Here is a 72,089-nt window from a genome sequence, read left to right as displayed (position 1 = left end):
TTCGCCCGGTTCGCCGGTTTGCGAACTTTTGCGGAAGTACGTGTTCGCCGTTCGCGAACCGAAGATTTTATGTTCGCGACATCACTAAAGGCCACTTGTCCAAGCCACCCTCTTACCGTTTTCACTCCTGTAAAGTAATCCAGACTTTTTGGAAACCCCTGCTCACTTGTTTCATACATTTAAAACTTATTTAATCAATTCTTACCCCCAAATACACATGTGAAAGATTACCTGATTCATCCACAAAAAATATTCTATGAGGTCTCTAGAAATTGATTTTACAAACTCAGATCTCATCCACACCACCTTCTTTACCATTGCACTTGGACAAACAATTGTTTCTCTTCTGTATGGAGTGCTTAGACACTTTGACAAATGTAGAGACCAGGACGTGTATTTTGGCTTCACGTCTGCATCCAATATACTCTTAGACACTGATACTCAAACCCATTTTAAAGGGTTACTCCAACCTCCATGACCACTTCTACCTTTAGAAGTGTTCATGGAGCAAGCAATCTGTATGTGCATAATTTCAACTTGAAACACTACCTATACAGAGCATTATGTAATTTTGTGCCAGGGTTTATTTGCACCCCGACACACATGACTCTAAAGTGAGTCCTATTCAAAAAATGCATCCATTGTTAGCACGCACTACATGCCTGCAGCAGATGTATTCAGCTCCTTCTATTGCAGGCAGCACTGTGACCATGCCTGCAATGCAAAGTCTGCTGAACTGTGTGTGTATGCCACATAGTCCAACTATGTGTCTCAATCCAAACTTTTCCCCTCTCCCCCTAATAGTCAAAGGCTTCCCTAATGCAAAATCCCTCCCTAATGCCTCCTCCTGAAATATTTAATTGGTCCCTACAACTTAATTTCTGAGCTCCTTTTTCACCCTGGCAGCCCACACTCACTTAGTCTTTCCATGGGCGTTAGTGGCGAGATGATCTGTCATTCAGCTCATCTTGCTGCTCATGAACAGTAGATGTTATTTGACCCATTTGCGGTGCTAGCCGCTCCTGCAAAGAGGGTCCAACAATACATTTGATTGGACCACAACCCGGAAATGGATAATGCGGCATGGCAACAAAGGCGGAGTATCAATCTTCAAGGAAAACTTTTGCTGCTGGATTCCAGATACATTTTAAGCTATTTTTAACTACTATTTGGGCTTAGAATTGGGTGGTGAGGGGGCACCTAAAGCGATATGCACAATAAACCAACTTCTGTTTACAGACTGTTTTTATCTTGACTAATTTATCTAATGTTTATCCCTAAGTGATATGACTTTTCTTAGCTATTCTCCCTCCTTTTTCCCACTCCTTTTCTCTTATCTCCCCTTTTCTTTTTTCTTTAGTTCTACAGTCAAATGAAAATGTTTAACACTCTTAAATTTGACTGTGTTTAGCACATTACACACTGTGACTATTTTAAAACTCTGGAGTATGACTCATAGAATAAAAATGTAGTAAAAAATTATTTTATGTGCTCCAAAGTAATAAGGTAAGAAATTCATGTCATGATTACCTATGACTCATTCAACTAGAGCTGTTGCAGTACATTGTTCAGATTATTCTTGACATTTTGTTTGGTTTCATATTCTTAATATTGGCTCTAAAAAGGAATTTAGCTCTCAAAAAGCTACTTCAATTTAAGCAAGAAATATAAGCACTATAATAAAAAGTTACTTGAAATAGAAAAGATGACTCACAGAATTATGATCATCAATATGAAAGGACAAACAAAATTGTGGAATTGTCCACAACTATTCCATTACCCCTTCACTAACAATAATGTGTATAAATGTGTATGATGTATAAATGCATTCATTAATTTATTGCAAACAAATTTTGTTTGCAAAACATGTCCTTGTGATACCTGAGCAGCTTACTGCAAGATACATTTTGTACTACAAGATAACTTGAGGACTACAAGGTACATTCAACAGTAAGCCATAAAATAGATTCTCCTGCTTGAGCTCTGAATACATATAGACTTTTTTTTTTAAATAGAGTGCTTGAGGAGGAGATACTTGCAAAAGCATTTGTGTTGCTCAACAGCTGGATTCAGAGAAACTGTCAGAGTTATTCCTATAGAGAAAATTTAAAGTGAATTTTAAATTTAAGCCCAGAGTAGCCAGAATAGCCAAACTAAAAGCATGAATTTCAGTTTGGCTACTTTGACCTTAAAGGGACACTATATAGTCATCAGAGCAACTACAGTGAGGGAGGGATGAGGAGGAAGAAAGAAGGAGAGAAAGAAAGATAACAGATAATGAGGAAAGAAGTAAAAAGAGATGAGGAACAGGCAGTGGAAATATGCCACTAGCACCGATACTGGGAGGGAGACCATTCACTTCCAAGTAGGGGCACCAGGAAAAAGGCAACTAACCCAGTGAAAGTGGCTGTATGCCCAGGAGAGAGTATAGCAAGAAGAACCAGAGAGAGTAGACTTGACTAATCACTATCAGCCTGTATGGGGAGAAGATTATTAGAATGCTTAGTTAACGCTGGGCCTTAATAATCTGAAAGTAGAGGGAAAACAAGCAAGGCCGAATGAGGGAAAGAAAACCATACAGCGGCTGGAAGTGATAGTGGGAGAAAAAATACATGCAGGGCCAACACATGGAAGAAGTATGCCAGCTCTACAAAAAAGCCTTAGAACCACCCCTCTCCATGCCTATAGAGACCACTCAGAACCCCACTGTGGGACCAATCCCTGGGACACCATTAGCCCCAATGTTCCCACCCATGTCATATCACAACAATTTTCCCTCTCCCAACCCTTCCCTGGAAATCCTAGGCAGATCAAAGTTACATAGCAATATATATATATATATATATATATATATATATATATATATATATATATATAACGAAACTAGTCAGTGGTTAGTGGTTAGTGGTTAGTGAACACAGGTGTCAGTCCAATAGTTGAAAAACATTAGAAATAATGCTTGAAACAAGATATGCAGCTGTAGATGCAGTGTAAATGTCATCCTTTTCACAGGATTTAGATGTAATTTAAGATGCAGGTTTATCATAAGCATTCAGAGTTCATCACCACAACATAGGCACAGGGGAGCCGAGAAAGGGAAAAGATAGAAGGGAGAAAAAAATCCTAATAAATATGATTGTTATGGCATGATAAATATGTCCAGTGAGGTAGCTCAGTTGGTAAATTACCTGAGTACAAAGCCTGTTTAAAAATGCCTGTTCAAATCCCAACAGGGTCAACTCCTTCCTTCCAAGGTCGATAAATTGAGTACCATCAATTGGGTAATAATAACATCTATTACCATTCAGCTGTTGATTTGGTTAATTCTGAGAGTGTGTGCTGAAAAGCGCTTTGAGGTGCTATATAAATACTTGCTTTTATTGTAACCGGTGATTATAATAATAAACATGGAAAAATTGGAGTATTAGGTAATAAAACAATTAGGTATCTGCAGTCATGCAGTGATAAGAATAAAAAAAATAACTGCGGTTATGCACATGCAGTGATAAGAATAAAAAAAAATACAAATGAACTTAAAACATTAAAAAAAACAAAATAATTTGTGGTGAGTTATTCTTTTAGATTCTCCAGGCCTGCAGCCTCTCTTAGTCCCCTGATCTGAATATTGTGTATCCTACTTCTGTTGTCTAGGTCTAGATGGATGTGCAGTTGTATCACAGTTGGACAATTTGAGCAAGGGCCTGCAGATTCAAGGGTTGAGACTCAGGTCTTTTGGGAGGTAAAATTGGAGCAGAGGTTGTAAAAATTGGTGTGGAAGGACTGCTTTTTCTCATCTTGGAAGCAAAAAGGGTTTCCAGGGTCGGCAGTGGTAGCATTTCAGAAGTGTCCTCTGACATAGTGGATCACAGCAACATAGGTGCCAATGTTAGGGACTCACATTGAGACATCAGGATAGCAGGAGTCTGTTAGTCAATCTTTATTTTTTTTTAATTCTTTATTTTGTGTCACACTGCACATATGGCACAATTAACAATAAAACATCTGATATATATATATATATATCAATATATAAATTTTCTCTGCATACTTTGCAAGTCATGATAAGTATAACATTATGCAGTATGAAGATTTTTTAGATTGAGATTAGGTACAGTTAGGTAGATAACACGAGTAGCCTCAGTGGTGCGGAAGTTATCGGCTGTCTAGTGACGCTATGTGATAGTGTGAGTTCCACTGAGGGGAGGCATCCCTGCTAGCTGTGGTTGCCTGGTGTCATATTTCAGGTCGGTTGTGCGGATGGGGGGGGGGTGGATTCAAGATTGAGCCAGTTGTTCCTTTGCTAGCCTGTTCTCACGGGTTTGGCACTATGTGTTCCAGCTATGTTGGGTGCCTGGTGAGGTTGGATGAGTGAAGTATCGCTGCATGGGAGTTGTGTGTGTGGTGCACTTGCTAGGGCTCAGGTCGGCTTTGAGTCGTGTGTGGTGTGTCTAATTGCTGGGTGAGGTAACAGAATCTATGGATGGAAAGTAAGTTCCAGGCGGGAGTAGATAGTATATCACCCTCTGGGTATGTCCCTCATAGTGGTGCAGCGAGTCCCTGCGCCTTTCGAGCTTGTCTTGGTGTAAATTCCGGTACATCGGCTGGATTCAATTGTGACAGGTTCAGACCTCTCTGGTTCGGTGGTGTCAAGATGCCCAAGGTGGTAGTGATTCGAGCTCCTGGGCGCTGTGTACTCTGTGTGTGGTCCCTTCATGGGAGAAGATAATCGCTCGTGAGGTCTCCCACTTGTAAGGTATGTCTTTATTTCGTAGGTGCTGCAGGCATGGTTGCATCTCCCTTCTCCATGCATGGGTGTTCCTGGTTAAGTCCGTAAAGATGGACAGTGTTGATCCTTCGAATAGTAGTGGGGTCTTCCCCCGGAGTGCCGCAAGAGTCAGTGCCTTGTGTAGGAGTGACTGGAATCGCACAATGAGATCCATAGAAGCGGTCGCCAGAGCTCTGGCTGGTTTTGGCAGCCGAAACATTCCATCTAGTTGTACGGCCTTCGCCTGTTTAGGTGGCAATATGGTGGTTAGAAGGCGTCTGATAAAGCGTGGTGCCTCTGTGGACATTTAGGTTGTATCTCCTGCGTTGGTCTTCCATGGCATCCAGTCTATCTGTGGAGACTTTTTGGTGGCGCTGGAGGTCAGCTATGCAATGCTCTACCACTGTCAGCCTTGTGTCTTGAGTGCAGGAGGTGACCTCCAGCCTGAGGATTTAGTGGCTGCCGAGTCTATGGCCATTTTATAGTAGGCCATGTCGGCCGCGATATTTTTATGTAGCTCGCTTAGCATTTGTTGGAGCAGGTCCACCGTTACCGGGTCTCCTGGCTTTGATGGAGCCCTGGTGGGGTCTGGCGCTTTGCTAACTGTTGCTCCTGTAGTGAAGTCCTCTGAGGAGTTGGAATAAAGATCATCTGCCATCGCTATTTTGTCCCATGCGGCCTTGGTCGTGCTGCGGAGCAATTCTCTGATATCTCGGCTCGTGTGGGCATTGTCTGCCCTCGTTTTCTTCATTTTTTTTGCCCATGGCAGTTTAGTATGCCACTGGTAAGAGGTTTGCTCAATTGTGGGTCTCTTTTCCACTTGTTGTGGTTCAAATTCTCCGGTTGAGACACGGAGCTCAAAGATATGCAACCGATCCATTCTCCAGCTGGCTCCACCCCCCTGTTAGTAAATCTTGATGGCGGAAGATAGAGGGTTCCCCTACAGTCTGGGAATTGAGGGGGTTATTGTAGACTTATGGGAGCACCCCATAAAATCAAGGCTAACGTAGCTGTTATAGACTGTGAGTCATGGAGCGAGGTGCTCAAGTTGCCATTGTCTTCCAACAGCAAACCATGCTCCGAGCAATTCCATTTCATCACTTATGTGGAAATACTCTGCAACCTGATTGCAGCCATACTATTGCTATTAGTTTAAACATAGCCAAATTCATTGTTTTACAACCCATTTTATATTGTGCAGCTTTCACATGTTCATTCCAAGCTGTGCATGGGACATGCAGACTCAAGACTTGGACAAAATTAACACAGGTAACCCAGAATACTAGTTCTGGACTGTCTGATAGCAACTCTGAGGGGAGACTTAGAATTGCAGCAATTTGTACAACTCACTAAAATTTAAGTTACAGTCATCTCTGGTCATTTCTAAACATAGAAACAGAATGTGACAGCAGATAAGAACCTTTCAGCCCATTTAGTCTGCCCAGTTTTCTAAATACTTTCATTAGTCCCTGGCCTTATCTTATTTATCAAATAGCCTTATACCTATCCCACGCATGTTTAAATTCCCTGACCTTGTTACCCTTTACCACTTCGGCTGGAAGGCTATTCCATGTATCCACTACCCTCTCAGTAAAGTAATACTTCCTGATATTATTTTTAAACTATTGCCCTTCTAATTTAAGACTATGTATTATAGTTGTGGTAGTTTTCTTTTCTTTTTATTTAAATATACTCTCCTCCATTACAGTGTTGATTCCCTTTATGCATTTCAATGTTTCTATCATCTCCCCATACCCCCCTGTCTTGTCTTTCCTCCAAGCTATACATGTTAAGATCCTTTAACCTTTCCTAGTAAGTTTTACCCTAAAATCCATTAACCAGTTTAGTAGCCCTTCTCTGAACTCTCTCTAAAGTATCAATATCCTTCTGGAGATACGTTCTCCAGTGCTGCGTACAACACTCCAAGTGAGGTCTCACCAGTGTTCTGTACAATGGCATGAGCACTTCCCTCTTTCTACTGCTAGTACCTCTCCATATACAACCAAGCATTTTGCTAGCATTTCCTGTTGCTCTGTTACATTTTCTGCCTATTTTTAAGTCATCTGAAATAATTACCCCTAAATCCCTTTCCTCAGATGTTGAAGTTAGGACTATATCAAATATTTTGTATGCTACCCTTGGCTTTTATGCCCAAGATGCATTATCTTGCACTCATCCACATTAAATGTCAGTTGCCCCAGCTCTGCCCATTTTTCTAGTTTACCTAAATCATTTGCCATTTGGCTTATCCCTCCTGGAACATCAACCCTGTTGCATACAAGCAATAGGAATATCTAACACATACAGATGAATGAATATACATTTTATTGACTATATAGGCGATTAACATGTCTCCAATTTAACCCATAACATGATGTATATTAATATGTTTATACAACAGGATAAAAATGAAAAGCACTGTCTAAAATAATACATGTAAAGATATTGTCCATAGTTATTAGTGGTCATGTTTTGAACACTTTAAGGTTAATATTCTGTAAATTTTCTTTTTCAGAAAGTTCCCAGAGATTGAAGTGATTCATGGATGATTGAGATCGGGTGATAGTAATGTGAATTTGCCTGTAGGTATTCAAATGCAGCAAAGGTATCAAGGTTGCCATGATAACAGCTGGTGACAGTAATGTAAGGCAAAAATGGAATTTTAAATAAACTTTAAAATGATAGGGATACAATATAAGATTAGGAACAGATTACAATTTCATAAACGATCAGATAATAACATAAGCTATCAATGCAGGGCAGATTGTTAAAGCACATTAAGGACATTTAAAACCACTTACATTTTAAATATATTAAATCGATTTATGTGTGTATGTGTGTAATATATTAATTAGACATATCCTAATCGTAAAGAAACTATTTCAGCAAATACTAAATAGGGGGTTCAGGTGGAGTACCTGGAGGGAAACTTTGTGTACCACTGTAACCCTATTGTATATAATTAAGGCTGTGAGGGTATAAATATGTGCAGAGCGTATTTTTGGGTACACAGGCGAAGATGATTTTGGCACCCCACCTGCCCCCCCCCTTAAAAAAAAATCTTCACCTGTGTACCTCTGTACCTCTTAACCACCCTTTTGTGCCTTATCCCCTCTTTTAAATGTCTTACCCCCTTTAATGTATTTTATACCCTATTTTTCCCCATTGTGTGTCTTAAACTTCCCATGTGTATCTCTTACAACCCTTCTTTGTGTGTCTTACTCCCCCCAGCCCCTTTGTGTGTCTCTTTCTCTCCCCGCCTATTTGTCTATTTTATTCTTCCCAGTTTCTTTGTGTATTTCTCTTTCACCCTCAGCCCGTCTCTCTCCCCCAGCTCCTCTGTGTTTCTTTTTCATCTTCTCCAGCCACTCTGTGTCTCTTTCACCCCCAGACCCTTTGTTGTTCCACCCCAGGCCCTTCTGTGTGTCTCTTACATCCCCAGCCCCATCTGCATGTCTTTCTATTCCCTCATGTCCCTCTGTGTGTCTTTCTCTCCACTCATGCCCCCCGTGTGCCACCCTCCCTTCCATGTCCCTTAGTGTTCCTATCTCCTCCCCTCAATGTCCCTTTCTGTGCTCTGCCCTTCCTGTCCCTTAGTGGTCCCCTCCCTGCTCCTTAGTGTTCCTCTCCCTCTCCCCTCCCCGTCCATTAGTGGTCCTTTCCCCTCTCTTCCCTGTCCCTTAGTGTTCCTCTGCCCTCCATGTCCCTTTAGTGTTCCTCTCCCCTCTCTTCCTTGTCCCTTTGTGTTCATCTCCCCTTCCTCTCCTGTCCCTTAGTGTTCCTCTCCCCCCATTCCCTTGGTGGTCCTTTTCCCTGTCCCTTAGTGTTCCTTTTCCATGCCCTTAGTTTTCCACTCCTCTCCCTGTCCATTAGTTGTCCTCTCACCTCTCTTCCCTGTCCCTTAGTGTTCTCTCCCTTCCCGTCCCCTCCATGACCCTTACTGTTCCTCTCCCCTCCCTTCCTTGTCCCTTAGTGGTCATCTCCCCTCCTTCCCTTGCATGCCTCATTACCTTTCTTGTAGCGTGGCCGAGCGTAGTGCAGGGGTGGTACAGGAGCTTATGATTCCTGTACCCGGCGGAGTGACAGGAAGTGCTCTCTCAGTGAGTACTTCCTGTCATTCCGGCCGGGTACAGGAAACTGAATCTCCTGTACTGCGGTCTGCTCCACTTGGCCACGCTACACTGAGTGACTGGTAGGAGGGAGTACTGTGCGCTTCCTTCCTGCCGGTCACTGTAATCTAGCGCCCCCCATACTGTGCCGCCTTATGGACTCGCCGGCCTTCAATATATGCACTGTTTTGAATAAAGTTGTTGTTGTTTTAAACCTTCACCAAGTGTCATCTGGAATTTGGGGAAGAGGCTATGATCACTGCACTGCTGGAGAAAGAGTTTCCACAACCACAGTAGCCTGATCGAGGGGGAAAAAGGTCTTGCAGCACTCAAGAGTCCCTGATAGCGGTGAGGAAGCAGAGTTGCTCAGTCGGAGTACATGAGCTCTGTCACATTTAGTTGGCAGTGGTAGTGGCAGTGAGATAGCTTCCTAGCTATAGGAGCAACCTCCAAAACACCACTGGGATCCCTGCATATTTTCTGAAATTCAAAAATATGGATAGAGTTCACACACGTACAGCTTCCTAGTTTTATCACGAATTCCAGCAGCGATTACAGGAGGTACTGTCCCAGTATGAGGACCCTGTCGGCAGAACTTGAGTTGGATTGGAGAGAGGTGATTCAAACATAACTGTGGAAGTTGCAGATACCTTTCCTGGGAGAGCAGGCCCTGAATGAATGGGTGTGTGAATTTGAGATACTTGACAGGACAGAAGTGAGGCTAGACGAATGCTAGCGTGCCTTGCTGTGAAATGCGATCCAACAATACCTGTGGCTGGTCAATAAAGACTCTACCGAGGTAATGACAATATTGAGTTTGGAAGTCCTGAGGAATTTCAATTCTGGAGCATCTGTGATTATCGGGAAGACCTACTGGACCTCTCAGAAGTTAGCTTTGGTGCTGCAACCAGATCTGATTCCTCTGGCCACCATGAAGTGGGAGCTTGAGCTGTATTACATGCAACTGTTCACATGTGTACAGCAGCGGGCCCCAGAGACTAGGGATTTAATGGACTTTCCACCCATGGAAGTTGGTCAGGTATATGTGGTGGAAACTGTGTTCTCCACACCAGAGTCGCAAGGAAGCTGGGTGGCTGACCCAGATCACAAACCCTCTGGAATGGGAACCCTGGGCACCACGCTAGCTCCCAAGGAAGTGTAGGATATTGACCTACCTCGCCAGTGACAGATTACAACCAAGGGAAAAGAGGTAGCCAGCCCCACTCCCCAGAGGCAGAGTGCAACACAGGGAGAAGATGTAGTCCACCTCACTCCAAACCAGCAGAGTGCAACACAGGGAGAAGAGGTAGTCGGACTCACTCTCCATCAGCAAAGTGCAAAGCCTGTCATTTAATGTAAATCATGAATAACCCAGGCTTCCCTGTGGTTGGCTTTTGTGTGCAAAAGCACATGCAGGGTATATGAAGATGACTTGCGTGTGAATATGGAATAATGGCAAGTTACTGGTGACTGCTGCTACTTAGAATTACCATCAATTCTATTAAAATCAAGTCCACGCCTACCTCTACTAAACACTTCAATAAATGCATAAAGGAAACCTGTGAGTGGTAATAAAAGTTCTCATTAATTTACCATAAATGTAGCTGCATTCACATTTCCTGTGTTACTAATATAACTTAGAATGTAGCCTGAAAGCATTATTGGAGATCTAGGTATTGCAGCTTTGAATCTGCTGCTTGAATAAATGCAGTAATGCTGGACCTCTCTACATGTGCTCATACAAGCACATAATAATAATTGTATTGCAGCAATTTCATATCAGCAGCACATGTGTAGCTCATTCAATGACAAATTTTTAGTTAATTATTGAAAACATAGGACATTCATATGTAGTGTTCACACAAATCAAATATACTTCATATTACTATCACAATTTACATAATTTAGCACAGTTTACAGATTGTTTAACTCGTTGTCATTTAACACTAAATATAAAACAGTATGGAGGTCACTATGACCACCATATTGATAAAAGGGAGATTAAATACTCCGGCATTTCGCCAAAACAAATTTAAAACTACTAGTGACTGGTCAGTTATTGGCACAGTTTAAATCCTGCCGCATGCCCCTATCCGTGCCTGGTCCCCCCGTGTAATAGGGGCATGTCGCCAGTGGCTGCTCGCTGTCATTTAAAACTGAATATAAAAATCAGCATCTTATATAGAAGTGATAGAGAGCTACGGTAAGAGTACGTGTAGCCCATAGTTATAGCAAAAACTATACCAATGCTGCAATATGAAAAAGTAGCTATTTAGATCAGTAACACAATAAGGCTGTGCTACTGATCTAAATAGCTACTTTTTACACGTATTCTTTACACTTCTATACAAGATACATTTATATCCAGTTTTAAATGACAGCAAGCAGCCAGTGTCTGCTCGCTGTCCTTTCAAACTAAATATAAATCAGTTTGGGGGTCACAATGACCCTCATATTGATAAAAGTGAGGTTAAATCATCCAGCATGCCCCTACTCGCTGCATGCCGCAAGTAGGGGCATGTCGCCTAAACAGTCAAAAACTGTCATTTAAAACTACTAGTGACTGGGCAGCTATTGCCCAGTCACTAGTGCAATAAGGGGGCACTGGCCATGGTGGGGAACAAAAATAACTAAAATAACTAAAATGGGGGGACATAGTGGCTTAAAACAACCAATCAGAGTACTCTGAGCCTAAGTACAGGGCATGGGAAGGCTTTATACTAGTACTTTTAAATTTGCTTAGGTGAAATGCCGCGAGTAGGGGCATTTCGCCTAAGCAAATGCGGGAGGATTTAACCTCCCTTTTTTAATATGGGGGTCATAGTGACCCCCATAGGTTTTAATGGGGGGTAGGGTATAAATTAATATTATTACAAGGAGGGAGCAGGTAGCTCTGCCGGCTCCCTCCTTGGTCTTTTGTTGGTTTTTTTTTCGTGCATACGCAGTGCTATTTTCTCTGTGCTGTGGGGGTTAATTCCCCTGCAGCACGGAGTCTATTAAACAAATGAAACTAAATTAAACGGTAACACATTCAGCATTTGCCCTTTTGTTTTGTTTATATTTCGTTGGTAGGGCTTTCATTTACGTTTTAGTAAACTAATACAAAAAAAACACGAATTTTCGGATGAAATCGTATTTCAATACGAATGTCTATTAATGAGCATGTCTCTGGTCCAGATTTGCCAATATCATCCAGATCCATTTGGGCGCATTCATATTTCAAATTGTAAATAAATCAATGGCAGGATTTTGTAAAGCAGCGTCTGAGTGGACTTAACCGCCCACCAAACTTTACCTTGCCTGAGTGTCTGGATGCAGATGAATGCCTAATTATCCAGATTTGGATTCCAAAAACCCAGACTTAGATTGTTAAAATCCAGACCGGACATTTTAAAAATACTAGCTATTTGCCTGCTGGTGGCACTTTTGCTGGTAGCCAATTTCCACAAAAAAAAGTCAATCATGGTCAATTTAAACCTGATATATCTATCATGAAGATTTTATATTTTCTTATGCCCATACTCAACATGGCATGTTTTGAGGCATAGATGCTATCTAATGTTAAAACTAAAACAAATTATAAAGCCTACACACACACTGACAAGGGTGGATGCAGGGGATGGGCATGTCCCACATCTTATTATTTTAGCACCTTTTACCTGATGCCCCATCCTGCTGCTAACTAAGCAGCTATAGTCACTTGCTATTCCAAGCAGCTGGCTCAATAAAGGAGGACCAGGTCCCCTAATTTCCCTTGGACAGATGCCTGTCCAAGGGATAGGGTATTAATGGTTGAGCAGCTGCTGGATGCTCACTGTTAGTAGTTATTCTCCCAGCCATGACATGTGAGATGGGGACTTAAAGGATCAGATCATTAGCTTGGCTAATATAGCTTGGTTGCTTCATCTAAGTGTTGCTTCTAAGTGTGTGTGTGGTTGGAGATATTCTGGAGAGTTTCACAGAAGCTTCAACTGTCTAAGAGTTGTGCTAAGAGTTTTCTTTTTTACTGTTACAGGTAAGATTCATCTGTAGGAAAAGGTTACTGATTGCACAAGGTTTGATTTCCTGTTGGTAATTATAAGGCATTTGATTTGATTAGGTAGCTACTTGCTATTGATTGCTGTTTAAATTAGCTATTGTTTGCTAATAAGCAGAGGCCTACCCAGGTGTTACACATTCCTAGTGGGAGGTGATTTTAGGAGTATATAAGGGTAGTTGTCATTAGCTTGGCTAATATAGCTTGGTTGCTTCATCTAAGTGTTGCTTCTAAGTGTGTGTGTGGTTGGAGATATTCTGGAGAGTTTTACAGAAGCTTCAACTGTCTAAGAGTTGTGCTAAGAGTTTTCTTTTTTACTGTTACAGGTAAGATTCATCTGTAGGAAAAGGTTACTGATTGCACAAGGTAAGATTCATCTGTAGGAAAAGGTTACTGATTGCACAAGGTTTGATTTCCTGTTGGTAATTATAAGGCATTTGATTTGATTAGGTAGCTACTTGCTATTGATTGCTGTTTAAATTAGCTATTGTTTGCTAATAAGCAGAGGCCTACCCAGGTGTTAAACATTCCTAGTGGGAGGTGATTTTAGGAGTATATAAGGGTAGTTGTCATTAGCTTGGCTAATATAGCTTGGTTGCTTCATCTAAGTGTTGCTTCTAAGTGTGTGTGTGGTTGGAGATATTCTGGAGAGTGTTGCTTCTAAGTGTGTGTGGTTGGAGATATTCTGGAGAGTGTTGCTTCTAAGTGTGTGTGTGGTTGGAGATATTCTGGCGATAATCTGGAGGTAATCTGAGGTATTCAGAATGATAAATAAAAAGTTAAGGTTTGTTTGATTTAAATTATTCACCTCATTGGAATGGCAGACTTAGTTCAGTGTAATAGTTGCTTTGCATTTGTTTCACGTTCCACTTTTTGGAGGTTTGGTTGTTGTCTAATCTGTAGACAGCTCTCTATCTTGCGGCAGGAGATTGCATTTTTGAAGTCTGAGATTTGTAAATTATCTGGTAAACAAACTCAGGTTGGAACTGCTGCAAAGCCACTGCCGCAGAGACATACTAGGAATGGCAGATGGATTACTGTAGGATCTGGTAGACTTGGAGTTGTGGATAAAAGGCATATTGCACAGTCTGTTGCTCTACATAATTAATTTTCTGCACTTTCAGAGTGTAGTGGTGTCGTGGAGAGATGCACTGAGGCTAGTGGTGTCGTGCAGAGAGGCACTGAGGCTAGTGGTGTCGTGCAGAGAGGCACTGAGGCTAGTGGTGTCGTGCAGAGAGGCACTGAGGCTAGTGGTGTCGTGCAGAGAGGCACTGAGGCTAGTGGTGTCGTGCAGAGAGGCACTGAGGCTAGTGGTGTCGTGCAGAGAGGCACTGAGGCTAGTGGTGTCGTGCAGAGAGGCACTGAGGCTAGTGGTGTCGTGCAGAGAGGCACTGAGGCTAGTGGTGTCGTGCAGAGAGGCACTGAGGCTAGTGGTGTCGTGCAGAGAGGCACTGAGGCTAGTGGTGTCGTGCAGAGAGGCACTGAGGCTAGTGGTGTCGTGCAGAGAGGCACTGAGGCTAGTGGTGTCGTGCAGAGAGGCACTGAGGCTAGTGGTGTCGTGCAGAGAGGCACTGAGGCTAGTGGTGTCGTGAAGAGAGGCACTGAGGCTAGTGGTGTCGTGAAGAGAGGCACTGAGGCTAGTGGTGTTGTGCAGAGAGGCTTGAAGACTATGGCGAGGCCTAATAGAAAGCAGTTGTTGTTGGGGGATTCCATCATAAGAGGTGTGGAGATGGACAATGGTGGTCTTGTGAGGTGTCTTCCCGGAGCTACTGCTCACAGAGACAGGAGACGTATATGTAATATTGTTAAGCAAGCAAAGCAGGAAGGGGAATTGGATGTACTTGTCCATTTAGGGACAAATGACTTGACTTGCAATGAGGTTTCAGAGGTTAAGGAAGTTTTTAGTGTTTTTGCCAATGATATACGGCAGGTTGCTTCCACACTGTCATTCTCTGAAGTTCTGCCTGTGCATAACACTCAGAACGACAGGCGGATGCGTATTAGGGACTTTAACTTGTGGCTTGGTGAATGGTGTCGGGAGCAAGGATTTGGCTTTATTGCTCATGGTAGCTCTGTTTGGAATGGAAATAAACTGTACAAAAAAGATGGTTTGCATCTTTCTCAAAAGGGAACAAATGTTCTCAGTGAGGAGTTCAGAGGTTTTGCTAGGATGTTTTTAAACTAGGAGGGGGGGGGGGCAAAAGGGTGATAAAACATCAATCCAATTGTCCCCCAAAACAAGGACAGAAGGTGCCTGTAGCAAGTGTGTTAAAAATGATAAGCTTAGAGTCATGTCTACAAATGCTCGCAGTTTAGGGAATAAGATCCATGAACTTGTGGCAATAATGGCAACTGATAGTGTAGATTTAGTCGCTGTTACTGAGACATGGTATAATGAGAAAAATGACTGGGACATACCACACAAAAACAAAAGTTTTAGACTTTAGAAAAACAGACTTTTCTAAAATTAGAATATGTGTAAAGGAGTCATTATCAGACTGGAGCAATTTAAATGGAGTCCAAAAGAAATGGGATTATTTAAAAGTTGCACTTCTGAAGGCAACAGAAAATTGCATTAGGCTTGTCAGTAAAAGCAGAAAATTCAAGAAACCACTGTGGTACTCCGCAGATGTGGCCAAAATAGTAAAAAACTAAAAGTTAGCATTTAGTAATTATAAAAAAAACCAGAGTGAGGAAGACAGAATGACCTATAAGATTAGGCAGAAAGAGGCTAAGCAAGTTATAAGAGCTTCCAAATCACACACAGAAGAGAAAATAGCACAGTCAGTAAAAAAGGGGGACAAAACTTTTTTTAGATACATAAATGAGAAAAGAAAAGTAAAACAAGGATTAGTTAGATTAAAAACAAAAGAAGGAAGGTATGTAGATGAGGATAAAGGTCTAGCTGACTGCCTCAATTAATATTTTTGTTCGGTATTTACAGATGAAAATGAAGGAAAGGGACCTCAGTTAAGAAAAAGGATAAATGAGTCATTTATTACACGTGAGTTTACAGAGGAAGAGGTTCTAGTTCAACTGTCAAAAGTAAAGACAATTAAGTCAATGGGACCTGATGGAATACACCCAAAGCTTTTAAAAGAGCTTAGTGGTGTACTACCAAAAGCATTAACAGATTTATTTAACCAATCATTGATAACAGGAGTAGTCCCAGAAGATTGGAAGTTAGCGAATGTTGTGCCCATTCACAAGAAAGGTAATAGGGAGGAGTCGGGCAACTATAGGCCAGTAAGCCTTACTTCAGCAGTGGGGAAAGTGATGGAAACCATGTTAAAGGATAGGATTGTTGAACATCTAAAAACACATGGATTTCAAGATCAGAGACAACATGGGTTTACTTCAGGGAGATCATGCCAAACTAATCTTATTGATTTTTTTTGATTGGGTAACTAAAATTATAGATCAGGGTGGTGCAGTAGACATTGCTTACTTAGATTTCAGTAAGGCTTTTGACACTGTTGCACATAGAAGGCTTATCAATAAACTACAATCTTTGAGTTTGGATTCCAATATTGTTGAATGGGTAAGGCAGTGGCTGAGTGACAGGCAACAGAGGGTTGTAGTCAATGGAGTATATTCGAAGCTTGGGCTTGTCACCAGTGGGGTACCTCAGGGATCTGTACTTGGACCCATTCTCTTTAATATTTTTATTCGTGATATTGCAGAAGGTCTTGATGGTAAGGTGTGTCTTTTTGCGGATGATACTAAGATATGAAACAGGGTTGATGTTCCAGGAGGGATAAGCCAAATGGCTAATGATTTAGGTAAACTAGAAAAATGGTCAGAGTTGTGGCAACTGACATTTAATGTGGATAAGTGCAAAATAATGCATCTTGGACATAAAAACCCAAGGGCAGAGTACAGAATATTTGATAGAGTCCTAACCTCAACATCTGAGGAAAGGGATTTAGGGGTGATTATTTCTGATGACTTAAAGGTAGGCAGACAATGTAATAGAGCAGCAGGAAATGCTAGCAGAATGCTTGGTTGTATAGGGAGAGGTATTAGTAGTAGAAAGATGGAAGTGCTCATGCCATTGTACAGAACACTGGTGAGACCTCACTTGGAGTACTGTACACAGTACTGGAGACCCTATTTTCAGAAGGATATTGATACCTTAGAGAGAGTTCAGAGAAGGGCTACTAAACTAGTTCATGGATTACAGGATAAAACTTACCAGGAAAGGTTAAAGGATCTTAACATGTATAGGACGAGACAGGGGGGATATGATAGAAACATTTAAATACATAAAGGGAATCAACACAGTAAAGGAGGAGACCATATTTAAAAGAAGAAAAACTACCACAACAAGAGGACATAGCCTTAATTTAGAGGGACAAAGGTTTAAAAATAATATCAGGAAGTATTACTTTACTGAGAGGGTAGTGGATACATGGAATAGCCTTCCAGCTGAAGTGGTAGAGGTTAACACAGTAAAGGAGTTTAAGCATGCGTGGGATAGGCATAAGGCTATCCTAACTATAAGATAAGGCCAGGGACTATTGAAAGTATTTAGAAAACTGGGCAGACTAGATGGGCCGAATGGTTCTTATCTGCCGTCACATTCTATGTTTCTATGTTTCTATGTTTCATATAGTTTATATAGAAAAAAAAAAAACACTCACCTCAACACTCATATAAACAAAGTTTAAAAAACACATCATCCTGGACGTGTTCTCATGGTTTACGCATTTCATACTGAAACAAACCTTATGCATAAGCACTCACAAAAAATAAAATAAAAATAAAACAAAACATTGTGAGGATATTTGACAGAAATTAGGTCATCTCAAATCACAATTTAGAAGTTATTCCCATGGTGTGTTATAAAAATGCTATGTTAAATATGTTATGTTAGAAATATTACAATCTCTAAGGTATGAAGCCAGTAGATTAGGATTATCACTCACTGTACATGTATTTGAATAAATAAGGATCCCAACCTCTTAACCAATGGTTGCAAAAACTGTTGGTTAAGAGGGTTTTAGAAGCTATAGCAGTTTTAAATAACTTTATTTAAAAAACATGTCATATAACTGTATTTACTGTATGTGGGCATTATAACTGCAGACATTATTTTTGCATTCTGTTGCCATTTTCAGTAGGTTGTACTGCTAGTAATGCCTCCTTACAAATATCTATAAGCAAGGCTTTGGCCATCTTTATTTATATGTTTGTCACACCTACTGTATGTGAGAAACTGCTTTTTTGCTTTTATAATAACATGTCAGATCCAATTACTGTCTAAAGCTTTTCATTTCCCAAATACTTTATATATATATATATATAAAGGATGAACAAACTAGCAAAAAATAGAAATGGTGTAAATTTACATATTTGTAATTTAAAGTTTGTCTGCAAAGCTACTTACACAAAACTGCTATGCTACGATATGCTTATATGCTAGCAATGCATTCCTTGCTTCTCATAAATGTTAAAACCAAACACACATTGATTGTGATTCAGAGTGGTCCACTCTGAGAAAACATGATTTATACAGAAACAAAAATTGGTGTGATGCATCTTTAAGGTAAAACAGTGGAGGTGTTGTAAGTGCAAAAAAAAAAAAAAATGCCCTCACCTAAAATTCTTCTTTGTGTAGTACTCAGGATCCACATAAACATTACAAGTGTGAACATACAAATCTTCCAAATCTTTAATCACTTGAAACATATAAAATACATAACATAGTGTAAAATCGTAAACACAAATATAAATCAAATCAAATATTGCACTCACAAACATAGGACCACTATGAGTGGCCAGAAGGGCATATAAATAGGTTGAAAAATACCTCAAATAAGCAACAAATGTGTCCCCGACAATGGATATTCATCCATTGGGATTGTACTGCTGCATGCAATTTTACTTAAAGCTAGTTTAAGCTACATAACATGTGAGTCCTACCTCACATACTACTGTTGTGAGTCCTATTTTTCTGTCAAAACAGTCTGCACTATTATTTGTAATTTTGTGTCTCCCTACATATTTTTACAAGCATCTTGACCAAGAACCAACATTCCCCAAGAATCAAGAAATAGCTTGAATCCTCATATTTGGACTGTGAATATTTGGACTTTTTTGTTATTATTATATTACTCTATCTGTTCACACCTTTTGGCGCAGCCTGTTTTTTAGTATGTTAAGTAGAGTAAGATGCCTGCTTTAACCCTGCTTCCAATTGCCATCCCTGATCGGCCCACCTGTTCCAGTTGTGATCTTTGCGACCCTGGTACTGTTCTCTGCACTGTGTGAGCTAGGTACTGACATCAGCAGAGAAAATCCCTCAAAGGCTTGATTGAGGGTTTGGCTTGAGGACTTGGTTTACAGATAGGATTATGGGTAGAATCAGGAGATTTTATAATGGGTTGGATAGCGGTTGGAGTAGCGGTAGAATTAGGAGTTAGATTATGAGGTAGGATAATGGGTTAGATTATAGGTTAAATTATAGGTAGGATTATAAATTGGATTATGCGTTAAATTTGGGTAGGATTATAGGTTGGATCATAGGGTGTGTTATGGGTTGAACTAAGGGTAGGATTAGGGGTTGTATTAAGAGTTGGATTAGGGACACGATTAAGAATAGGATTAGGGGCAGGTATAGAGGAAAACGTGTGTATCTGGGGTATCATATTCAAGAATAGTAGCAGAAAACAGATATGTGGTGTCTACACTAGTGGTATACATGTGGTCTGTGAATAAAATAAAACGTGGGAAAAAGCACGTGTAAATTATATATTTTGACCAAGCTTTATCATAAAATGGTGAGATGAAAATGTCAAACTTTTCTTAGTTAAATAGCCTGTGGGATGTACTTTCCATATACATATATTTGTGTGTAGTGGTTTTGGATTCTGTTACTGCTATACAAGTTGTAATCTCAGCATGCCAAATTTGAAAATAATTTAGCTTTAAAACATTCACTCCATGCAAGTTTGTTTTATAGATTCTAAAAAAATATTGAAATCCTATACACATTGGGCATTTTAACAATCGGAACTAATTAATGAATCGATTTTGAGCTAGTTTTATTTAGCTGCACTTGTTGTGTAGAACTTAGGTGTAAAATGGAAAAAAAGTGTTTTTTTTTTACATTTTATTCATATTTAACATTTATGATATATTAGCCCTATTTCTTCTTTAACAAATTATGTATAATATGTAGGGGTGCACTTAAACAGAAATGGGGTAATTCTGGCAGGAGGAATGCATGACAAAAGTGCCAAAAAAAGGTCTCAAAGGTGTTACATCTTAAAATAGCCTTGGCTCTTAAAGGATAATTTTTGCATTAATTTATGTTAAAGAAATAGTGTAGTTTTTCTTTTTTTGAAGAGAGCTGCAAAAGCTGCAGCAGTCAGTTTAGAAATTGTGTTACTACTTTAAATACAACAAATATTGTGTTACACATATATAACACTTTGGATAGTGAAATGAGTCGCACAGTTTAAATAAGCAAATGCAATGCATTGTGTTTATTATTGTGATACAAGGTCACTTGAAATATTTAATTAAATGAACACTATAGGGTCAGTAACACCAACATGTATTGCTGACTCTATAGTGTTTAATCAACCATTTAGGTGGCTTGCCTCCCCTTAGTCCCCCACCCCCCCCCTTTTTTTAACCCCTTAAGGACCAAACTTCTGGAATAAAAGGGAATCATGACATGTCACACATGTCATGTGTCCTTAAGGGGTTAAACTTTAACTTTTTTCTAAAACTTTTTTCTAAAACTTTTTTCTAAAACTTTTTTCTAAAACTTTTTTCAAGCGCCGCAGGGGTTTACCAGCGCTGCCCCTGCCCCAGATTTGCCTCATTGGTGACATCATCAGAATTTTTTTCATAGGAAAAGCATTGGATTGGCTGAAATTGGCAAGGAGGTGGGATGAGGGCATCTCTATGAAATGCATCTCTATGAGGAAAATTCAGCGTCCTTATTCAGAGCATGGAGACGCTGAACGACAGTGCTGCCTACTGTGCAGCACTGCCTCAGGAAGCACCTCCAGTGGCCATATGAAAAGGCAGGGTTTGCATTAAAATGCCTGAAGGCAAAGATTATATTCACCAGAACAACTACATTAAGATAGATAGTGTCCCTTTACGTTAGTAGTGAGAACAGTAAATGTTAAATTAGTCCAATTGGAAGTCTAAGTTTGGAAGTAGATGTTGATGGAACTCTTTGTAAGGATATATTTTATTTTTCAGATACTGCAATTACAGACCATCACAATGATTAATGAGTTCTTCCTGTTTCTGAACAGGTAATTTTCCTCAGCTGATGTGACTATGTGCATGTGTGCAGACTGCAGAACAATAACATTTGGTATGTGTTATGTTTTAATAGAATCTGTTTTATTTTTCCATTATATGCCTTGAAGAAAGATGAAAGAAACATTTCAACAAATTTGCACATTTTCTTGATGCAGCAAAACACTCTGATAAAGTCAACATGTTCACTTGAATGTGGAAGATCAACATGTGCACTTAAAGGTGCAGATAGTTCACAGAATAACAACTGAAGAGGGCCACACAACAGGGGATATTTATCAAGGCAAAGTGGGTACTATTCTGGGTGCTTTATGGCTTTGTGCAGTTACAATGATATTGAAGTATTGTTACAGTGTAACACAGTAACAGGATGTCAGGGTACCTGTGGTCTCTACCTCCGAAAGAGGTAGAGACTTAGCCGTTCCTCCATCCAGACGGTCTGATGGCTTCCTTCCTCGCGGTCTATCCGGTCATGTTAAGCCGGCCGCGAGGGAGTGACTGCCTTTTACAGCATCACGACCGGAAGTCGACGGCAGGACGCTACCCGGAACGACCTGTCAGTCAATTGCTGCAGGACCAATCAGGACGCCTCGGAGGCGTGGTTACTTTCCTGAACAGGGTATTTAATGGAGCATCTTTCTTTAGCTCATTGCCCTGTCGTGGTTCTAGCTTGTTCTAGTCACTCAGTGCTTGTATTCTGCTTATTCTTTTTGGTTTTGACCCGGCTCGTTTATCCTACTCTGCTTACCTCTGTACCCTTGATTCGGCTTGTCTCTCGCTCACCTGTCTTCTGTTACCCTCGACCTCGGCTTGTCTTTGACTATTCTCTACAGTACTACTTACGTTAGTCCGGCCATTCTAAGGTCCGGTATACGTATCTGGCTACTGTTTGTACGCTGCGTGTTGGATCCCTGTCCCGATCCTGACATTACGACAGGGCCAATGGATCCTGCAAGTACAAACAGTCAGCTTGCTTCTCCTGATCCTAGGTTTGAAGCCATGGATCACAGAATGGATCAGATGGCGCTTGCGCTACAGGCACTTTTATCTCGTGCTAATAACCCACCAGAGGAGATACATAATACCCCTATTTCTCCTGTCAGTTCAGGTCTAGAGGTAGCCACAGTGGGTGCTTCTTCTCGCATTACCCCCCCCCAGTACGCTATGGTGGGGCTCCTGAGAAGTGTTGTGTTTTTTTAAATCAAATTAGTATCCACTTTGAATTGCAACCTCGCTCCTATCCTACAGATAGGGCAAAGGTAGGATTTATTATCACCCTACTTATTGAGAAGGCTCTGAGATGGGCCAACCCATTATGGGAAAACGGTAACCCCTTAGTGTATAACTATAATGCATTTGTAGCTGCTTTTAGAAGAACATTTGACCCTCCAGGTAGAAAGGTGAATGCAGCCAGATTACTGTTGCGCCTGAAACAGGAGAACCGAACACTTGTGGATTATGCACTAGAGTTCAGGTCTCTGGCGTCAGAAGTCAAGTGGAATGAGCAGGCATATATGGATGTATTTTTGAATGGCCTATCTGATGTAATCCTTGATGAGGTTGCTACTAGAGAACTCCCTGAGAATTTAGAAGACTTAATTTCGTTCATCTCTCGTGTAGATGAACGTTTAAGAGAGAGACAGAACACTCGAGAGAGGAATCGGAGACCTTCTTTTAGGTTAGCCCCCGTTTTTCCAAGTCCTGACTTCACAGTATCTTTGCTTCCTGAACCTATGCAGATAGGGTATACCTGCCTCTCTGAGGAGGAAAGACAGTACAGGAGAAGAGAGGGTTTGTGTATGTATTGTGGAGCCAAAGGTCATTTACTCTCAAACTGTTCTAACCGTCCGGGAAACGCTCGCACCTAAGTCTCTCTAGAGGACAGGCCTTGGGTGTTTCTATTTTGTCCTCTACTCCTAATTATAAAGATCACAGGCTTCTGCTACCAGTTTCCTTAACTTGGGAGAAGGAAGTAGTCAGGGCTATGGCTTTGATAGATTCCGGTGCTGCTGAGAATTTTATAGACCAAGCCTTTGCTATTAAAAACAATTTCCCATCCCAGCTAAGGGAGACACCCTTGGCCGTTGAGGCCATAGATGGTAGACCACTACTAGATCCTGTTATCTTTCGTGAGACCGTACCCATTAATTTAAATGTTGGTATCCTACACGTGGAGAAGTTATCTCTTTTGCTCATTTCGTCCCCTTCCGTTCCCATAGTTCTGGGGTACCCATGGTTGAAGAAACATAACCCTATTATCGATTGGGAGTTAGGGGAGATAATCTCGTGGGGCCAGGGCTGCCAGGAAAGGTGTTTAGGCAAGGTTTCTCCATTAGCTAACATTAACATACCGGAGAATCCTACTCAGTCCATAGAAGGACAGATACCAGACCTTTACCTAGACTTAAAGGCAGTATTTGACAAGAAGAATGCCGATTCTTTACCGCCCCACAGGTCATTTGATTGTAAAATTAAGCTTCTACCCGGGACTATGCCTCCGAGGGGTCATGTATATCCTTTGTCTGTTCAGGAAAACTCGGTTCTAGAGGAATATATTCGGGAGAATTTAGAAAAGGGATTCATTAGGAGGTCTTCTTCTCCGGCCGGGGCTGGGTTCTTTTTCATTAAGAAAAAGGATGGCACGCTGAGACCTTGTATCGATTACCGAGGCTTGAATAAAATAACTGACAGAAATGCCTATCCCATCCCACTGATTACAGAGTTATTTGATCGTCTTAAGGGCTCCAAAATCTTCACTAAGTTAGATCTCCGAGGGGCATACAACTTGGTGAGAATCCAGCATGGTCATGAGTGGATGACGGCATTCAATACCCGGTATGGTCACTACGAATACACAGTGATGCCATTTGGACTTTGCAATGCTCCTGCAGTATTTCAAGATTTGATTAATGAGGTACTTAGGGAGTTTCAACATGATTGTGTTATTGTTTACCTGGACGACATACTAATACACTCTAAGGAGATTGAGACTCACCATAGACAGGTCAGAAAGGTATTACACAAACTTCTGCAACATGGTCTATACTGCAAATTGGAGAAGTGCAGGTTTGATCAGTCTCAGACAGACTTTCTTGGGTATGTGATTTCTGGGGAAGGTTTTAAAATGGATCCTGAAAAGCTCCAATCCATTTTAGACTGGCCTTTGCCCAAAGGACTCAAGGCTATTCAAAGGTTTATTGGTTTTTCCAACTACTATAGGCGCTTCATTAAGGGATACTCCTCTATCATTGCGCCTATTACCAATATGACCAAACAAGGGGCTGTTACTAAGATCTGGTCTAAGGAAGCTCTCGTTGCTTTCAAGACTCTCAAGGAACTTTTTGCCTCGGCTTCCATTCTAGTCCATCCTGATACGACTCTGCCTTTCTTGCTCGAGGTCGATGCCTCTGAGACAGGAGTTGGGGCTGTTCTGTCTCAAAGGTTAGGGGTGGATAAACCATTACACCCTTGTGGTTTCTTCTCTAAAAAATTATCTGGGCCTGAGAGCAGATATGACATCGGGGAGAGGGAACTCTTAGCGGTCATTAAGGCTTTAAAGGAGTGGAGACATTTACTGGAAGGGACACTACACCCTGTTACTATTTTAACGGATCATAAGAACTTGTCTTATATTGGGGAGGCTAAGCGCTTATCCGCCAGACAGGCTCGCTGGTCATTGTTTCTCACTCACTTTAATTATGTACTCACTTATAGACCTGGTTCTAAGAACTCCAAGGCTGATGCTCTGTCTCGTCAATATGAACCATCCACTATAACTGAACCAGTCCTGTCCTCCATAGTTCCTAAGGGGAATATCATCGCAAACACGAATCTCAGGATTCACTCTCCATTGCTTTCCGAGATCATGAAGTTTCAGCATTTGGCACCTAAACAGACTCCTGGGGATCGACACTTCGTTCCTGCCGCTCTCCAACTGGAGGTGCTACGCTGTCTCCATAACAGCAAAGTGGCTGGGCATCCTGGCATCCGCAAGACATATGCCCTGGTCTCTAAAGATTTTTGGTGGCCTGACTTACGTAAAGATATTAAAGAATTCATCGGGGCATGTGAGGTTTGTACCAAGACCAAGCTACCTCATTCGCTTCCATGCGGATTTCTGCACCCTTTAGAAGTTCCTGAGAAGCCTTGGTCCTGCCTGGCTATGGACTTCATTGTTGATTTGCCTATCTCTAAAAAGCAGACTGTCATCCTCACTGTGGTGGACAGATTTACTAAAATGGCTCACTTCATTCCCTTACCTAAACTACCATCTTCGCCCGAATTAGAGGAGATATTCGCTAGGGAGATTTTCCGTTTGCATGGGATACCTTCCCAAATTGTCTCTGACAGAGGCTCCCAATTTGTTTCCCGCTTTTGGAAATCTTTCTGCTCCCAACTAGGCATCAAATTGAATTTCTCCTCTGCTTATCATCCTCAGTCCAATGGAGCTGCTGAACGCACTAACCAAAAAGTTGAACAATATTTACGTTGTTTCGTTTCGGAACACCAGGACGATTGGGTCGGTTTGATTCCTTGGGCGGAGTTTGCACATAACAATCTCATTTGTGATTCTACACATTCTAGCCCTTTTTTCTTGAATTATGGCTTTCATCCCTCCATCCTTCCTTCGGAGTCTTCTTCTCAGGGGGTACCGTCGGTGGATGTTCATGTGGCCAATTTAAGGAAGTTGTGGGATCAAACTCGACAAATCCTGCTGCACAATTCTATGCTGGTTAAAAAACATGCTGACAAACGTAGAAGGGCAGCACCGGTGTTTGTTCCAGGCGATAGAGTATGGTTAAGTACCAGAAACATTCGGTTAAAAGTGCCGTCCATGAAGTTTGCTCCTCGATATATTGGACCTTACAGGGTTCTCTCTCAAATTAACCCAGTTGCGTATCGTTTAGCGTTGCCTAATGCCTTACGCATCCCTAATTCATTTCATGTTTCTTTACTAAAGCCTCTAATATGTAACAGGTTCTCCTCCGCAATCGCCCCTCCTCGCTCAGTTCAGGTGGAGGGTCAGGAGGAGTATGAGGTCAATTCCATCGTTGATTCTTGAATCTCCCGAGGGAGATTGCAATATCTGGTCGGTTGGAAAGGTTATGGTCCTGAGGAGAGAAGTTGGGTACCTCAGGAGGAGGTGCATGCTCCCCGTCTCCGCAGGGCGTTTCACTCTCGCTTCCCTTCTCGCCCTGGTACCTTCCGCCCGGTGGGCGTATCTGAGAGGGGGGGTACTGTCAGGGTACCTGTGGTCTCTACCTCCGAAAGAGGTAGAGACTTAGCCGTTCCTCCATCCAGACGGTCTGATGGCTTCCTTCCTCGCGGTCTATCCGGTCATGTTAAGCCGGCCGCGAGGGAGTGACTGCCTTTTACAGCATCACGACCGGAAGTCGACGGCAGGACGCTACCCGGAACGACCTGTCAGTCAATTGCTGCAGGACCAATCAGGACGCCTCGGAGGCGTGGTTACTTTCCTGAACAGGGTATTTAATGGAGCATCTTTCTTTAGCTCATTGCCCTGTCGTGGTTCTAGCTTGTTCTAGTCACTCAGTGCTTGTATTCTGCTTATTCTTTTTGGTTTTGACCCGGCTCGTTTATCCTACTCTGCTTACCTCTGTACCCTTGATTCGGCTTGTCTCTCGCTCACCTGTCTTCTGTTACCCTCGACCTCGGCTTGTCTTTGACTATTCTCTACAGTACTACTTACGTTAGTCCGGCCATTCTAAGGTCCGGTATACGTATCTGGCTACTGTTTGTACGCTGCGTGTTGGATCCCTGTCCCGATCCTGACACAGGAGATACACAAAAACAACAGAAAATGATAACAGAAATTAACAGAGGTTTGTAAAAGTAACTATCCATTTGGTCTTTGCTATGCACAAAGTACCTCTTTGTTGAAGAAGCAGAGAGTTATATTGATAGTTCAGTGCGTAGGCAAAGAAAATGTTGGACAATATGAATGTTTATTTGGTCTTATTCAGGGTTGAAGAAAGTTAGATGACAGAAGGAATAAGACATCTAATTAGCTACACCTCACCCTATTGTTAGGGTGAGGTGTAGCTAATTTTTTCATCATGTGGACAATGGCATGTCCATCCTTATATTTATTTAGAATTCTCACTTACCACCCATGAGTGTGGGCTGAGTGGGTATTATGCCCTCCCATTTATCAATATTAGAGATCCCACCCACTGCCCATTGCTTGGGGATTGGGGGCATTAGATGCCCCACAGTTTATTACTACTGGCGTATTATTAAATAGAGCCACATGCCCACATTTTGGCATGGGGGGCAGAACTATGTCCCCTGGCAATGTTATGTATTCAGAAACACACCAGTGGGGGCATAGGAGGTGTATGTTAATAACTGTACAGCCGCCACATGATTAGGTCTCACACTGCTGAGTTTTCCGGTTCAGCTAATTTTCAGTTTCACATTGACAAGCACTGGAGGGTACAAACAAAATTTTAAACTCTAAAGATTTTGCTTAAGAGAACTGAAATATCCTGCCATGCACAAGTCTAGTATCTAATTCTTGTCTATTCTGGAACAAGACCATCCTAATCTGAAGTCGCTCTGCGGGCAAAATCAATAGTTGCTTTTAACGCGTCACTGATAAGATCAACATATCTAATGTATATAAAATACTACAACTACATAATTTTGAAAAATCCCATGGCCAATCTAGTGTTAGATAAGTTTTAACTGTACAGCCAATGTCATTAGTATTTTATTTTAATGTCTCTCTCTTAATTCTCAAACAACACATCCTGCCATGGAGTGTACCTAATGTAAACTACAGTCTGTGACATTGAGGAATTCTCAGTACTCAGTGCTCATTCTCAGTACTCTGTGGCAAGACAGTGTGCAAGACTGGTGTCAGTATTGGTGTACAAGTAGTTGATCCCAATACAGACATCCAAAACCTGCAATCAATAAAATATAGAACTGTACAAATAGACACTTGATATAAAATGTTCTTCTAAATACACTGAATTACATAAAGAATCTCACTGAGCTTTCTTGTGATACTGGGAGGGAGGATTTGAGATTTCTGCCCATTTCAGATCTGCATACAAAGAAAGGTAAATTTTTTGTGACTCTCATCTGGGAATATTGATATTAATTTTGCTCTATGCTACATGTGAACAAATGCTTAGTTGCATTCAATACACATAGAAATATGTTAAACATATAAGCCAGGCGTGGACCCTGTGCCCACTGTGTCGAGATTGGTATCAGATAGACCTTGCTGATGAGGTCCATAGAAGGCCAAAACTATAGACCAAGGTTGCTGCATCTCTCGTGCACAGAGAACTTACTGTCATTTCAGTTCTGAACTGCCCTTATGGGTGGGATAAGTCTGATATGTTTTGAAACTGGTTCTCCCTGTAATGGCACATGTGAGCAAAAACTATTTAGATCTACCTAAGGGCAAGCTACTGAGTTCCCCTAAGCTCTTGTCCGTTGTTAGAGTTCTCATATTCTTTGTTTTTGTTGCACTAACTTGGCTCTGCCCATGTTAAAAAGTAATCCAGACGTGGACCCCATGCTCTCTGTGTCCAGAGGGATAACAGCTACACTGCTGACGAGGCCCAAAGAAGGCCAAAACTATAATCCAGTGTTGCTGTATCTCTCATGCAGAGATAACTTGCTGGCATTTTATCTCTGGACTGCCCTTATTGGTGGGATAAGTCTGAAATGCCTTGGAACTTGTTCTCTCTGTAATGCACAAGTGAGCAAAACTATTAAGAGACCTAAGCAGAAATTTACCGAAGGGCAAGCTAAGCTTTTGTCCGTTCTTAGAGTTCTCATATTCTTTGTTTTACATATATAACAAATATTAGCCACATTAGTTTTAATGAATAGTTTTAATGGATTTTAAGAAATGTTTGAAGAATATTCCAATATCCTTTGGAAAGCACTGTTATGTTTGTGTGACTTCAGACGTGTCCATTTGTTTATAGCTGAAATAATTTTATCTGCATTTAGATTTGGTCATAAAAAAACGAACAAAAAAGAAATGCAGAAATAAATGCGGGCTATTTTGTGGTCCTTCTCAAAGTGAATATGGCTTAGATGCAAAAAAAGAAAGAAAAAAAAGACTTCTCATATTCTTGATTATCAGGTTTACAATTACATGTCTAGCCCATATGAACACTAAATGTGTCAAAATGGTCATCTTTTAAATGGTCATCTTTTAAGTAAAACATTGCTCTTTTTGTCCAGTGACCCATATTTTAATTGAGTAATTAGAATTACTGTAATATTCATATGCATGCTGATGCCATGTGTTTTTGGTTACTGAACAGCTGTTGCTGCGAAAATGATATGCATGCACGCATACTTAAAATAATTACTTTATACACTGTCAGAGATATTGTACATGCTGATAACATTTCATAGTACTTTTTATTGCTGGTGCATAAAGACAACTGTTGATGATTTCAAACCTTTTCATTGTTTACCTCAATAATACTTTTCAACTAAAGTTTATTTTTACAATAATTGTTTGTTTGCATTTTATAATGTGTTTATGAGTTTCTTTTTTGAAGCATTAGCTTGTGCAAGTTTTATTATAAACAATCTTTTACAAATTATAATTAGCCATATTATGCCAAAGATAAAGGATCAAGTCATTCATTTTTCAGCATTCTTTATAATGTCTCCTCTGTCTGTTTACCAATTATTTTATAAATTAATTTATTATTATGCTGCCTTTTTTATGCTTTACTTTTCTTTTCTGTTTTTATATTTGATTCTGGGTAAATGACTGTGCATGTACAAATAAGCTATCAATTTCTCAAATCAATGTAAGTAGAATTAAGTTGATTAATGTTATATCAAAGGATTACATTTATGTGAACTGTAAACATTTTAACATATCTAGCCTAGGTTATCACATTTTTTTTTTTAAATAATGAAAAAGCACAAAGTGTGATTTATTCAAAAGTCACATCTCATGAAATTGCTTTTTTTCTAATACACATACATTTATTAAATGTATATGTGTAAGCCTATATGTTTATATTAAAGAGTTTTCCTGATATCTGTGTCTCTTTTCAATCTCTTGGACAAGTAACATATGTTTGTTTTTGTTTTGTATACATCCTACAAGCTCCCCTTGTTGTATCTGAAGCTGATAGATGTTGTAATGGGTTCTAAAAGACTGTAAAAAGCTTGTGTGTGTTTCGTTCTGGTTTGTGAAATCGGTGATGCCTGACAATGGAAGAATACTGATGCCATTTCTACACAGGTGATAGGATCTGTCTTTGCTATCACAAATTTGTTACAAATAGGATAAAGACCTGTATGTTCTATTCACTATATTAAATCTAGTTATTGTAGGACATGTGATCACTTTGCAATGGACTCCCATTTCCTAACTTGGAGTTGTTACTAGGGTGAACAAGGCTAAGAAAGGGATGATACTGCAAAAGGTAGCAATTTGGAATATGAATAGCAAAATCCAGACTACAATATCCAATATGGAAAAAATCACCAACTCAACTGTGCTATTTTTGCTCGGATTTGTCCATTTGGATTTTAATTATTTACAATTCAGAGTTTAGTGAATAAGCCTGAAACTGATTAAATCCATGTGTGCTAAATGTATTTAACTTAAAATCTATTTGGTTTTCTGTTTTTATTGTGTTTAAATTGCAGCGTAGACGTTAGAGCAGTTTATTCATTATGTTGATAAACTGTGTAAAGTACAATCATTGTTTCATATCATTCTATGACACACTACATTTTATGATTTAGCACTCATACCAGTAATCTAATTTGTTATGGTGATTGGATGCATTATAACTCTCTCCTGCAATAAATGTATTTATTTTCTACCAAAGAAACTGATTTTCTAAATCTTCCATTTAGATATATTATTATCCTGATTTATCCTCACTGCATTTTTTTTAAATAGTGTGCTTTAGAGTAAACAAGTGCATTTCAATTTGACCTTTTATAAGGTGTAAAAAAATATTAAGTATAGTTTTTCATTTATTGATAATATATCCAAAACACGCATCTCCTATCATCAAGCCTTGTTTAAGTCATAAAGTCAGTAAACAACCAAAGTAAACCAGACTACATTAAATGAACACACAAACCTGTATTCCTAATGCAGTAAGGTCCCTGCCCCTTCTTTATATAGTTTAGTTCATCATATTGGAACTGCACATGCTAGAAAATGGGATAAGGTCCACCTCGGTGCACCAAAGTGGGGAGGAGAAAGGTTCAAGCAATACAAATAAAAATACACTCTGGGCACACAAGAGGGTATCCAAAAGTAACAGAATTTATGTCATTAATGGGTACAGCGACATTTCGGCTCATTATCTGAGCTTTTATCAAGCATAGCTCTATATAGCTCCACTCCCCCAGTTTGCCATAACATTTATTTATTTACTTTTTTGAAGTTTACCTTAACTTTTTTTCAGTGCCAAAACTCCCTTGGCACTGTTCACCTTCCCACCTCCTGTAAAGTTATGGAAGAGCCATGGCCCACTCAGTAATTGGATGTCCAATCCAATGCTCCTGGTATGCATTCAAACTTCCCGATAGGACTTCCACATCACGTGACAGAGTTTTATTCAGTCAAATCAATGGAAGTGGCTCTAGTAGCTGTCATACTGACAGCCACCAGAAGTGGCCTTAACCCTGCAATGTTTTACATTACAGGATTAAAAGGACTGGGACACCTTGTGGATGAATGGCACAACAATGGGCCTCAGGATCTCATTACGATATCTCTGTGCATTCAAAATGCTATCAATAAAATGCACCTGTGTTTGTTGTCCATACCATATGCCTGCCCATACCATAACCCCACCCCCACCATGGGCCACTCAATCCACAACGCTGACATCAGTAAACTGCTCCCCCACACAACGTCATGCAACTGAAATGCCTTTGGAGATGGCTTATAGTAGAGAAATGAACATTCAATTCATGGGCAACAGCTCTGGTGGACATTCCTGCAGTCAGCATGTCAGTTGCACGCTCCCTCAAAACTTGCAACATCTGTCGCATTGTGCTGTGTGGTAAAACTGCACATTTTAGAGTGGTCTTTAATTGTGCCTAAGGCACACCTGTGCAATAATCATGCTGTCTAATCAGCATCTTGATATGCAACACCTGTGAGGTCGATGGATTATCTCGGCAAAGGAGAAGTGCTCACTGACACAGATTTAGACAGATTTGTGAACAATATTTGAGAGAAATAGGCCTTTTGTGTACATAGAAAAAGTCTTAGATCTTTGAGTTCAGCTCATGAAAAATGGGGGCAAAAACGAAAGTGTTGTGTTTATAATTTTCTTCAGTATATATAGCACTCTGTGTCTGAATATTTTTTTCTTGAGTACCTAGTTTTTAGAAAATACTTAAGGGAAAAGAGGATGCATTTTTTTTTAATATAACTAGTCAAATAAAAAAAAAAAAAGTTGACAATGGACAGAGCTTAAACAAGGTTCAATTTCAGTTGTATATCTAATTTACCAACAAAATAATAATAATAATAATAATAATATATAAGTGTAAGTGGCAAGGAGGATTTAATTATTAAGATACAAGGGGCATTAGAAAAGGTAACAGTAAATAAAATAAAATAAAAAACATAACAGGATGACTTTAAGTTTAACTTTGGTTATGTGTAGCCATTTATATAAAAATGTTTTTTTATATTGAATGGAGTTTGATTTCGATGTTTTTCAGTCAGTGCTCTTAGTAGAAGCAGAGATTCAAATGGAAGCAGTGTATTTTTTGCATAAGAAAATCATTTTGAGATTGTAAAGGATGTAATTGTTGATACAAAATGCCAATTAAAATGCTTAACAATTTACAGGTACAGAAAAAAAAAAAAAAAAAACATTTCACAGTTCACCTCAGTAAAAGTGTTGATTTTCCTAATTTTCATCTTATAACATGCTCATAATCCATTTATCATGCTTTGCATGCACAGGAATATTTCTCAACATGTGAACATAGGTGTAAATTACAATGCTGTGTTAAAATTGTTAATTATTATATATATATATATATGATAAAGCAGGGGTTTACTAGCTTTCCCTGGCCATTTTTCTTGCTGGAGAAATTATGAAATGTAAAAATTGTATTCTCAAAATTACAACACCTCTATAAACAGTCTGCAATAACCAAATAGTATTATTTAATTCAAAGCTGAAGAACCTAAAGGGTAGAGTTGTCTGATCCAATATGTTCTTTTGGGATCTCTTCTTAAATTGAAGTTACATTGGATTCTAAATATAACAGGGCAGAACTATTCATGTACTGCCTTGCAGCATGAAGATGCTTTATGTGTCCAGGAACACTTTTAAAAACCCTGGATGCACATAGCAATCCTACAATTCAACCAGCTCCTTTCTCCTTTTGCATAATTCCTCCCCCCTCCCCCCCCCCAATAATCTGTGTACTGTCCTAATTTATCAGTTTCCCCAAACAGAGATGCATGTAAATGTATGCTTATCTCTTCATGCTCCTGTTGGTCTTCATACTCTTGAAATTATTTAGTTGAAATCAGTGCTTCTATAATTACCATACATGGCTATACTTTACTGTATAGCTTATTTTATTGAAAAAGGGTTAAAATTGTTAGCTAGAGGGTATTTCACAAACGTAATTATTGATTATGTGGTGGAACGTTTATTAAAAAATTCAATAGTAAACACACGTATTTATCAATATGAACAATAGAGAACAGTTGTTTCTGTTAGCGAAGCACAATTTTGATAGGAATGTTCACTGTCCATTGTGCTGAATTACATTCAGACTGCAAAAAAACCCTGTCTTACAATGTCTGGATTTGGCACTGCAAGCTCTGAATGAGCCTGACTTTGGCATGGATTTCAGCTAGACCAAACATTTAAATCAAGACCTAGGTTGTTAAAAACCTGACCTGGGTTTAAAATAAAATAAAAAAAATCTGAACTATTGTGCAAGATGAGGGTTAACAATGGAGCAGCTAGCCAGCCACAACATTAAAAAAGTTAAAAAAAAAAAAAAAAAAAAGCCTGTGAGGGTCAATATGATCCCTACATTACTATAATTGAGATAGGTACTATTATATCTGCTAAATATTTAAAACTAGATTATAATTATAATATTTATGGGTGGGACCTAGTGTCCAGCCCATCCCCCACCTATGGGCAGTAAGTAGGGACTCTAAATATTTATTCTAGATGGCTGTACATGTCACTGCCTACCCCCTTCCCCAAATATCTGCCATTGCCTGCCTGGGTGGCTAGAAGTCCCCAATCCACTCGTCTCCACTATTAAAATAACTACCTTACCTACCTCCTCTCACCATAATTATAGTGAGAGGGGCATAAAACTAATACCTGTAAATTTAAAACAATATATACTTACTTTCTTGTAAATCTTCTTTTCTTCAGTCCCAAAAATCCCCAACACCCTAAAGCAACTATAATTTATTTATTTTTTAAAATCACACGATTTGCAAACAAAAGATGAAAAATTAAACGTGATGTAATAAAAATAAATCTATCTTCGCCCTGCACAGAATGAGATTTAAGGCTTGGAAATCTTTTTATAGAGGCTTTTCTGCACTTTAAATTCTCATTAGAGTGCTCACTGCCCTCTAGTCTTGCTGTTGGAACTAGGTCCTCCCATTGTATTATATAATTAGTACCCCACAACTGGGGGACTGGGGAGGACGATATTTCTCTCCTTGAATATTATAGTTATAGTCCTCACCTGTTGCCTATGGATGGAGGCTGAGGTGGCCACATTAGGTTTTCTCCCCTATTATAATATAATACTCCCAACCCAATGCTAATGGGAAGGGGGTGATTGTAACACTAGGCCGTCCATGTTTAATACGTATCTCCACTATTTGGGAACAGAGGCATGCGATGGTAAAAAAGTTACCGGTATTCGTGAGTTAGAGTGTCCGGCTTGGAGTTCCAGACACTCGACGTCCAAGTACCACTGGCTGCGTTCGGGAGACAAGATGGCTGCCGTTTTCCAGTGCACGTGTTGTTCGGTTATACAAATGGCAGCCCTCCAGGGAGAGAACTTAACTTTGTGGTTACTTTGAAGATAATGAGCCAGGAGGTGGTCTGCGTTCGGTAGATCAAACCACCTAATAAATATCAAATAACAGGGGAGAGGGGAATCACATGGTTTCCAGGGTAATTTGTCCCACTAACCCTAAATTACCCTACCACTAAACTAACCTTAGCTTACTGCAATAAGCAGAGGGATTCCCTTTAGTGATGTCACTGTTAATGTCAGCAGAGGGATTCTCACTGCTAAGGATGTCACTGCTGAAATCAGAAGATGGATTATCTAGTACAGACAGTGCAATTTACTTTGTTAGCACACACAATTTCTGTTGCTCAATGCTATTGCAATAGCTCATCACTAAATTATTTTACTCTTTCCCTGCAGGATCAAAGACAGATTATCCCAAACCTAGTCATATAGGAATCTAGCTACAGGAGGTATCAGAGAGGCCAGGTCAGGGCCCTGTGGGTCTCTTTCACATCAGCGGAACATGTGGTGATTTTACACGTGTCAGCTTCAGTACTTCCTATTGCTGTGCAATTTTCACTTTGAGTGCTGCACACGTTCATTGGTCGGCTTGGAAACAATAACAATGGTGCCTGCTAACAGAGGAAAGACCCAAGGATCTATAGAACCCCTGCTGGTGTTTAAATAACTGACATACTATTGTGTGACCCATTTTCTTGTCACATCATAGAACATCTAGTAGGTCAAAGTGGTTAGACAGTACATTCTGGATAAATAACATTCAGAAAAAAACATATTTAATCAAAATCTGTTTCAATGAATATTATTAATAGGCAGTAAGAAAATATCCTGAAGAAAATATGCTCAGTTGTTGTATAGTAATTTATAGGGCACCTATTGCAGGAAATGTGTTGAATTGCTCTGAATGGTATGCAAAGCTGGTGATTTTATTTGCTTTCCATTATAACTTGGATAATTTCACGTTGCTAAGTTAAGGAGTGAATTGCCATTGCTTTGCCATGACAACACAACATTTGTTTTCAACATCGTAGATACTGAGAGAAATAGACAAACAGAACATGCGTCATGCAGTTATTTGCAATAAATGCTGTGGAAATTCTGTTAAAAAAAAAAAAAGCAATACCGGAACAGCTTGATTTGTTTCTCTAAATTTAGATCTGTTGTTTGATATCTAAAACACTGTGATTGCTGAATATTTTTATTTGTGAATCATAATAGCGTATTACTGTTATGTCAAGTTATGAACAACCCTGTATGTAACATTTTACCAAAATGTTGTAAATTGTCTGATAACGTGGAAGCAATCCAAGGTTTGATGATGTAATTTTTATTATTATAATTTTTTTTTTAATATGATGACATGTCCACATGTCCAGAACCAAAAGTCATGGAGTATGAGTAACGGGCTGTTTGGTTCTTCCTTTGACATTAGTAGCCGGTCATGGACAACCATGTGCACCTATGTCTTTGTGCCTACATGCAATACACATTTACATGAACAAAGACCACAAAAGTTCAAGATGAAAAACTTCTGTGACAATTCTATACACATTTGGCATGGTAGCCTATTAACAAACTGAGCTGTCCATTATAACAGAAATCCTCAAATAAGCAAAAAACAGACAATAATATATATTTTTGTTTTAGGCAAATATACTGTAACCAGTCATATTGTGATCCCATTTTATTATTATTACTATTTGTTATTATTATGCCTGTATTATTAGTCAGTATGTTTAAATACATTTCATAGGTAAAGATAGAGCATTAAATGTTTTTGTGGTCCTACAGTTAAGAGGGAAACTTGGAGCTCTTACTCCAACCAATGCACATGGAGGATTAATAAGGAAATCATGCCATATTTACCATAATTTTCTCTTCCTGGATATACCTATGGAATCAGATATATCTATGGTATTAGGCCTTCAGGTGCCCTGTGCAAAACATTGTTACTTTTCTGTGTGTGTGTGTGTGTGTTTTTGTAAGGGGAATTTATTAAATAAATTAAAAAATACCAATATTCATTCCTCATTCCCTGCTGCTACCTTGCAGGATAGAAGTACGTGCTTATCTCTAGTGGTGCAGTGTGCTGGGAATTTGGACTGCATCTCTTCCACATACAGACCCACGATTAGACTTTCTCCCTGATGTTACAGAATGTTAGCCTGGTATTTGCTGATGTCACATAATAATGTGAGTTGTTTAGTTTTGGAGCTCTCGATTTTCCTTATTTTTCTTGACATCTTTGGAATAAAGTCTCACAGTAATCTGCTGGTATTTATCAATGAGCTCCACAGCAAAACAATGCCTCCCAGTACTATGTGGTATGCACCAGTTTATCACAGAGCTCCACAACAATACAAATTCCATTAATGTGCCTCATAGTGTATCACAGAGCTCCACAACTATAAAACAGAGAATAGTGTGCATTTTGTATCACATAGCTCCATTGCAATACATTTCACAATAATATGATGTAATGTGTGAATGTGTGTTGTCTGAGTGTGATCATTTTTATAAAAACAAGGGCTAACATGGACTTAGAACCAAGCTTTCGGACACATACCAGACTTACAGTCAGACTCCATATAGACAGCTAGCTATCTAGCTATAACTAGCACTCTTTTCTAGTATATGCAAGACTTATCTAGATGCTCACTATAAACTTCCTGAATGTGACCTATTTGCTATAAGTAAGCCCCATACTATGTAACATGTGTAACTATGAAAACAGTAAAACCTCTGTACCATACTAGTAATCAATAAATTATACTACTGATACCTGAGACATTATCTACCTGAGACATTTTAAAATTAACTAAGCAGCCAAGATAAATGCAGTTTATGGTTTACTGCTGGGCTGTGTTCCACCAGCAATTGGGGATTTAAAAAAAACTAACATGTTTAAGCCATAAGCTTCCTTATGTTATCTCTTCCAAGAGGGAGTTTAGGTCAAAGCACCGGTTACTAAAAGGGGTACATTCATGGAGACACAATTATCAAGGCTGTACTGGGTCTCCAGGAATAGAGAGGCTGGACTGACTGGCTGGGCCTTTCTAAAAATTGACCTTGTAAGCATAAAATAAAATAATAAATCATGAAAAGGGAGAATCTGTCCAAAGCAAGCAGGAGAGGGAAAAGACTGAAAAACCTATCTAGTAGAAGGGGTATTTACAGTTTTAATTCCCTGTCCTAAACAGCCAAGTGAGGGGAACTAACCCTATTGTGATGCTGCCGTAGATTGTCCAGGAAAAGAATGGAGCAGTTCTCTTTCCTTTCTGGTTACAATGATAAAATAAATGATTTCATTTTTTGAGGCTCGTAGAGAAGGTTCTATCTGCTGACAGTCTAAATTGGTTGGAGCTAGACTGTATATACATTGGTGTAAAAAGGACCGAGCAGCTTCAGAACACTGAATCCTGTCCTTATTCTGACTCAAAACTCTTAAATTAAAACTAAAAATACAGTACATAGAAACATGTGCTAAGGTTTTCAAATATTTAAAATCATCCCCATGAGTGCCCTCCGTAAATCGTATGATATGCTACAGTATTTTCCTCTGATTAACACTAGTGCTAAAAATGAACTGAATGTTCTAGCTATCTTGGCTTTAAGAACATGAATATCCACAGTCAGTACTGGATGTTTGCATTTTATCTCCATGAAGTGTTGTGAATTTCTATTTAAATAGCATGTCCACATGGTTCATTATTGTTGTCTGTGTTTTTATTACCCCTGTTATTACTGTGATAATGATATGCCATATTTACTTAATGATAAAACACAAGTTACGTAACCCTGGGAGAAATACAAGTTGCACTATATTCTTTATGTTGCATTGGTAATAACACAAATATTGTTGTAAGGGAATACATAAATGTAATTGAATGTTTTATTCTTATAGGACTAAAACAATATCAGAAAACATGTTTGTATCTGTATTTGTCCCAATTCAGCATAATATAGATGCCTTTTATAGCAGATGGCAGGACGACAAACGTACAAGCAAATATAGTCAGGAGCAAGGCTGTGAGTGTTCCCTTTTACTTACTTAAAGGAACACTATAGGTACCCAGACAACTTCAGCTCAATTAAGTGGTTTGGGTACCAGGTCCCTCTAGTGATAACCCTGCAGCTGTTAACATAGCAGTTTCAGAGAAACTGCTATGTTTACAATAGGGTTAAGTCCAGCCTCTAGTGGCTGTCTCACTGACAGCTGCTAGAGGCACTTCCACGCTTCTCACTGTGAAAATCACAGTGAGAAGACACTGGACGTCCATAGGAAAGCATTGAGAAATGCTTTCCTATGGACTGATTGAATGCACGCGCGGCTCTTGCCATGCATGTGCATTTGGCTCTGACATCAGCAGAGGGAAGAGAGTTTCCCAGCGCCGAGGGAGCCTGGCGCTGGAGAGAGGTAAGTGGCTGAAGGGGTCTTAACCCCTTCAGCCCAGCGGGAGTGGAACCCTGAGAGTGGGGGGACCTAAAGACCGAATAGTGCCGGGAAAACGAGTTTCTATAGTGGTCCTTTAATATTCAGTAAGGGATGATAATATTTGACAGGATCTGATCACATCCAATATAACTCCATCATATCCTGAATATTTAGTATCACCAAGCCACTGGCAACCTATTCACCACGTATGTTTACCTACATCTCGAAACACATACACAATTATATTGATTATCAGTTGTGGGGTTCTTTTTTAATTTTACATTTTTATTTTTTTTAAATTTAAAACAATATTTAATTCTTCCAGCAATCATCAATAAAGGTTCATATTTAATTCTACTCATCGAATAGAACTCATACAATAAAATACAAAATCACTCAGAAATTGAGCCATAGCACGATTTTGTCCCTCAAGTTGAAGGTATAAAACAATATATTATTTGAACAGAGTAAAGTTTAAATCTCCTTGCCTTTTCCACTTATGAGTGACTAGATTAATGCTCAGTTAATAAAGCAGAAGGAAGCAAACTTGACAGGTTTATCTGTGGAGCTTGCTGTGTGACTGCTTGTAGTGCTATAGGCTAATGTAGAAGATGAACACATGGACTAGATGCAGACATAGAAATACTCTTGTATTTTTGGTAACTCTACACTTTTTTTTTGTAAATCTTTCTTTTAATATGGCATCTGCGTTATGGGGTACAGAATATAAAGAGGGTGTACTGTGGGGTAACATGAGTAATTGACGGCAAGATGGTATACAATACTTCCCTAAGAAAGACTGCCAATATTTTGTTTTTTGTAGGTGTCATGCAAACATAATAACACAAGCTTGGTTAATGTAATGATTATAAGAACAAGAATAATTGTTGCTAAACAGTGCTAGTTTGGCTACCCCTATGTGTTCCTAGGGTCCTACATGTCCTACAGTGCTATAGGAGCCAATTTGTATTTAATGCAGCGAGGAGTCATAGTTAGGGAGGGAACAGGTTAGTAGTCATCGCATATAGAACCCAGCATGCAAGAGTAGGTAAAAGGAGCGAGTATAGCATTACAATGTTTCCTATGCAGGGCTGCTTCAGGGTAAGCATGCTTTAGGTAAGGTCATGCCAACTGGGCCATCGCTGGGGTTACTGAAGTAGGTTAAACTTCTACAGATTCAAATAACCTTTGCTCTCAACATGTGTGCGATACAATAGCATTTTTAACTGTGCTTAGCGTTTGCCAGAAAATCAATATGCATTCTGCGGATTGGAACGTAAAAACATAGCTGTATGATCATCATCTAGTATCTACACGATAAGTGTTATGCAGCCTGAGGCAGGTAAATTCTAACATATGGCGAACTATGCATTTTCCTTGTTTAAAGTATTGAGCTGAAAAGACACACAACATGGACATATACGACTAACTGTGCTCAACTATAGTAGCTTCACAAAATATTACATTCAACAGATTAAGGTAAGAGAAAGTGGTAACTTCGTCAACAACCGGACAGTTCCTAGTCAGGTGTGGTGGTGGTGTAGCTGTCCGTTGGGGAGGCTGCATCAGCCTATACCGTTGTTGGGCAGAACCGCCGTGCGTGTCCGAGAGGTGGGGGAGATGGCCCCGGTAATTTGTAGGTTCCATAATGATGGGACTTGGTGCAGGCCTGCGGTCGTCGTCTGCCAGCCCCAGGCTCCCGTGAAGGCCGTCGCCTGTGATCCACAGACTCGGTTGCTCAAGGAGGCCGGGTCTTCCCTATTTCGGGCGCCATGTGGGGCTCTGATGTTCTGCCGCCGCCAGCGGCGTGTGAGCCTCCGACGATGTGGTTGGTGCCGTGGAGTCTGACTCCATGTGGCCTTCAGCCCGGGAAGGCATTGTGGACGGGCCCCAGAGCCGTGTCCCCAGCTTTGTAGATAGAGCCTTGGGCCAGGGGGTGCTTCTTTGAGCTTGGTAGTGTGGTGTATCACCAAATTAATATAAATATTACACAAGGTTCGTCTACATTAAAAGGTATTTATTTAGAAGGCAACAACACAATACTATAAATGTATCACAAACACACAGCCCAGACCCACGGAGCAACAACCCTTTTAAATCTATCTATCTATATAGTAATCCCCTTCCCCACACGTTTGATCTCACCCACGGTTAGGCCTTCACCATCTAGTAATGGCTCACTGCTGCAAGTTCAACATCACATCCACCAAGGAAGAAAAGGAAGCAACAGAGTATAACATGGTTCACCAAGATAGCACATGGCGTCTGCACATCTGCTTAGTAGCACAGCCAAGAAGGAACAGAGAGGAATGAGGATAGAGGGGGAGTGGCTATCTCTCTCCTGACTTGTAAAGGTATTTAATTACCTACTTAACATATCAAAGGGTAAAGCTTATCCCCCTGTAAGAAAGATCTACATGAACTTGATCACATGACCCCTGGTCACCATGTTAGTTTGATGACAGAATGTCACCACATTCCCTCACTTTTTCTTCTCTTATGTTGAGCACATTTAAAAATAATAATATTTCCCTCTTATCTATCTAAACTATGAGATCTGAAGTAGGAAAGGGGAGCACAGGAATTAGTGTGAGTGAGATGAGTAAGGTAAAAGAAAACAGTCAAATAGGGGTTGCATCACCCCACATTCCCCCACTTTTTCTTCATCTATGTTGCTCCGTTATCTAGTTATCCCTCTAGTACAAGAGAACAAAACAAAACAAAACAAAAAAACAAAACAAAACAAAAAAAAGAAATTTAGGTGAATGTGTGTGTGTGTGTGTTAAATATGTATGTATGTGCAATGTATGAGAGAGAGAGAAACAAAAACAAAACAAAAAAACATTTCAAATATATCCCCCTTTTCAAGTTTCTTCCTCATCTATATCATTGCCACACAAAAGTATAGTGTAATTATGAGAATGAGTACTAGTGGCAGAGTTTGTAGAGTGTGTAGGACTGGATGTGATATTTGCGGAATTCCATATTCTTAATCCAGTTCTGACTCCTCCCAGAAGGGCTGCAAATATGTCCAGTTTTTCCTGACTCCCTGCTTTGCCTAAACCACTGCCGCCGTTGTTCCGGACACCTTGGAAGAATAGAAGGATTATTAAAATGTAGACTAATCTTTTTAAACTGACTCCCTTATTTGGAGTATCTTCTGCCCGCATTGCCTGTCTCCCATCCCTACTGTGATACAGCTTATACTTATCCATCCTGTAACAAGGATCCACCACAATCTTCTGTTGACACACATCATCATCCTAATGCAGCTTTGCCTTGCTCTGTGGGAACACTAGATCTCATCATTAGAAATGTATAGCTATATGGGAGACTGGAAAACTCAGAGAAAGAATCAAAACAAAAGAAAACCAAACATAAAAGAATCAAAACAAAAGAAAACAAACATACATACATACAGATGTAGAGAGATACAAAAATTATGAGAGTTATTGATTGCTGGGACCCCCCAATTGATCAATCTTTTCCTCCTCTCTCATCTGTTCCCTCAGTGCTTTCACATCTGCCTCCAATCTTTCAGTCTGTCTCTTTAGGTCCCAGTAGTCTCTATTCCCTTCTTTATTCCTCCAATTATCCCAGTCCCGTCTATTGGTCTGATGCTCATCCCATCTATGGTTCTTTCTCCAATTATTCTTCCAATAACTGTTCCTGTTGTTTCTACGTTTTTCTCCCCAATTATGATTATCTGTCCTTTTTAGCCTCTCCCAGGTATTTTTATTATTCCAATTATTATTGATTACCTTAGGCCCCTCCCATCTATTTCTCCAATTCTCTCCCATTACATTACTTCCTTTAGCACTGTCCCTATTCCTATGGTCCCTCTGTGGATCTCTCCATCTTTTGTCAAAGTCCTGTTTTGGTCTCCAGTTCTCATTATCCCTCTTGTTCTGGGGTACATCCCACCTCTGGCTTCTCCATTTACCATCTATATCTCTACCAACCTTGAATGTTCTTATGGCTGAAACAGAGAAGACCTGTTCTGAGGAAGGATGCTTGATCCACCAATTGTCAGCTCTAGTTAGTACCATTTCTAAGTCTGCTGGTGTTGGATCAAAAAGCCTCACAAATTCTTGACACTCCCAGGGAAGGGCTTCCATTACTTTAGCAATGTGTTCTGGTGAGCCCAAGACCAGAGGCTGTTGAGGTTGGCGTAGCATATACCAGAACAATATCCTTTGAGCTACCTCTCTAGGACCATCTGCTGGCCTCATCGTAATATTCGCAATTTCTTTCTCAATGCTGAGTAAATAGAAATTTGTTGCAGCAATTCTTCCTGCCTGATCAGACACACTGTTATTAAATCCAAATAGTCTGCTAGCCAAAGGACCCATAGCATATTCTAACAGTTCTGTCCATTCTTCTAAGTTAAGACCTCCTTTTTTCGCTCTATTTGCTCCCCTCATAAACCAATGTGTAAAGGTGTTAAAGTCGTCAGTTGGCATACTTCCCCACCATTTCTGGAAATTATCTTTGTCTGTGATTGACATAGTCCTTGTCTGTCTAGAGAAGCAGGTAGGCATTTCTCTTACATTAAAATGTTCAGTTATTATTATAGGGGCTTGTGGGACACAATTCACAATTGGCACATTTCCATTGTGTTTGGTTCCCACTACTGGTTCTTTAATAAAATACGACTGGCCTGGGCATACTCTAGGAATCTCCTTATCCCATTTATTTGTGTTTTCTTTAATTTTCATTTTATATTCCATGACTAGGTCTTGGAGTTCAGTGATCTTAGCACTATATGCATCTCTCTGTTGTTCTATTTCTCTTAACTCCTTTTCCAACCCCTCAATCATTTTGTTTGTTCTTAGGGCAGCTATTTTAAAACAATTTCTTTCATCAAGAGCATCTTCCATTTTATTAGTGGTTACTAAATTAGCTTGCTGCAATTCGAGTACCATGCTTGCCAAACCCCCTATTGCAGCAACAACTGCTTGAACTCCGTTCCCTGAGTGGAGCGGACTTAAGTGTGCTTTGGGTTTCTCTCGTCTCTTCCGCTTCTTGTTGGTTGGTGTCTCCTGAGTCTTGCGACCGGTGAAGCTTGGTGCATGACAGGGAGGGTGTATTGGGTCATGCGGCGGGTTCATGTGTCGCGTTTTGCTTTCAAGCTTCTGCCAAAAGGCCGAGAATAGTTTATCCAGGCGGACCTCCAGCGGCTCCAGTAGGTCCCTTGTATTGGGAGACCCTGTGGAGTCTGCCATCTTGCCTGCAGCTACACGGAGTGTTCGTCGTTTGCGGGTCGCTGGACAGCAGGTAGTGGGTAGCCGGGACCGGGATAACCCCCGCCGGTCCATAGGGGGGGGAACGTGGGCCTAGGCGTTGTCTGTGAGCCGTCGCCAGCAATGGAGGAGCGGCCGCCTTCACCATGCCGGTCGTGCTCTTAGGCCTCGGGTTGCTTCGCCGGGTTTTCTGTTGTCGGTGCCAGGTGTTTGGCATCAACGTGTAGCCCTTGCCAGTGGCATTCCGTTGGTGACCCATTTGCCGGGTGTTGGAGTCGATTTGTGGCTTTTTTCTCGGTCGGTACAGAAATTGGAGCGGGAGCAGCTTTGACTTGCGTCCGCTTAGCTTCGCATCCAGGCCACGCCCCAACTCTACACTTTTTGATTATCCAGCTTGAAGGTTTTGAATTACAGATTTTCTTGTATTCTTGATTTAAATTTTTTAATTGTGATGGCATTTTTAAATATAATAATTATGCCACGAAATCCAACAAGACAATTAAAATAGTACATCTACATAAGAACATGTACTGTAAAGATACAATTGTAAAAAGTAATTCATGTTATAGGCTTGAAAAATTAGTGCAAGATTATTTATAAGTATATGTAGCCAACCTTTACACAAAAAAGATGTCAGCCAGAAATGGGGCAAAAAAGTGTTGCTCATTTGGCTTTTTTGATATATTGCAATGTATTTTTAGACATATCACCTGGTCCAGCATTTATCAATGAAATATTAACTTTACTTATAAAAACTATAAGATAAAGTTACAAGATATAACTGGATGAACGTCTGATCTACTTGGCCCCATCTCCAAGATCCTGTATTTCACGGAACCTGGCACTGTCACAGGGCACACAACTAGACCCCAATGCCATCAGGGAATGGGCCCAACGATGTATCTTCAGCCAACGGCCTGCTCTTTGATGACTTATTTATAGCAGAGCTCAAGAAACATGTTTCATTGTTTATCACTCTCAGCAAGGCCCAGTCATCTATGAGACAGGCATTCAGCTCACCACCAGGACGTGGTGTTTTTGGAAGGGCTGGTCGGCGGAGGGGCCGAGCCACCAGCTGATTTTTGTATTCAGGCCCCAAACCTATCCCACCATCTTCTGGATTCTACCCTACGTCCACCTACCAGACCTCATCCCTCTACAGGGGCACTAACAGAACTAGAGGTAACCGAATCAGAGGTCGAGGATGTCTTAACACAGGTGAACCCACCGTTCCATACAAATATCTCTACACTAACAGCAGGCAGTTTATCCCTTCATTTACAGAACTGGCTAGAGCTATCATCAGACGCATGAATTCTACAAACCGTTCAAGGGTTCCTTATCGAGTTCCACAACCTACAGCATCAGATGCCGACACCACAACCGTTATGTACCTATACAGAACAAGGGGCCCTTATCGACTAAGAAATCCAAACTCTCTTTACCAAAGGTACAGTTCAATATGCACAAGACAAGGATGGTTTCTTCAGAAAGATTTTTTGGTGCAAAAGAAAACAGGAGACTTCAGTCCGGTCATCAACCTACGACAACTCAATTCATTCGTAGTATACCACCACTACGATATCCACCTACTTCGAGATCTGTTTCTCGAAGGCGATTGGTTCACTGTTGGGTAGACTTCCTCGAATCCTTGGGTTTCGTGATAAATCATGACAAATCAGCACAGGAACCATCACAAATTGCCCAATTTCTGGGCTTCGGCTAAGCCTCAAAGAGATAGCCACTATGCGCAAAGAAATTCGGAAGATGCTGAATATGAATCACATCCAACTTTGTCTCCTTGCTCAGGTCATGGGTCTACTCTCCACTTCCATACTGGCTATTTACCCAGATCCTCTTCACTACTGAGCCATGCATCGGCAGCAGGCAAACTACCTGCGATCCAGAATCTCAAACGACCAGATGATCCCTCTCGCGAACGAGATACGTGAGAGGGATCTCCACAGACAAGCCTGGAATAGAAATGCCATTTTTAGTCCCACACTGGATTTCATGGTCGAGTTGGATGCCAGTCTATGGGGCTGGGGAGCACATTGTGCGGGATCATCCACAGGAGGACCCTGGTTACTCGAGGAGAAGGAATTGCACATCAACTGCCTGGAACTGATAGCAGGCTCCTTTGCCATCCGCAGTCTGGCCGGTAACATGTCCGACTGCTGCATCCTGTTGCACATGGATAACATCTGAGTAGTCCAATATATCAATCATCTGGGCGGAGCTCAATCCCGGGCACTAACAGATGCAACAAAAGATATTTACAGTTTCTGTCTCTCCCGCAATATCAGGTTACAGGCAGAATTCCTACCGGAAATATCCAACCTCACAGTGGACTGGTATATGTCGACATTGGAGGAACAGCAGCGACTGGCACTTCCACGGGTCTATATTACAAAGTTTGTATGAATGCAGGGGTCCTCTCATCATCAACCTATTGGCCTCACTGACCAATCGTCAACTGTTCAGGTTCTTCAGCTGGCTTCGCAGATCCAGACTGCAAAGCAGTGGACACATTCCTTCACACCTGGCCGAACCTGGGGGTTTACGCCTTTCCCCCGTTTTCCATGTTGACAGAAGTATACACTAGGTACGCAACCAGAATATATCTATGCTCCTCAGGAAAACGCTACGGCAGAGTCAAGCGTGGTCCTTCTGGAACTACCCTATGACCATCCTCTCCACCTAACCTCATTTCCCCTTCTACTATCCAGCCCTTGGGGAGAACCGTGCCGTCTGTTACAGCAAAAATGACTAGATCTGGTGGCTTGGACAATTTCAGGGGAACTTGGGCTACAGACAGTCTATCACACTAATCACTAAGGACCTGCTAAGGGACTCGTGGGCACCCGGAACCAGACAGAGCTAACTCCCGGCCTGGAACAAATAGGTCTAGCTGGTGTTTGGAGAGGGAATGATCCCTTTACGGCTCCTATCACCATGATTCTCAACTTACTATCTCAGACATCATGCTTTCGGCGGACTGGTCTCCTTTCAGATTTTTTTTTCCGTCCTTCCTCTCACACTTCTTTTTCTCTAATTGGATAGCATTAAAATGCAAAATCTGAAGCCTCCTGTCATGTGGTAAAATTGTAGATTATGCTAACGTAGTGTACTAATAATCTTAATTTTAGTAATGACAGGAGGCGAGTATTCCCCCCCACCTTTTTTATGTTTCCCTCCATTTTATCTATATTTTGTACTACTCTTATCTATGTACTAATGTCTGCTATAATTTATAGTCCTTTCTCTGTAGTTAATGTCAATTCTGAAGGGTTTGATATGATATTTATGATGTTGTTATATCCTTAATAACTCTTTAATTTGAGTTTCATATTATACAATTTATAGACAATTATAATATGTATGTATGTACAAGAGTGAGATGTGGATTCACAGTTACTACCAATACCTTTCACTTATTTCTCCTTCTTTTTAGTATGAATACTACCATCGACTACAAGCGGAATGTAATTCCCTCAACAATTCGTTACAGTTCTGAGTTATCAGGATGCTCAAGTTTCTACAGTTTTCCGTTTCCAGTTAAAAGGGACTATCACACCAAAGAAAGAGGGAGAATTGGGGGCTGTCCTACCTTATATCTGTGATGACTGTTGTTTTCTGATTGGTTAAAGTTTTTTGATTGACTTGTTGCTGCTGGAATTTTAAGTAAAGAAAGTCAATGCAAAATTCTCGCCACCTGTCATTACTAAAATTAAGATTATTAGTACACTACGTTAGCATAATCTACAATTATCTTCAAACTAGGGAAATGTATAAAGTGCTGCTAATAAGTCTTCCTGATTTTGGCAAGTAAAAAACTAGGACAAGAGGGAGGCAGTTGACGCTCAGTGTTCCATTTGGGTGCAAAGTAAAGAAAAGAGCTTCAAAAGATCTGATGTCTGAGGTTTCTTGTGTAATATGAATTGAACCCATGATCTGGGCCGAACTGTTTTCAGAGTAACATCCTAACAGTCAAGATATTTTGGGGTTGGTCTACTATTTGCCATAAAATCCAGCACAGCTTTCAAAATGAGTTTTATTTTTTTGACTGGAAGTCAAGAGTTAACTGGTTTCTTGGTCCTTCCATATGTAATCCATTTAATTTAAAATGTAACCTTTAGTGATTACTATCAAAAATATTATTTATAGATTGTGTATAAAAATAGTAGTAGTTAAACATAAAATACTTGGTGGAATAATAAAATTACAATAAGGGATAAAATCCACCGATTTTAAGGTCTTATTTTTTTAGATCAAAATCACTACACCAATACTAATAACCCTTCACAGATACAAAGTAAATAAAATTCAAAGAGGAAGGCAGGATAGACAAGTGAAAGGCTACAGACAAATATAAATTGTCATACAAAGATATTGAGTATAACCAGGGTAGTTTGAATCCCTGCTTAATTAAATTGATGCAAAGTGGTATGTGTTGAGAATGTGTACTTATATACACTCCCCTGCAACTATATATTTAACTGACTATCTTTCAAATTGTCATACTATCTGCATAGTTCACCTGAATAGCAAGAATAAAATGCCAAAGGAAAACTCACACTTGATAGAGCTATAAAAACTCTACTGTAGTAAGCATAGACACTATAATTCCTGTCTACGGCTATGATGGTGGAGATTTACAGGTCTGGCTTCAGGTAAGTATAACCAATATATGTAAAAGGAAGCAGAAGACAGAAACTCCATTGGTGCAGTATGCAAACAATAAACAAAGATATATAAGTAGTATCCTACTTACATAAACTAGAGCAAAATTCTGCTCTAGTGGCATGGAGCTTTAGGTGGAATAATCTTCACTTGAGGATATGTAGGATATCCAAGAATATCTTTGGAATTGTAATACTGCTTCTGGGACCAATTTATACAACATAGGATTCAGTTCACACACTTACTCAATACCAGCTTTAAAACTTGCAAAATGTAACCTTTTCTAAAAATACCTGGAAAAAATAATGGAAGTTTAGTCACAGTATATGATCATACATTAAATAAGCCTGTCACAACATCAATGTATCCAAGTTTTGGCAGATCCTACTCTAGCAACCTAATGCTCGCTTTTATAAGATTAACCCCCTTACTTGGGATGGGTGAAAAGTAAGTAAAGAGTTTGCCTGGACTCCGAAATATATTTACATATGAAGGTGCCACAATCCTTGTTTAACCTTTCACTGCAGAGAGCTAAAAGAGGGTGGGTTTTCAAAGTAAGTGGGTTAATTTCATAAGAGCACACAGAAGAGGCACTGCTCATGTGTCTCAGTAATGGATCCTACTCCTTTGGTGCCTCTCAGAAAAGGATGGTAACTTCTCAATCCATAAATGTGTATGACAAATGTCAGGGCACACACCAATTTTTTTTTTTTTAATTCTTTATTTTTGTTGCGCATTTGCTTAACATAGTCGCTTGCGATGCCACAACAGCTGTCTCAGGCTTTAAACCATAAAACATGAAAAAACATTTAGCATTGAAATACTATGCACAATTTTAAATTAGGAAATTAAGTTCTTACGTTACAACATTCAATTTAGAATTATCGCTAGATCGCCATAGTCTCCTGTTTGGAGGAAGAAGTTGTACATGTGTAGTATATTGTGTGTGTAGGGTTCTAAATATCAATCCCTCGTCCCGTGTGAGTGGTTCCAAATGGTAGCTACGGCGATAAAGAATTTTGCCCCACTCCTTGTTAGTGTGGCTCTGTTTAGGGCCCCAGGTTCTAGCTTGCTTGGTGTGGGCGTAAGTAACTCTATTACTGGGTTGCCCTATGTGTTTCATTGATACTCGTGCGGTGTCAAGTGGTTAGTGGCCCCTAACCAGGGAGGCTGCGGGGGGAGGGGCGGAATATTCCTTTGGGCTATTGTTGGCCCGAACATGAGATTGGTTTACCTTGTAGTGTGCTACTCGTGTGTGGCTATAGCGGTGTGCGGGATTTTTGCCAGTACGTTGGCCTTTAATCCTGGGAGAAATAGTGTGCCTTACAGTGGTGCCTAGGTGCAAAGCAAAAAACAATTAAAAGGAAAAACAAATTCGAAACCAAGTGAAAAACAAATTATAACGGCAAAGGCTTCATTGGTGAAGTGCGCCTATGGGTTGGAAAGCAGTCAGTGGTGTCAGGTGGCTGCCTCATGGGCTCCTCTTCCCCTCAGTACAAAAGGGACAGTCCTGGTGGGGTCCCACATATGGGAGCTGGCGGGCTCTTCTGTGTGGTCAGATCCTTGTGGGAGTCCCAGTGCCCTGAGGAAAGAGTCCACCTCCTAAGTGGAGTTGAGGTGTAGAGCGATGCCGTTGGGGTCCACCGATAGTGTTTCTGCTGTCCAGCGGTATATCAGCTTGGCGTCTTGGAGGCGGTGGGTCATAGGGCGCACTCCATTGGAGTGTGGATCGTGTCAGGTCCTGATAAAAGGTAAGATTCGCGGTTTCAAAGTCCAATGGTGTTTTGCCTTTTGGGGCAGCAAAGATGGCATTTCTGTCTGTTTGGGTATGGCACCGTACGATCACGTCTTTGGTTGCTTGGGGGGGGGGGTGCCTGTGGTGATTTCCAGATATGGAATATCCCTGCTATAGTTAATTTTTTGGCCTGTGTGTGTGGCAATATGGTGGTGACCAGGCATCTAAAGTAGTGTGGCAGATCCGCCTGACTTATTTCATCAGGGATACCCCTAATTTTCACGTTGTTCTTACGGCTTCTCTCTTCTGCTGCATCCAGCTTGTTGGTCAGGTTTGTGTGTGAGGCTTTTAAGTGGGACACTGTTTCTTTTAGGCTCCTCACTTCATTTTGGACGTCTATGATGTCCTCTTCAGTGGTCTTCACTCGGTCTGTGACTGCCTGGACCTCCGTTTTCATTAAAGCCATGTCTGCCGCGGACATTTGTTTTAGCTCTTTTAGGAGGTTTTTAATGTCTAATTTTGTGGCTGGTGTGAGTGCATCAGGGTCAGCTTGTGCACCTTGGGATGGCTGATGGTCTAAGGTGTCCCCCATGGCGAGCTCCGAGCACGTGGAGCTTGTGTCTGGGTCGGGTGTGGCCACCATTTTCGGGGCCGCGGTGCGCTGGAGCATGGTGCTAATGTCCTGTGTGTCTTTGCACCCACCTGTTGCTATCCGCTTGGATTTTCGTCCCATGTTTGCCGGGTCGGTGGCTGTGTGCTCCATGGGCGGTATGGCTGTGGAGAAGACAGCGTTGTGGAGCGCCGTTTCGAAGGCCCTGTAGTCTGGGTAGGCCTTGGATGTGCGGTGTGCTTTCTGTCCCATCTGGCAGTATAAAAAGGGCATCGATCAGGTGAGCGCTTTGCCCCTCTGCCCTGGCTGTCGGTCGGTAGGGTTGTAAGGGCTGTAAAAGGTATGTTTTGTCGATATTTAGTCGCGTTGTTGCCGGAGCTCGCTGAACATGCGACCGCTCCGTTCCGTGGTTAAGCTCCGCCCCTGGCACACACCAAAATTATCCATTGCTCTTATGGGTTTGCTAAGAATTAAAACAATGCTGGGGCAGTGAGTTGTTAAAGAGACATGCATTACTTGACAATTTTATTTTGTTAAAGAAGCAATTAAACATTTTTACACAAATATACAAACTAAAGTGAAACAAGAAAAATTGAAAAGAATGTAATAAACATGAACCTCATATAAACTATGTCAGTTTGCATTTTCTGGCACTTCACTGTGCTGGGGGAGTTTCCTAATTCTCTCTCCTCCTCTTATCCTCTTATTTCACTACTATTCTCATCCTATTTTCCATCTTACTCACGTTGGCATGAACGCTCAAGTGTTAGATTATACTAACAACTATGTGCACCCTCATGACTTTTTCAAACAGAAAAGAAAAGGTGCTGAGAGTCAAGGAAACAGTAGTGACACATTGATTCTCGGCATCAGAGCATGTAGAAAAGAAAAAGCAAGTGTAACACAACTCTGAAAAAACATAAGAGACCACTTTATTCTACTTAAGTCAATTTCTGCTGACAACATTTCTCCCAAATTGCGAAGAAAAAAATAAACAAAATAGAAAACAAGTTCATATTAGTTTTCACACAACACAATACTAATGTTTTAACTTAGTTGATGGCTTATGACCATCCGTCTTTCTCTTGATCGCATTCCAGATGCATCCTTCATAAACATGAATCTCCTCATTCCAGCCTTGGTGAATCATCCTAGATCATCACCACCAACCCATTTATTCAATGCAACTAGTGATGCTTTTATTGGAGACTTTTTCCTGGAAAGCCCATACTATTATAATAAGCTGAATTATAAAGAGCACCTTGTTGCACAGATATCTACAGACACATACCGATATCCCTTAGTGCTTAGATACTGTGAATAATGCCAAATGACTATTCTAAATCATGGCTGGAGGTCCACAGAGGCATCACAATATTAAAGCCTGAGAATGCTCCACAACTGTGTGATACATTGTGACATACTCACACCTCATTACCACTCTTACCAAACAAGATAATTGTAACATGTTTTTCATTCCTGTAGTGATATATTATACAATTATTTCCTGTAATAAAAGGGAGCAGCTTATTACCAGGTAGGGTCAGTACACTTTGGTAATTTATCCTTTTTTATGTTATCGATTTATAGCTGCCTTATACTAACAACCAGTAAAACTGATTAAGGCTAATACTTACTACTAAGTTAACTTCCCTTTTTTATATGCAGTTAAGTCCTTATTTTTTCTTGTTAAATTAAACAAAGATTAATTGCATTTTCTTAACATAGATTAATGTTATTCAAAATTATCTTTTTTTTTACTGAAATCTGACAAGAAATGCAATGAGTCCCAATTTGCAGTATATAGTAATAACATATTCATTATCTAAACCTTTAAAGTCTGACTGAGCATATTAGTGCTGCTTACTGATGAGTAATTGGTTTCTGTCAGTCAAAACTGGTAAGGCAATTATTTCTACTGCATTTTATTTCTATCTAAGCCATTTGTAACTGTATTCTATTATTTTTAGATTAACTTCATACATTTAATGAAGCCAGTCCATGATGTAAGAAAATAGTGCAATCTCTTACACAATTTAATTGTTATGTAGGAAGATAGAATATGACATAATCATTGAACATATAAGGGGGTGACCAAACAAGGCTTCTGAAGGGTAAGACAGAATACTGTTTTAAAGGGCACTGTAAGCACCCAAATCACTTAAGCTCATTGAAGTGGTCTGGGTGGAAACGCCCATCACCCTTAACTCTGAGCATGTAATTATTGCAGTTTTTATAAACTGCAATATTTACCTGCTATGATTAAGTCCTCCTCTAGTGGCTGTCTACAAGACAGCCACTAGAGGGACTTCCGGGTTCTTAGATGATACATGAGAACTTCCAGCATCATCGGAATCCCCATAGGAAAGCATTGAACCCCTTCTGCACTACAGGAGGGGTGGGGGGAGGGGGCTTGACAAAGGGGGAAGCTACAGTGCCAGGAAAACTAGTTTGTTTTACTGGCACTATAGTTTACCTTTACATGACTGCTGACATTAGAGGTTTATTACGGAGAAAAAAAAATTCACCAGTGAGAAACACTGGAACATTTAAAATGTATATGTACAGAGATCAGGTCCACTTTTATTTTCTATAACATGCAAACATATTATATTTTAAGTTTACAGTATGGAGTAATCCTTGTAAACCTTATAAAACAGTGTTACAAACCAGACTGTTTTTATCTGCTGATGGTTTGTTGTTGTGGTTTGATGTTACCTAGTCCAACATTTCTCAAATAAAATGAAATACAAATCTCTCTTCTAGATTAATGATTTACAGGCCTTCATCTTCTAGTCATGCTTTGCCTAACGTCCAGTTTGCGTAATCTGCCTGAAGGCCAAACAGCTGTATTAACTTGCTCAGCTTCATCACAAAATCTATTCTAAGTAAGACCAGAGAGGAATTCTGAGATGCAGAAAGTCTATTTCATTCACAATAAGGACTCAGATTCAAAGTAAGAGTGCTATTTTCACTAATTCTGGAAACATCATTAAAGAGTAAAATATATGAACAATAATTATGTTTCAAAGAACGTATACTGCTGTATAGCAATGATGGTGCATGAATCACTGTCTGGGTAGGAGTGTAAAAAATATCCTTATCTTTGGTTGCCATGCCAAACACGTCTAACTATTGTGTGACGTACATTGGATTTCTATGTTTTATAAACAGGAATTGAGTTCCCCTGGAGAAAGCTCTTCATTTCCAACATCACTTTCAAATCAAAGCAACCTCGAAATGTTATCAGCCACTGCACAGTTTTCTGTAAAAAATGTTTTTGAAACGATTCTTACCTGGAAAACCTATAAAACGAACAAACCATCACCTGAAATATATCATAGCAAAAGGGACATTTTCAACATTGTCATGACCCCGGATCGTATCCCAAAGTTCTTTATACCATCCTTAGATGTAGATCATGTTTTTCTGCATGTTGGGCCATCAGAAGATGTTGATGATCTTCAAAAAGAAATGGATATCACTGAAAAGAAATCTGCAACACCAAGAGTGAAGCGAAGCCGTTCAGAATCCCATATCAAAACAGCAGGTATGTTGCAAGGAAAGAATCTTTGCAGAAAGGAAACTGATTATTCATTTGAAGATTTAGATAAAGTGGCAGATCACTCAGACCCGGCTACAAGAGCAGCGTTGTCCCTGCCACATCTTCCCAAAATTACTACCCCTTATGGTTTTCCTGCACTTGGAGAGATTCCAAATATTAGAAGAAAAGAATCTCTTTTTTTCAACAAAAGTTCCATAGGTGCACAAACTCTCTTTCTTGAAAAAGAAAAGAATGTCTTCTCAAGGAAGAATTGTCCTGACCAACAAATGAAGCAGCAAAGTCTCAAAGAATGTTCAAGAAAGTCAAGAAAACCAAACAGGTCAGTGTCTTGGGAAGGAATATGTCACAATCCAGATACAGCTCATTCTACGCTGTCATCTTCAAGCAACACGAACAAATGTCCCACGAAATGTGAAAAGACCAGGTTTCAGGTACTCATGAAAAAACATCTGTCTGGCATAAAATGCATGAAGCTGAATAGTGGAATCAAAGTGAAAATACCGGCAAAACTTGGAAGGACACAAAGCAGCCCTATTGCATAATTATGCTCTTTAGTATTTGTGTATTCATCGTAATTTGGTTAATGGAAATGGTTCATAGACATGGGTCAGACTTTAATTGTTATTGGAGATATACTGATTACAGTTTTAAGTACAGAAAGTTAAAAATGTGTGCTCTCTCTATATATATAGTAATATATTTACTATTGAAAAAATGTATTATATTTCATGAAAACAGTACTCTGTACAATGTAAACATTTTATATAGTTATTATTTATGCATTATTTGAAGTATTTATATAAGTCAGCCCGTACATTGTTTGCATAACCAAACCTCCTATAACCTCTTATTTTTTTTTATTTTTTTTTGTAGAAAGTGGTATATTTGTACTGAAATAATTTACTGGAAATAGATATTAGTGGGGCAGCTGTAAATAGTTTTCATACAAAGAACTGGTGTTGTCTCTATCCTTAGACGGGTATTACCACTGCACAGTTATTAACCCTTAATATGGAAAACATGGTGTGGGCAACAGCACTGTAACATGGCTACGAAATACAAAAACAAATGCAAACATACAAAAGAAAGCCCAGTGCTTAAACTCCCACTACTCCTGGGTGGCAGCAATGACCATAGTACACATCTGCCAATATACATACAAAAAACTTACAAACCAGGAAAAAGTCACTTACGCACTATCCCAAATCCCTGTGCACATTTAAATAACGGGAGTTTTTTTAGTATCACTTCAATGGCCATTAAATTTAAGCTCACCTGCCACGTCAAGGCAAAACCTCTTAGTCGAGTCCTACACTAGCAATTCACCTTGCTTCTTTAAGGTGAAAAGTACAATCTCTAATGAAACAAAGAGGGGTGTTTTTCTAAACCTTTTAATGGTCATTGGAGTGATACTAAAAAACATCAAACTTTTTAAATGTTCATGGGACAGTGCGCAAGTACCTTTTTGTTTTTGTTTATATTGAATATAAAAAAAAACGAATTATTTATTAGGCCAAATAATGTAGCTGTATTTATTGATTGAAGTTTTTTGTTTTGTTTTGTTGTTTTTTTCACCCTAATTGTTTATTAGGCCAAATAATCTAGCTGTATTTATTGCTTTTCGAAAGTTTACAAGTAGTTTCTGAAGCCACCACAGCTCTCCATGTCCTTTGTTAGTTAAGTCAGAAGTCCCAAAGTATAAATAACTTAAAACAATTTCAACACTTCTGAGTTGAATCATTATTTGCTCCTACCATCTCTCCATTAGTACAAACATGTCTGTATAAATAAAAAAAAGTCTTAATAATCTTTGAAAATACTGTATTAGAGAAACTCTACTCTATACTCAATTTAATTGGTACCTTATAATATTGCACTTTATTGCACTTAATTTTGTCAGTTTACTCCTATTTTATATAAATATTTATATTACTTTTAAAATTATTTTAGAATGCATCATACTATTGTGCAGATATCATCGATCGAGTAACTCCTTAATGACTCAGGTACGGCTGACAAAAAACGGTCCTTAAGGACCGCGGTCGTACCTGATTACGTCCGCGGGGAATTAGAGCGCTGGAAGCGATCATGATTGCTTCCAGGAGCTCTAATGGTATTGCAACGATGCCTTGATGTTGAAGCATCGCTGCAATATCCCCTCACTACCGGTGGCCCCCGGAGAACACTGGGTGATCGCTCCCCCCGGTATATATATATATATATACACACACACACACATACACATACATATATACATACACACATATTATGTATGTGTGTGCATATATATGTATATATATATATATATCTATATATATATAGATATATATATATATATATATATGTGTGTGTGTGTGTATATAAAATGAAAAAAAGCCTTGCACTCCTACTGATTGAAGAAAAGAAAATTATAAAAAACTAATCAAAATGCTAACTTTGGCCAGCGTTTGTGACTAAGTGGCTACTACAAAAGACTTGAAATACCCCATTTGAAATATCCTGGGTTATCTACATTTGAAACTGGTATGTCATGATGGGGTTATTTCACATTCCTGGGCTACCAAATTGTCTCAAAAGGCAACACAGACCCAGCAAACCAATCTGCAAACTGAATTGGGCAAGCCCTATATTGACCCTGTAACTTTCCAAAACACCATAAAACCTGTACATGGGGGGTATTGTTATAATAAGGAAACTTCGCTGAACACAAATTTAAGTGTTTAAACAGTAAAACTTATCGCGACGATGAAATCACTAGTAAAAGTGCAGTTTTTGTGTTAAAATATGCAAAAAAACAAATAAAAACGCAAACTTTGGCCAGCGTTTGTGACTAAGTGGCTACTACAAAAGACTGTAAATACCCCATTTGGAATACCCTAAGTTGTCTACTTTTCAAATGGTATGCCATGATGGGGCTATTTCACATTCCTGGGCTACCATATGGTCTCAAAAGGCAACACAGTCCAAGCAAACCAATCTGGCAAACTGAATTGGGGAAAGCACTATACTGGCCCTGTACCTTTTCAAAACACCATAAAACCTGTACATGGGGGGTATTGTTATACTCGGGAGACTTCGCTGAATACAAATATGAGTGTTTAAAACAGTAAAATTTATCATCACGATGATAAAATCACCAGTAAAAGTGCAGTTGTTGTGTAAAAAAAAATGCACAAAACATACCACCCGCCCACAGCAACCGCCAGAGAAACCGAGGCACCGACCATGCCTATCACTTCACCTGTCTTTGCTCCGGAATACCGGCGACCACTCACCTATACTTGCATCACACCAGACCCGCCTCTCTGCTCGCCTCTAAAACACAGACTCCAGCGACTACCAAACCTGAAACACGAGGCCGCAAACCTGCACACGGACTCAGGACTAGGGAGTCACTCCCGCCTACACCTTTTTTACAGCGAGGCACAGCTTACCAGCGACAGACACGCACAGCAAGCAGACCCGCAAGCGGGCACAGAAACCCGGCATACCAGGAACCGGCATGGGTTGAAGGGGGACTGCCTTATAGACTAACGATACCTTCTACCTTTACCCTTCACAGCAAGGACTCTATTCGGCCCACGCACTGGTTAGCCAGAAAGTGCACTGGTAATGTAGGGGATGCTACACAGAAGCTTAACTCAACTCATGTCTCCCCACATACTGCATGATATGATATAACCTAGGTAGACAGGTCGCAGTTGCTAGCTAGACTAATGTGTTCACATATACTTACAGGTCCTTAACTTACATGTAACCTCATCGTTTTAATTCTACCCAGTCCCCGGCTGCCTGGTATATACAGCCCCTACTTGGTGGCAGCACAGAGAGCATTAGACCAGATACTCGTATAAAGTGATCTTTATTAACCGAACAAGCATTTTTAGACAAGCATTTGATATTAAGCTACTGCCTTCTCATATTTGTAAAGCATAAGCCTTGATTTTTCTGACGTATAACTGTCTTGCCCTATAAGATGATTAGCCTATGGGTCTTCATACTACTATTCTAACTCACAGGACCTCATTTACTACTCAATAGCTATATTCTTTGATCTTGCATAACCCAATGTTAACTTCTCATACTCTCTTGGGATAGGCATTGCTATCACTTGTAACTATTTTCAAACTGGAGTCTCACTACGCTACACACAAAAAAAAAAAAATGTGGCATTGAAAATCTGGAAATGTACTCTAACTATGCATATTGTTATACCGACCCTTTACTGTATATCACTTAAACGTTTCCTCCGATTTCTCTTCTGTATCCCATACTATATGCCTTTAATAAAAATCAGATTGACAAAAAAAAAATGCACAAAACAAATCTGAACGCTAAGTTTGGCAAACGTTTGTGGCTAAGTGGCTACTACAAAAGACTGGACATACCACATTTTGAATAACTTGGGTTGTCTACTTTTACGAATGGTATACCATGTTAAGGTTAATTTTCATTCCTAGGCTGCTATATGGTCTCAAAGGCAACATAGGCCCAGCAAACCAATCTGATAAATTTCAATGTGCAAACCTGTATATTGGGGCACTGTTGCACTCGGGAGATGTTGTTGAACACATATTGGGGTGTTCTTTGTCAGTAACACACAACAGGAACTGAGAATCCATGCCTAAAGTTCAATGTGAGAGAAAAATAACACAAAAAAATGACTACCCAAAGTTTGAAAAAGACTGGTGGTACCAGTTCTCAGAGTGACCGGGCTAGCACAGAGCAGAGATAGGCTAAATGCGCCGACAGAGAGTAAACAGGTCTAGGTCAAAGGAGTACAAAAAGACTCAAAAATAAAGAGCCAGTGAATGTCTTGATTTTACATATCAAAAATAGTCACAAGTGGTGAGCATGAGTCAGAAAACAAATAAGCCAATAACACAAGGAATGCACTATTGGGTATACAGGAACCATAATAAGGGTAATATTTAATATTTTAATTGCAAATTACATTTGCCATGTTAATTATATTTTTACACCCAATTATTTGCAATTCTACTATATTTTCAAAATTGTATTACATTTCCCTTCACGCAGAAAAGCATCAACAAACCTTACTTAATAATGACCATCAATTCCCCCCTCCACCCCACAGGTCTTTTTTTTTAATGCTATGACATCACAAGTGATTGTTCAATTTTCACAGTTGATATTGGTTATCTATTTTTCCCTTCTACATAGAATACAAAAATAGCTTTTTGTTTATTGTTGTATTGAGAAATGTACTCTACTGCCATCTAGTGTCAAATAAAGAAAAAATCAAAAATAAGTGCAAATCTGTATTTTGCAGATCTATGCCTAGCATGTACGTATAGGTCTGCATTTCTATTAATCCAAAATGATACAATAACATAAAATTAGTTTTATAGAACAACTACACTAATAATGCAACAAACAACTTTTTTTGGTGTAAATAGTTAGACTTGAGTAAACTATTTTTGCAGGTTTGTGTAGTAACTAAATCAGCATTGCAAATCAAAATGTTTCAAGTATGCGTCATGAGCCTTCAATTTAGTTTTAAGAACAGATGATTGACTTTACCTAGGTAACTGTATTTACTGTATATGGCCTTCGTACCCCTGTACATTTATATTGTTAGCATTTTGGAAATCTGCATATCTCCAAATATCATCAGTTTCTTTTCAAATATCCATAAGCAAGAGGTTTACAGTTTAATAAAATATATTTTAATGTTAATTTCACAGTATGCTGGGACTCTTTTCTTCTTGCAGGGCAAGAATATGTACTCACTAGTACTTTCTATCTACTTCCCATAATCATAAACAAACTATGCTAAAATAATTTAAAAAAAATAATTGTTTTATTTGACTGGCATTTTAATTTGAAATTTTGTTTTCATATACTAGCTATACATTGTCTTCTTTGTTTCTTTTTTTCTGTTGCAAAATTTAACCAAATTGTGAAATAATGCATCTTTTAGGGACTTTTCTGAAATTAAATGCATTCATGTCTGAGGCTCTTTTAGCACTTCTGCTATGTGCTTGTTTCACCACAATCTCCCAATTTCTCACTAAGCGCACCTATATAAATTATGCATGTCTTTTAAATGACCGATAAGACTTTCTTCAATTGCTCTGTTTAAATATGCAACATGATGTTAGGTTTGAATAAAATATTAAATAATTAAAATGAAAATACATTTTCGCCGTTTTTCTTTTAACAATTACTACACAACTAGCACAGCCAAACAAAAGCAAAAACAAAGCAAAAACTCAAAATATATACGTTTATTAGTCCTGATTATGGATATGCCTCGTATGTCTATGATTTCAGACATAATTTTGAAGTTATAGGGTAAATATAGCAGATAATAGAGGTTTTTAGTACCACTCCAATGGCCACCAATGTGTAAGCTCACCTTCAACGTCACGGCAAACCTCTCGAGTCCTACACTGACAATTCCCCTTGATTCTTTTACATCAAAGGCAAATCTAATGAGACAGACATGGGTATTCTTATAAACCTCTACATATATTAACCCTTAATAGGAGCACATGGCTGTGTAACATGGAAGGAAATACAAACACATAAAATTAAGCCCTGCACACATAATCCCACTAATAATGGCAATGGCTACAGTATCCATCAACCCAAATACATAGAACGAAAACAAAAAAGTTACCTGCATATTATTCTAAACCAATGCATATTTAAATCACTCAGGCTTTAAGTACCACTAAAATGACCTTCAAATTGTAAGCTCACCTTTTTTTGGTTTTTGGTCTATGTGTCTTGTAGCTCAGCAGCTTAGCCTGGATCATCTTGAGAGCCTGCTGCTGTAATTGGATGAGCAGGGCAACTTCGGGAAATATATTGCAGTCAGTCTCAGGTCTGCAGCAGCCTGCTGTCTCCCATTACATGCCTCTTTTTTTGCACAGACAGAGATATCTACATGTCACCAGTGTTTACCTAACAGAAAATGCATCAGATTGCTTTTGGCACAATGTCGAAGGAGCCAGATGTCTGGTGCATCCAAGAGATGGTGTGATAAAGCGTGTCCTTTATTTTTCATTTTCTAAAGAAGTGCCGATTTCAGTGGAGTTATTTATTTATTTACATTCTGACGCAAATCTTTCAACCCACCATGAAGAAATGATTCACAGGTCAGGAGAGTTTTGCTCAGTTCTAAGTAATGTAACATAATAGCATAATGTATTTTAATGAACGCAAATCTTTTAGCATTACCCAATTACAGGAGCTTAGTAACTGAAATGCATAAACAGGACTGTGAGTATGTTTTTCAGAGAAGAAGACAAAACCACACAAAATTGCCCTTCGCGAATATTAATTATACATGGACACCATAGTATCATGTTGCAATTTGCCCTCTAAGATGGGTTAACTATGACTCGGTCCCCGTATGTCACAAACAAATCCTAAAGTTGGTATTACCTCTTGTTTAAAAAAAAAAAAAAAATTAAAAAAATTGGATAGCAGACAGCAAGGTGCTGCTGAGGGAGACTTTAACAAATGCATTGAATACAGATTTATCGAGCTGAAGAAGGACTGCTTTTTTCTGTATGTAACTTTTTCATATTCAAAAGCTAAATACATTAGTATCTTACACTATTATTTAAGACACTAGAAAAGCCTCTATTTTGCAACAGTCAAACCATAATGGCATGGCCATGAAAATGAATAGTCTATGAAAAGAATGAGAGGCCTATGATTAATGGCATTTAACACAGTATTTTTCTTAACTAAAAAGTAACATTTATTTTCATCTGTCTCAGATTTTGCAAGTGAAATTAAATCAAATCTGTATATATATATATACATATATACGTCCCAGGTCCCAGCACTCAATGCTCCCGATCTTTTAATGCTCCAGTGCTGTCTCCAACCAAATTGTTGACTGAAACGTTGTGTTAATTTGTAATTGCTCAATAAAGCAACAGATGAAATTTACCTTGAAAGACTCCTGAGTGCTCTCTACTGGTATCGTATATATATATATATAGATATATATATATATATATATATATCTATATATATATATAATGTCCCTTTGTATCCTTGCACACACACTTTAATGCAGTGATGCCTGGTGCACTTGAGCCAATGCCATTAATTGATATACAAATATTGAGAAAAAGGCTTGCACTCACGGTCTTTGTTTCTTTAAAACGGTTCCTTTTTTTTCATTCCTTTAAAATATGATCGACGTTTCAGCCAAAGATCCTGATAAAAGCCACGGACGTTGGCTGAAACGTCGATCATATTTTAAAGGAATGAAATAAAAGGAACCGTTTTAAAGAAACAAAGACCGTGCAAGCCTTTTTCGCAATATTTGTATATATATATATATATATTGTTCTTTATGGATTTCCCTCAAAATATAATGTATGTACATTTACATATATTTTTTAATGTGTTAACCCTTTTTGATGAGTATATAAAAAATAAAGGATAAATAATTATTACATTTCTCTTGTCTTCCAGTCTTCCTCCAGCAGGTTCGGAATAAATTATTAAGAAAGACAAATATTGATTTTATAACCAACAGCAGATGACATAAAATATGAATACACATGGGCAAATAACCACCTAATGGGTATTTGTAAGGAATCTACTGGCATTTTTGTTTATGTATATTTGCAAAATGCAGCAGAAGTCAACAAATATATTTTTGTGGACAGCACAAAATGCAATTCCCTGATTTAGTCCTTGCATATGGGTTTAAAGGGAAATAAAGACTGCAAATGTACTTTTATATGTCATGAGCCCCCTCCAGTCCTAATTATGAATCCATATATATACAGTAATGGGTGAGTCAGGATGTTTTGAGTCCACTAAATTATGTCTGCTATGTTCTTTATTCTTCTATTGATGTAGAAAATTAAGCAATTTGTTTACACTATTCTATTTGCCCTTGACTTTATATTGCATACCCATTTTAACCAAAAAGACTGATTGAGTGGTAACTGTGATCCACATATTGAAATGTAGCTCCTGAACAATGGCAAATATCGGCTCTGTAGATTTTTTTTGTCAGTCACAGTGTCACTCCACGTTGTGTACAAAGATGTATACTTCTTATGTATAAAGTACTCAAAGTGAAAGAGAGTCACACTCGCATGACCCACCCCTGACTGAAGGATTCCTGAAGTATTGTACATCTGCCATTAATCAAGCGCTAAAACTATCACTTCACCAAGAAGAGGTCCAGCAATAAGTCCAATATCAACATCTGGCTTCTCAAGTATCCAAGTTATTTAGCCCTCATCTATACTATGTTGCACACACCTCTCATTGCTTTGTTTGGTCATATGATATATTGTCAAGTGCTGTATGACAGGCAAACAATGACAGTGAATGAGTGAAGAATCTCCCAGCTAGGCCGCAATGCATCACTGCCACCCACCAGGTCTGTTCCTAATGGAATCACACTAGCAACTTGTATTACTTCTCATTGCAGCAACCTATTCAACTACAGTGAAAAAGTATGTGAATCCTTTGGAATTAGTTGGTTTTCTGCATGAGTTAATTATAAAATGTTACCTAATCTTTATCAAAGTCACAAGTATAGAAAAGCATGATGAGCTTAAACTAACAACACACAAACACAGACACACAAATAATTATACTATTTTATGTCTGTAATAAAGATATTCTATTAAACATTCACAGTGCCTTAAAAAATTGAACACTATTTATAGTATTTAACTAGTTGATCCTCCTTTGGCAGCAGTAACCTCAACCTAGTAGTTCCGATAGTTGTGGATTAGATGTGCACAACGTTCCTTAGAGAACTGCTTCAGCTCATCCATATTCTTTTAATGTCTGGTGTGAACAGCTCTTTTGAGGTCATTCCATGGCATCTCTATGTGGTTAAGGTCTGGGCTCTGATTGGGCCACTCCAAAAGGTGGATATTTTTATTTCTGTCCTGCTACATCACCCAACTTCTACTGAGCTGCAGCTGGTGCACAGCCACACTGATATTGTCCTGTAGGATATCTTAATAAACTTGGCGATTCATTTTTCCTTTAATGATGGTAAGTGGTCAAGTCCCCGAAGTAACAAAGCAGCCCCAAATCATGATGCTCCCTCCACTGTACTTAACTGTTAGGATGTATCGTGTAGCCCTTGCTACACGATACATAGTGCTGCATGTTTTTCCAAAACATTTCAAGCTTAGTTTTGGCAGTGCACAAAACAGTTTATCCAGTAGTGTTGTAGAGTGTCAATGTAGTCTTGGCAAACTTCAGGTATGCAGCAATGTTTGTTTGGAAAACATTGCCTTTCTTTTTGGTGTCCTGACATGCAGTGGCATAACTAAAGAAGAGAGGGCCCTGCTGGTGCAACATTTTTTGGGGCCTCCCCTATTGCAAGAATGGCCAAAAATTAGATCACCGTCTCTCATACAACTCCCAAAATGCTTTGCCAGGTGGGGCTCTACCATTTGATGCACAGACACTCAGGTGCACACATGGACACACATGCATATACACAGGCACACAGATCCAAACAATAACACACATACAGATACACACACAATGACACACATGCAAATAAACAGACACAAAGATACACACAATGACATTTATACCGATGCAAAAATAGGCACACACACAGATACACGGACAGACAGGGACATATACGCACACATATGAAGATGCACATAAACACACTAACACACATACAGATATGAAGACACAAAAATACACACACTGACACTGCAAATAGGTACGTTTTCGCACTAAGGCCCCATGTAAAGCAACAAAAGAAGATGCATATTTATTTACAAATAGATATGTTGTTTTTTCTCATTTATCTTTTTACTGATGCAAAAAAGTTTTCAAACAATGTGCAACACAGTGCAATATTTTCATGCAATGCCCACCACAGGCGCAGCTGTGGATGACGCCTTCAGGAAGCGAATACTAACATTTACCTTACTCAAGCTTTGTAATTTCGTTGGGTACTGTCCAAAGATTCATACTACTTAGCCCTCAAACATTGAGAGCGAGCATTTTGTGTGGTATGCCTCATGTTCTATTTGTGTTTTGTGCATTCCTGGTATGAGCAATGTCACCTCTCGCTTATGTGGTGCACGTCTGGTAATAATAGATATGTTGTTTAACATTTAGATTATCTATAAACACTAGAACCTCTTAAGAGAAAAACTATCATCACGAATAAAATAATATCTTAAATTACATTTAAAAAATATATAATCAAGATAAAATACCAAAGGCGGGGTATATAGTCTGTAACTCACCTGCACATTCGACCATAACTGCAATATACTATATCTACAAAATATATCCCCAATATATCATATTTATAACATTTGCATTCATCATTGTTATACACATTTTTATATTTTTCCTTATTTTTACATTTTCTTTAAACTATATAGGTTGCACTATTATGTATTTTTCTTTTTACTGTTTATCTAGTTATGAATATTTTATTTTGAGGGTGACACATAAAAAAATGTGATAATTCTACTCATTTGTTTTAGATCTACAGATCTCCCTGCATGGTGCTGCTCTGCACATGCTGCAGGCTATCCCTCTGCCCTAAGCAGCACTCCGTAAATGCTCTCACTTGGTCAGAAGTAGGAAAGTAGAATATACTGCACTTGACAAAGACCTTCTGGGTCAAAACATTGCTGTTTATGCTCCAATAAAGCTGCTTTTTGGCTATTACCTTGAGTGCCTGGACCGCTATCGTATTTCCCACTCAGTCAGAGACTGGTAAACAAAAAAATATTTGGGAACATGTTGGGAGGTTGAACAGGGAAATACAGCCTCCACACAATCGACCAACCCAATTCACCCTGTCATATCACACACCCCCAAACATTCAGTCTCCCAGTCACATAACCCCCACACAGTTGTGGGATTCAGTCAGTTCTCACCAGTTTGTTTGAACCTGTTACTAAAATGTAACAAGTTTGCCGAACCAGTGATTAAAATGGCTGACTGATGTGTCTGCCCTCGGTCCTGTATCCTGACAGGTGTGGGGCCCCTCCGTGTATTCTGCCACTGTCCACCATTCCCACACTGTCACCCTCCCAAACATACTGTCACCATCCCACACACACTGTCACCACCCACACACACTGTCATCATCTCACACACTATCACCCAGACACACTGTCCCCCTCCACACACACTGTCACCACCCCCTCACACTGTCACTATCCCACACACACACTGCCTGTCACCATTCCCACCAACTGTCACTCTCCCACACACTGTCAATGGAAAGGTAGCAGAGAGATGACACACAGAGACTGGGGCAGAGAGATGGCACACAGAGGCTGCTGGCAGTGAGATGGCACTGGCTGGTTGTTTAGGGGCACATGGCACTAGCAGGTGTTTTGGAGCCACCCGTGGCTCATTGGCATGATATGCACAGTTTAAGAATTTACTGCTCCTTGGCATGATAACTGGATTTACTGTGCATTGGTATGATATATCAAGTTTATGCATTTGCTGCTCATTTGCATGCTATACAAAGTTTATACTTTTAGTGCATTAATAGCATTACACTGCCCACCAGGTGTTTTTGCCAGCCAGGGCATATGTGTGTGACTGCGTTTATGTGCACATGAGTGGGGGTGGGTGGAGTCTTACATAGAACACACTGCATGCAGCTCCCTCCACATATAAGCTCCCAGGTGCATTGATACATAGACAAACACAGATATGCATTGCAGGCACACGGACACACATACAAACATATATACACTCAAAGATGCACAAGGATACTCACTGCCAGACACACATTCTTAGGCATATACACACTACACAATGCCAAACATGCACACATAGATACCAATACATACTGCCAGATACATACTGTAATTGTGTGGCTCTATATGTTAATGTTTGTGTGTGTGTGTCATTGTGTGCATCTGTCCATATGTGTATTTTTGTTTGTATGTGCATGTATCAGAGTATGTATGTGTGTATCTAGAGTATATATACACTATAGATAAACAGAATCTAAATCATATGGTGACAAAAGTTGTGTTTTTTTTTGCAGAGGAGGTTTATATTAAGCTTATAAAGCATGTTGTTGTTGAATTAATAATCTAGAATGAATAAATAAATCTAGAAGACTACATTATTTGGAAGATTTGCAAAATATTGATCTCATTTGAGTAGTTTGTTTACTGTAAGATATGCATCATGATATAAAAATAAAATATCAGAGAATATTCTTTCCATTTACTCGTAAGTGAACAATGACTCAGGTCTTCATCATAGAGCTATTTCTACCAGCAGATGGTGTTTGACTGCTTCTATGAACTAATTGCTATCAATAATTAAAAACAGGCCTCTGAATCATATGCATTAAGGCCGGGAATCTTAAATTAACCATTTTTTGATCATTATGTTCCCTTTTGTGCTTTATATTTAACTAAACAGGACACTGGGGATAATGCACTAAAATGTGAAATTTAAATTGTTTTATTTAATCAGAATATGTCAACTACAACTTTGAAGTCAGAATGTATCTTTAACTAGAAGGAGCATTTTAATTGGAGATGATGTGCAGTAAGACATAATCAAAAGACAGAATGTGTCCCAAAAGATTTAAGCGAATAAGCATTTTAAGTATATTCATAGTAACACCAGCGATTAACATAAGATTCTGTGAATTAAAGATTGCAAAAATTTAAAGGGAAACATAATTCTTTTAGCAAAGTGTTACTAATGCTTTGGAAATACCTGATACAACTGCACTCAGAAAAACAAAACCACTTCTACATTAAAACGGGGCACTCCAGAAGTCGGGATTGGAGACGGAAGAATACACGTAGAACAAAGCCAAGGGTCAAGAATACCAGTAGAACAGATAAATGGGAAACAAGCCAAAGTCAGATACCAGAAAAGACACACTAAAGAAACATACTCTTGGGGTACAAAAGACCATGACAGGGCAAGAAAGTGATGTAAGAGGGAGCTATAAATAGGGCTAAGTGAAAGTTGAAAGGCTACGAAACCAATTCACATATACACACATTCATAAACACACAGACACAAAGATACACACTGACACATGAACACATCTTGACACACTGGCGCAGATACACACATATACACAAACACAGACATATACACACACTGGTGCATGAACACACTCACATACACACAATGACACACGCACACCTTAACACACATATACATGTGCACTGACACACAGGTACACACAGTGACATTCGGATCCACACACTCAGACACACACAGTGACACACAGACACACTCAGATACACACACTGAAACACAGATACAAACAATGGCACACAAAAAACACACACACTTATACACAGATACACACACTGACACGTACACACACACTGGCACATACACACACTCAGATACGCACACACCTTAACACACAGATACGTGCACACCATCACAGATACACTGAAAGATGCGCACACTGACACTCAGAAACACCCACAGATAGACACACTAGCACATACAAACATATACACAATCTGGTACTGACACACACACACTCAGATACACACAGTGACACATACACACTGACACACAAACAGGCACATACACTGGCACACACAGATACAGATACACACACACACACACACTGACAGATACACACATTGACACACAGTGTCAGATACAAACACTGGCACATGCTCTCAGATACACACTGACACAGATACACGCAGTGGCACTTACACACAGATATACAGTGGCACATACACTGACACACAGATACACACAGTGACATATTAATACACACAGTGACACATACACACACAGTGACACATATAGTCCTGGCACATACACACACTCAGATACGTACACACCTTAACATAAAGATACACGCACACCATCACAGATACACTGAAAGATGTGCACACTGACACTCAGAAACACCCATAGATAGACACACTGGCACATACACACATATACACAATCTGGCACTGACACACACACACTCAGATACACACAGTGACACATACAGACTGACACACAAACAGGCACATACACTGGCACACACCTTAACACACAGATACAGATACACACACACACACTGACAGATACACACAGTGACACACACTGTCAGATACAAACACTGGCGAATGCACTCAGATACACACTGACATAGATACACGCAGTGACACTTACACACAGATACACAGTGGCACATACACTGACACACAGATACACACAGTGACATATTAATACACACAGTGACACATACACACACAGTGACACATACATTGACACACAGATACACACAGTGACATATTAATACACACTGTGACACATACACACACTGACACACATATACACACACACACTGTCAAATACACACACATGTCATTTTAAATATGTGCAGTCACCCTCCTGTTAGCGTGCATGTTGTCTGCAGGAGGGTGCCTTGCTGGCTGAGGCTGGTGTATGTGGGGTAAGCTGCTCACTCTTGGCTGCTGCCTCTCTCCCTCCAGTGCAGCGTTTTCTATATGAAGCTGGCCAAACATCAGCAAACCGCAAGAGAGGAGAGCCGATGACAGTATGGACGGCAGGACCAGAGCTGTGCGGGCCGAGGTATGACAGAACCCCCACTTAGGAACGTCCACTGGACGTACACCAGAAGGGCAAAAGGGAAACCTAGCATGGTAAGCACGAATAAGCCTAGGCACATGAACATCAGAAGGATGATAACCCTTCCAATGGACCAAGTATTGAAGGGTCCCATGAGAGTAACAAGAATCAAGAATGTGCTGGACCTTGTACTCCCCCTGACCTTTGACCAAAAAAGGAGTAGGATGAGAGAAGGACCTGGAATGTCTGTTACAAACCAATAGTTTCAGGAGTGAGGTGTGGAAGACGTTAGGTATACAGAGGTTTGTTGGCAATTCTAAAGCATAAGAGACAGGATTTATTCTCTGTAACACCTTGTAGGGGACGATAAATCTTTGGGCAAGTTTCATAGAGGGAACACATAAACGGATATTATGTATGGATAACCATACTCTATCACCCGTTTGATAGGAAGCTGCAGATCTATGTTGTCTATCAGCAAATTATTTTTGAGTAGGCACGGCCTTTTCCAGGATGGCTTGGACTTTCTTCCATGTATCACGTACTTTAGATAAATGCTCATCCAGGACAGGCATTCCCTTGAAAGAGAATGTAGCTGGGAGCAAGTTTGGATGATGACCATATGTGACAAAGAAAGGACTATGACCAAGGGCAGAATATTTACCATTATTTCTGGCCAATTCAGCCCAAGGAAGAAGGTCCGCCCAGTTGTCTTCGAGTTGAGACATAAAACAATGGAGATATTGCTCAAGGCTTTGATTAGTTCAGCAGCACCATTTGATTGAGGGTGATAGGAAGAGGAAAAGGCAAGTTCAATACCTATTTTCTTGCAGTAGCACCTCCAAAATTTAGAGATGAACTGTGAACCCTTATCTGATACTATGGTATCAGGCATGCCGTGAAGCAGTATTATTTCCTTGATGATTATGTATGCTAGTTCAGCAGAAGATGGTAACTTCTTCAATGGTATGAATTGTGCCATCTTAGAAAAGTGGCGCACCACAACCAGAATAACTGTAAA

The sequence above is a fragment of the Pelobates fuscus genome, chromosome 5 (assembly GCF_036172605.1).
Source record: "Pelobates fuscus isolate aPelFus1 chromosome 5, aPelFus1.pri, whole genome shotgun sequence".
Taxonomy (NCBI): domain Eukaryota; kingdom Metazoa; phylum Chordata; class Amphibia; order Anura; family Pelobatidae; genus Pelobates; species Pelobates fuscus.
This window is presented reverse-complemented; position numbering follows the sequence as displayed.